The sequence below is a fragment of the Triticum urartu genome, chromosome 5A (assembly GCF_056163025.1).
Source record: "Triticum urartu cultivar PI428250 chromosome 5A, HENAU_Tu73, whole genome shotgun sequence".
Taxonomy (NCBI): domain Eukaryota; kingdom Viridiplantae; phylum Streptophyta; class Magnoliopsida; order Poales; family Poaceae; genus Triticum; species Triticum urartu.
The window spans coordinates 104,334,166-104,406,254 of record NC_141877.1 but is presented as its reverse complement, the minus strand read 5'-3'; the positions used below and the strand labels follow the sequence as shown (position 1 = coordinate 104,406,254).

General features: G+C 47.1%; 1 protein-coding gene and 1 pseudogene across 1 annotated transcript; one reads left to right on the top strand and one right to left on the bottom strand.

Moving 5' to 3' along the window:
• Positions 1-33,405: 33,405 nt before the first annotated feature.
• LOC147970479 (small polypeptide DEVIL 4-like) lies at positions 33,406-33,880 on the top strand (annotated as a pseudogene).
• Positions 33,881-39,233: 5,353 nt separating this feature from the next.
• Positions 39,234-42,459, bottom strand: LOC125555737 (uncharacterized). The gene is made up of 5 exons (XM_087522661.1): positions 42,282-42,459; positions 41,191-41,379; positions 40,434-40,663; positions 39,569-40,100; positions 39,234-39,295 (listed from the first exon to the last, which is right to left on the bottom strand). Exons 1-5 carry the CDS (start codon positions 42,457-42,459, stop codon positions 39,234-39,236), a joined length of 1,191 nt encoding a protein of 396 aa, XP_087378787.1.
• Positions 42,460-72,089: the final 29,630 nt, after the last annotated feature.

The following is a 72,089-nucleotide window of genomic DNA, read 5'->3' as shown; positions in this document are numbered from 1 at the left end:
TATGGTTTGCCTAGTGTAGTCTACCTTCCGCTGCATGGTAATAGGTTTATTTCTATCGTTTGTCTTCATAACTTCCATGTTTTGAAGACTTTCATAAAAATCGCCTATTCACCCCCCCTCTAGTCGATATAACGCACTTTCAGAAAGCTATCCTTACAAAATCATATAGTCTGGCTATGCTCTATCTTCACCACACAAAGTATTTAAATCATGCACAACCCCGATGACAAGCCAAGCAATTGTTTCATACTTTTGACATTTTCAAAACTTTTTCAATCTTCACGCAATACATGAGCGTGAGCCATGGATATAGAACTATATGTGGAATAGAATGGTGGTTGTGGAGAAGACAAAAAGAGGGGAAGATAATGTCACATCAACTAGGTGTATCAACGAGCTATGGAGATGCCCATCAATAGATATCAATGTGAGTGAGTAGGGATTGCCATGCAACAGATGCACTAGAGCTATAAGTATATGAAAGCTCAACAAAAGAAACTAAGTGGGTGTGCATCCAGCTGGCTTGCTCACGAAGACCTAGGGCATTTTGAGGAAGCCCATCATTGGAATATACAAGCCAAGTTCTATAATGAGAAATTCCCACTAGTATATGAAAGTGACAGAATGAGAGACTCTCTATCATGAAGATCATGGTGCTACTTTGAAGCACAAGTGTGGTAAAAGGATAGTAACATTGTCCCTTTTCTCTTTTTCTCTCATTTTTTGGGCCTTTTCTTTTTTTATGGCCTCTTTTTTTATTTTTCGTCCGGAGTCTCATCCCGACTTGTGGGGCAATCATAGTCTCCATCATCCTTTCCTCACTTGGGACAATGCTCTAAAAATGATGATCATCACACTTTTTATTTTTCTTACAACTCAGTACTTAGAACAAAATATGACTCTATATGAATGCCTCCGGCGGTGTACTGGGATATGCAATGAATCAAGAGTGACATGTATGAAAGAATTATGAACAGTGGCTTTGCCACAAATACGATGTCAACTACATGATCATGCTAGCAATATGACAATGATGGAGCGTGTCATAATGAACGGAACGGTGGAAAGTTGCATGGCAATATATCTCGGAATGGCTATGGAAATGCCATGATAGGTAGGTATGGTGACTGTTTTGAGGAAGGTATTTGGTGGGTGAATGATACCGGCGAAAAGTGTGCGGTATTAGAGAGGCTAGCAATGGTGGAAGGAAGGAAAGTGCGTATAATCCATGGACTCAACATTAGTCACAAAGAACTCATATACTTATTGTAAAAATCTAGAAGTTATCAAAGCAAAGTATTACGCGCATGCTCCTAGGGGGATAGATTGGTAGGAAAAGACCATCGCTCGTCCCCGACCGCCATTCATAAGGAAGACAATCAATAAATAAATCATGCTCCGACTTCATCACATAACGGTACACCATACGTGCATGCTACGGGAATCACAAACTTTAACACAAGCATTTCTCAAATTCACAACTACTCAACTAGCATGACTCTAATATCACCATCCTCATATCTCAAAACAATTATCAAGCATCAATTTTTTTCTTAGTATTCAACGCACTCAAAAGAAAGTTTTACAAATATTGAATACCAAGCATATTATTATTAAGCAAATTACCATGCTATTAAGACTCTCAAAATAATCTAAGTGAAGCATGAGAGATCAATAGTTTCTATAAAACAAATCCACCACCGTGCTCTAAAAGATATAAGTGAAGTACTAGAGCAAAACTATAAAACTCAAAAGGTATAAGTGAAGCACTAGAGTAAAACTATAGAGCTCAAAAGATATAAGTGAAGCACATAGAGTATTCTATCAAATTCCAAATTATGTATGGATCTCTCAAAAGGTGTGTACAGCAAGTATGATTGTGGTAGACTAACAAGCAAAGACTTAAATCATAAAAGACGCTCCAAGCAAAACACATATCATGTGGTGAATAAAAATATAGCTCCAAGTAAAGTTACCGATAGAAGTAGACGAAAGAGGGGATGCCTTCCAGGGCATCCCCAAGCTTTCGCTTTTAGGTGTCCTTAGATTATCTTGGGGGTGCCATGGGCATCCCCAAGCTTAGGCTCTTGCCACTCCTTGTTCCATAATCCATCAAATCTTTACCCAAAACTTGAAAACTTCACAACACAAAACATAAAGTAGAAAATCTCGTGAGCTCCGTTAGCGAAAGAAAACAAAAGACCACTTCAAGGTACTGTAATGAACTCATTATTTATTTATATTGGTGTTAAACCTACTGTATTCCAACTTATTTATGGTTTATAAACTATTTTACTAGCCATAGATTCATCAAAATAAGCAAACAACACACGAAAAATAGAATCTGTCAAAAACAAAATAGTCTGTAGTAATCTGTATCTAGCGCAAGGTCTGGAACACCAAAAATTCTAAAATAAATTTCTGGATGTGAGGAATTTATCTATTAATCATCTTCAAAAATAATTAACTAAATAGCACTCTCCAAATAAAAATTACAGCAGTTCTCTTGAGCGCTAAAGTCTCTGTTTTTTACAGCAAGTTCAACAAGACTTTCCCCAAGTCTTCCCAACGGTTCTACTTGGCACAAACACTAATTAAACATAAAAACCACAACAAAAACAGAGGATAAATAATTTATTTATTACTAAACAGGAGAAAAAATCAAGGAATAAAAATAAAATTGGGTTGCCTCCCAACAAGCGCTGTCGTTTAACGCCCCTAGCTAGGCATAACAAGCAAGAATAGATCTAGGTATTGCCATCTTTGGTAGGCAATCCATAAGTGGCTCTCATGATAGATTCATATGGTAATTTTATTTTATTTCTAGGGAAGTGTTCCTAGCCCTTTTTTAGTGGAAATTGAAATCTAATATTCCATTCCTTCATATCAATAATTGCACCAACCATTCTAAGGAAAGGTCTACCGAGAATAATAGGGCAAGAAGGATTGCAATCTATATCAAGAACGATAAAATCTACGGGCACATAATTCCTATTTGCAACAATAAGAACATCATTAATTCTTCCCATAGGTTTCTTAATAGTGGAATCCGCAAGATGCAAGTTTAGAGAGCAATCATCAAAATCACGGAAATCTAGCAAATCACACAAAGTTTTGGGAATAGTAGAGACACTAGCACCCAAATCACACAAAGCATAAAACTCATAATATTTAATTTTAATTTTAGTAGTAGGTTCCCACTCATCATAAAGTTTTCTAGGGATAGAAACTTTCAACTCAAGTTTTTCTTCATAAGATTGCATCAAGGCATCAACGATATGTTCGGTAAAGGCTTTATTTTGACTATAAGCATGAGGAGAATTTAGCATGGATTGCAACAAGGAAATACAATAAATTAAAGAGCAATTTTCATAATTAAATTCCTTGAAATCCAATATAGTGGGTTTAGCATCATCTAGGGTTTTATTTCTTTTAATCCCACTTTTATCAATTTCACCATCAAGATCTAAATACTCCGAATTTTTAGAACGATTTCTAGGTAAAGGTGGATCATATTCAGTCCCATCATTATCGAGATTAATATTGCAAAACAAATATTTAATAGGGTACACATCAATAACTTTTAGATCTTCATCTTTATTTTCATAGGAATTGGAAGAACACGTTTTAATAAAGGCATCTTTCATAGCACGCGTCCTAGCGGTTCTTTCCTTGCACTCATCAATGGAAATTCTCATGGCTTTGAGAGACTCATTGATACCATGCTTAGGAGGAAAAGATCTAAGATTTAAAGAATCAACATCAAGAGAAATTATATCAACGTTCCTAGCCAAATCATCAATCTTAAGCAATTTTTCTTCAATCATAGCATTAAAATTCTTTTGCGAAGAAATAAATTATTTAATATTAGATTCAAAATCAGAGGGCATCTTATTATAATTTCCATAAGAATTGTTGTAGGAATTACCATAATTATTAGAGGGATTACTAGGATAAGGCCTAGAGTTGAAATTTCCTCTATACGCGTTGTTACCAAAATTATTCCTACCAACAAAATTCACATCCATAGATTCATTATTATTCTCAATCAAAGTAGACAAAAGGCATATCATTAGGATCAGATGAAACACTCTTAGTAGCAAATAATTTCATAAGTTCATCCATCTTTCCACTCAAAACATTAATTTCTTCTATCGCATGCACTTTTTTATTAGTGGATCTTTCAGTGTGCCATTGAGAATAATTAACCATAATATTATCTAGGAGTTTAGTAGCATCTCCTAAAGTGATTTCCATAAAAGTGCCTCCTGCGGCCGAATCTAAAAGATTTCTAGAAGCAAAATTCAATCCAGCATAATATTTTTGTATAATCATCCACAAATTCAAACCATGAGTAGGGCAATTACGTATCATTAATTTCATTCTCTCCCAAGCTTGTGCAACATGTTCATGATCAAGTTTCTTAAAATTCATAATATCGTTTCTAAGAGAGATGATCTTAGCGGGAGGAAAATACTTAGAGATAAAAGCATCTTTGCACTTGTTCCATGAATCAATACTATTTTTAGGCAAATATGAAAACCAAGCTTTAGCACAATCTCTAAGCGAAAAAGGGAATAGCTTCAATTTAACAATATCATTATCAACATCTTTCTTCTTTTGCATGTCACACAAATCAACGAAGCTATTAATATGGGTAGCGACATCTTCACTAGGAAGGCCGGAAAATGGATCTTTCATGACAAGATTCTGCAAAGCAGCATTAATTTCACAAGATTCAGCATCGGTAAGAGGAGCAATCAGAGTGCTAAGGAAATCATTATTGTTGGTATTGGTGAAGTCACACAATTTAGTATTATCTTGAGCCATCGCGACAAACAAGCAATCCAACACATGAGCAAACAAAAGGCAAACGGGCAAAAAGAGGCAAATAGAGAAAGAGATGGAGGATAGAGAGAGAGGGCGAATAAAACGACAAGGGTGAATTGGGGGGAGTGGAAAACAAGAGGCAAATGGAAAATAATGTAATGCGGGAGATAGGGATTGTGATGGGTACTTGGTATGTTGACTTTTGCACAGACTCCCCGGCAACGGCGCTAGAAATTCTTCTTGCTACCTCTTGAGCACTGCGTTGGATTTCCCCGAAGAGGAGAGGATGATGCAGCAAAGTAGCGTAAGTATTTCCCTCAGTTTTTGAGAACCAAGGTATCAATCCAGTAGGAGGCTATGCGCGAGTCCCTCGTACCTACACAAAAACAATAGCTCAACGCAACCAACGTGCTTAGGGGTTTTCAATCCCTTCACGGTCACTTACGAAAGTGAGATCTGATAGAGATGATAAATAATATTTTTGGTATTTTTGGTATAGAGATGCAAAGTAAAAGGTAAAAGGCAAAGTAAAAAAGCAAAGCAATAATAAAGTGATGGAGATTGATATGATGAGAAAGAGACCTGGGGGCCATAGGTTTCACTAGTGGCTTCTCTCAAGAGCATAAGTATTCTACGGTGGGTGAACAAATTACTGTTGAGCAATAGACAGAATTGAGCATAGTTATGAGAATATCTAGGTATGATCATGTATATAGGCATCACGTCCGAGACAAGTAGACCGACTCCTGCCTGCATCTACTACTATTACTCCACTCATCGACCACTATCCAGCATGCATCTAGAGTATTAAGTTAAAAATAGAGTAACGCCTTAAGCAAGATGACATGATGTAGAGGGATAGTTTCATGCAATATGATAAAAAAAACCATCTTGTTATCCTCGATGGCAACAATACAATACGTGCTTTGCTGCCCCTTCTGTCACTGGGAAAGGACACCACAAGATCGAACCCAAAGCTAAGCACTTCTCCCATGGCAAGAACAACCAATCTAGTAGGCCAAACCAAACTGATAATTCGAAGAGACTTGCAAAGATAACCAACCATACATAAAAGAATTCAGAGAAGATTCAAATATTATTCATAGATAGACTGGATCATAAACCCACAATTCATCGGTCTCAACAAACACACCGCAAAAAGAAGATTACATCGAATAGATCTCCACGAGAGAGGGGGAGAACATTGTATTGAGATCCAAAAAGAGAGAGAAGAAGCCATCTAGCTACTAACTATGGACCCGTAGGTCTGAAGTAAACTACTCACACTTCATCGGAGGGGCTTGGATGATGATGTATAAGCCCTCCGTGATCGATGCCCCCTCCGGCGGAGCTCCGGAACAGGCCCCAAGATGGGATCTCGTGGATACAGAAAGTTGCGGCGGTGGAATTAGGTTTTTGGCTCGGTATCTGATCATTTGGGGGTACGTATGTATATATAGGAGGAAGGAGTACGTCGGTGGAGCTTTGAGGGGCCCACGAGGCAGGGGGCGCGCCCTCCGCCCTCATGACCGCCTCGTGGCTTTCTTGACGGAGGGTCCAAGTCTCCTAGGTCTTATCTGATGAGAAAATCGCGTTCCCGAAGGTTTCATTCCGTTTGGACTCCGTTTGATATTCTGTTTCTCCGAAACACTAAAATAGGCAAAAAAAACAGCAATTCTGGGCTGGGCCTCCGGTTAATAGGTTAGTCTCAAAAATAATATAAAAGTGGAAAATAAAGCCCAATATAGTCCAAAACAGTAGGTAATATAGCATGAAGCAATCAAAAAATTATAGATACATTGAAGACGTACCAGAAGGTGCACAAGAAGCCTGGGCCATGGTGAAAACATGGTATACCAAGCTTGATCCGAATCATATGGCTCGGGTCGGACCTCTAGGGTCAGATGGAAAAGAAATTCCTGTTAATTTGGTGTATGACCAAGTCGAAGTAGCCGCCAAATATTCCCAACAGGATTGTAAGTTAGACAGCCTGTTAGACGGTATAGAGGAGGAAAATTTTGAGTGTAAGTGACTATGTACTCTCCTTGACATATCTGTCCCTAGCCGGATTGTAAAACGATTTTCATGGCAGACCTTTTTGCTTCGACCTCTGGACCTGAAGGTGCGAAGTGTTTCTGAATACCTGAGCGGCAAAAATAGACCGGGATATGCATGGAAACTAGGCGTAGGGGTCATAATTTCTTGAACAGACAAGTTGTATCCAGCTAGCTATGTTATATTACATTATGATTGTAAGAAACATCTTCCAGAGAGAATAGTTACGTTAAGGGTTCATTTCCCTGGGTGTAGATGCGTTAATGTGCATGTCCGAACTGTGATTGTAGAAATCGCAGTGTTCATAACATCTGGGGATTCACAATGAGGTGAATGCAAAAAACATCTTCAATCCGTCGACCAAATATTCCCTTAAGAATGCCAGCTTTCGGCTTCACCCAGTCTAAGGTACACATCCGGATGACCTGGCAGTAACAATCGCATAAGTGCTCCCTTTATGCCCTAGCCGAACTAACGGGAATGTAGGGTATAAGCACAGGAGCCAGGCAACCCAGCTTGGCCAAAACTTAAGTCATATCGATACATATAATGGCGAAGAAAAGGTACATATGAGGAAAACACACATATGCGATGAGCTTGATGCTCGGAAAATAACAATAATAAGCTTCTGTCCAAGAAGCCCCCAGGTATAATGGACGTACATATTTGAGGATGTGTATGTCCCGGGTGCACGGTGTAGCCGCGCGACAGCTTAAAGGCTAGTAATAAAAAATACCGAAAAGAGAGGAAAAAGTGATTGAAACAATATGGAGAAGGAGACGAACAAAGAGTTCGGCGCTAGGCATAGAATCTTCGGAATCTGGCCGCGTTCCAGGGGTTCGGCTCTAGGCGATTGTCTGACGCATCACGCAGGCGGTATGCTCCTCCAGTGAGAACTTCATCAATGATGAAGGGACCCTCCCACTTGGTCTTTAGTTTGTCCTTTTTTTCTCCAGCAAGCGTAGAACGAGTTCGCCAACATTATAAGTATTGGCCCGTACTTTTCTACTTTGATATCTGCGGGCCTGCTGTTGATGAAATGCGAGACGGGCCTTTGCAACGTCGCGCTCCTCCTCTAGGGCATCTAGGATATCCTGTCAATCAAGCTCGGCCTCTCTCTCTTCGTACATGCGCACTCGAGGTGAGTCATGAATAATGTCGCAGGGTAACACTGCCTCCGTGTCGTACACCATGAAAAAAGGTGTATATCCATTGGCACGGTTGGGTGTGGTCTGCGGCCCCCAGAGTACAGAGTTGAGCTCCTCAACCCAGTGCTTGTTTGATTCTTTCAAAGACCGCACTAGTCTAGGTTTGATGCCGCTCATAATAAGACCATTGGCCCGTTCGACTTTTCCGTTTGTTTGCGGGTGATAGACGGAGGCGTAATCGAGCTTAATGCCCAGACTAGCACACCAGGTTTTCACCTCATCAGTTGTGAAATTGGAGCCATTATCGGTGATGATACTGTGTGGAACATGATAACGGTGCACCACACGGGATATGAATTCTATCACTGGTCTGGCCTCGGCCGTATTTACTGGTTTGGCCTCTATCCACTTAGTAAATTTTTCCACCATGACCAGCAGATATTTTTCTTATGGCTTCCTCCTTTAAGGGGTCCGACCATATCAAGTCCCCATACCGTGAAAGGCCAAGTGATGGGGATTGTTTGTAGAGGAGTGGGTGGCATATGGATTTGGTTGGCGAAAAGCTGGCATCCGGCGCAATGTTGGACAAGGTCCTATGCATTTGCTCGGGCCGTCGGCCAATAAAAACATGTACGGAAGGCCTTGCTAACAAGGGCCCGAGCCACGGCGTGGTGACCGCCGAGACCGGCATGAATTTCAGCCAATAGTTGCCGCCCCTCTTCCTCGGAGATACATCCTTGGAGTACTCCGGTAGGCCTTCGAACGCCGGATAATGTGGTGAGCCTCATTCCGATCCTCGGGGAGTTCTCGCCTATTAAGGTAGGCCAAGAAGGGTTCGGTCCATGGGGCAATGACTACCATGATGAGATGGGCCGACGGTGTTATTTCGGTGGCTGAGCCCCCGATCATATCAGTGTGTTCGGCATCTGGGGTTGTAGTCCGATCCAGACTGGTGTTGCCGCTCTCCCCTTGCCACACCACAGACGGTTTAAAAACCCTTTCCAGAAAAATGTAAGGTCGTACGGGGTCGCACTTGGTGCCGATGCGAGCAAGAACGTCCGCCGCTTGATTACTTTCTCAAGCCACATGATGAAACTCGAGCCCCTCAAACCGAGCTGACATTTCCAGGACGGCGTTACGATAAGCCGCCATCTTCGGATCTTTGGCATCAAGGTCTCCATTTATTTGAGATACTGTGAGGTTTGTGTTCCCGCGCACTTCCAGGCGTTGTATGCCCATGGAGATGGCCATCCGAAGTCCATGTAATAGGGCCTCTTATTCGGCTGCATTGTTGGAGTCTGTGTCTAATATTTGGAGTACATACTGAACTACGTCTCCAGTGGGGGACGTTAAGACAACACCCGCCCCTAACCCTGCCAACATTTTTGAACCATCGAAGTACATTACCCAGTTGGAATACGTGTCGTACTCTTTAGGGAGTTCGACCTCTGCTATTCGGCAATAAAGTCAGCCAGTACTTGGGATTTAATGGCTCGGCACGGTTTGTATGTTATGTCGAATGGAAGGAGCTCAATGGCCCACTTAGCAATCCGGCCCGTAGCATCGCGGTTGTTTATTATGTCGTTGAGTGGTACCTCGGAAGCCACCGTAATCGAGCACTCTTGGAAGTAGTGTCGCAGCTTTTGGGATGCCATAAAGACCACGTATGCTATTTTTTGGTAATGAGGGTATCAGGATTTGCAAGGTGTGAGAACAGTGGATATGTAGTATACCGGTTTCTAGAGCGGGAATTTGTGTCCGTCCTGCTCTCGCTCAACGACGAGCACGGCTCTCACCACTTGGCGTGTTGCCGATATGTATAATAACTTGGGTTCGCCGATGTTAGGCGCGGCCAGGATTGGGTTGCTCGCTAAAAGAGCCTTTATTTCCTATAGTCCGGCCATTGCCGCGTCTGTCCACTCGAAGTGGTCAGTGCGTCAGAGAAGGCGGTAGTGTGGCAATGCTTTTTCTCCCAATCTGGAGATAAAGCAGCTTAAAGCTGCTATGCATCCTGCGAGTTTTTGGACCTATTTAAGGTCTGTTGGCGTAGCCAATTTTGACAAAGCTCGGATTTTGGCTGGGTTTGCCTCAATTCCTCTATTGGAAACGATGAAACCCAGCAGTTTTCTAGCGGGGACGCCGAAAACACATTTTTCCGGATTGAGCTTGATGTCGTATGCACGGAGGTTGTCAAATGTGAGACGTAAATTGTCTATCAGTGACTCGACGTGCCTGGTTTTGATGACGACATCATCCACATATGCTTCAACTGTCTTGCCGATCAGTTTCTCCAGGCATGTTTGAATCATGCGTTGGTAGGTGGCGCCAGCGTTTTTGAGCCCGAAAGGCATAGTGTTGAAGCAGAAAGGCCCATATGGGGTAATGAATGCCGTTGTGGCCTGGTCGGACACCTTCATCTTAATTTGATGGTATCCGGAGTATGCATCGAGGAAACACAGTGAGTCGTGTCCTGCAGTCGCATCAATAATCTTATCGATGCGAGCGAGGGGAAGGGATCCTTAGGGAAGGCTTTGTTGAGGTCTTTGAAATCGACGCATAGGCACCATGATTTATCCTTCTTTGGTACCATCACCAGGTTTGCTAGCCAGTCTGGGTGTTATATTTCTCTAATGAATCCGGCCTTGAGTAACTTGGCTATCTCCTTCCCCATGGCTTGTCGTTTGGGTTTGGTAAAATGTCGCAGTGTTTGCTTGACTGGTTTATGTCCTTTTAATATATTGAGGCTGTGTTTGGCCAATCTGCGCGGGATTCCTGGCATATCAGAAGGGTGCCAGGCGGATATGTCCCAGTTTTCACGCAGGAACTCTCGTAGTGCGGCGTCGACCGCTCGGTCAAGTTGTGCTCCAATGGATGCTGTTTTCTTGGGATCTGTCGGGTGGACTTGAAATTTGACTATTTCATCTGCTGGTTTAAAGGAGGTGGATTTGGGTCGTTTGTCCATGATTACGTCATCCCTATCCATAGTAGAGCGTAGCGCGGCTAGCTCTTCGGCCGCGAGTATTTCAGACAATGCCTCGTGGGCCAAGGATGTGGTTTTATATTCGGCGCGGAGTGCTATGTCCGGATCACTGTCAAGAGTGATTATACCGTTTGGCTCGGGCATCTTCAGCTTCATGTACCCGTAATGAGGTATGGATTGAAAGCTTGTAAATGCGTCTCGCCCCAATAAGGCGTGATATCCACTGTTGAAAGGGGCTAGTTGGAAGGTTATCTCTTCGGACCGATAATTCTCCGGTGTGCCGAATACCATGTCGAGCGTGATTTTTCCCGTGCATCGCGCCTCCCAACTAGGAATGATTCCCCGGAAGGTTGTGCTACTTTGCTCGATACGGCTCCTATCAATTTCCATTTTGTTGAGCGTATCCTCGTAGATGAGGTTTAATCCGCTGCCGCCGTCCATGAGCACTTTGGTGAGCCTGAATCCGTCCACAATTGGATTAAGGACCAAGACGGCTGGTGCCCGGACTATCCGGAATTTTGGTTCATCACTGGTGTTGAAACTTATGGCCGTGTTGTTCCAAGGGTTTATTGCTGCGACTTGGCAGACTTCGGTGAGGTTGCGGAAAGCACTTTTTTGCCAATTTTTTGAAGCGAAAGTCTCGATGACTTTTAATACGCTGGGGTCGTCATCTTCCGGGGGGTGTTGCACTGGTGTATTTTTGGTGAGAATATCCTCGCCGCTTTTGGCCACTTGCCGGAGTATCCAACCTGCTCTAAGGCTATGGGTTGGTATGGTGTCCGACGTTGCATGTATTTTGCATGGCCTATCGAGCCATCCTTCCAGAACGGTTCCGCACCCCATGGTGTGCTTAAATTTCTTTACTATTGGATCTGGTGCGCCGCGAGGGTGCACCCTTTTTGCCCAGATGAAGGGTTGAGTGGAAACCGGTGGTTCCCAGAGAGCTGCCTGAGTTTTCCAGGCACTTTCCATTGCGCAGTACTTTTGTACGATGGTTGCCAAGTCAGCGAAGTGTAATACGCGACAGCGATTAATGGCGTTGAGGAGTCCTTCGTCTGTGCAATTATTGCAAAATGCTAAGATCGCGTCTTCGTCTTGGCAATCATTAATCTTGTCTTTGCCCAGGAGGAATCTGGCCCAAAAGTGATGGACCGTTTCCTGAGACTGCTACTGTATATTCGTGAGATCGCGTTCATCTGGGTGGGTGGGTGTCTTTAAATCCGAACCCTGACCCAATTTGGAATCCGGAGTTTGAAGAATTCCCGAACTTAATAGCTCGGGCTCCGGGATATTGACCAATTTTTCAAGCCCGTCGTCCGACTCTAGGTTCGGAGGGCGAGCTATGTCTTTCCGAAGGCAGGTGTCCGGCTCTTCAAACTTGGAAATCCGAACACAGTTCGTCCTCAATATAGAGGAAGAGTTGTCGTCTTGCTCCTCGACTACCACTATTTGGTGGCTGATCGGCGGAGATTTGATTTCTCTCTGGTCGGGTTTAAGACCGATCCGATCGTAGTCCATGGAGACCCCCAGGGCGGCGATGCGATCTAGGAGCTCGTTCAAAGACAATAACTTAGCCGGATCCATCTGCTTAGAGTATTCGGAGCTAACACGGAGGTGGTTTTCGATGACCCGAGAGGTCATCGTTGGCTTAACGGCCGTAGGGGTGATCATGGTGAAGCCGCCTAGCTGGAGGGTTTGGCCTAAGGTCAGGGCACCTTCGGCGGTGATGCTGTCCTTGATAACAAGGCGAGCCATCAATCCTATCTTCCACGTCACAGCGGAACTCTCAATGAAAGCACCAATGTTGGTGTCAAAACCGGCGGATCTTTGGTAGGGGGTCCCAAACTGTGCGTCTAAGGTCGATGGTAACAAGAGACTGGGCACACGATGTTTACCTAGGTTCGGGCCCTCTCTATGAAGGTAATACCCTACTTCCTGCTTGATTGATCTTGATGAATATGAGTATTACAAGAGTGGATCTACCTTTTGATCGTAAAGGCTAAAACCCTAGAGGTCTAGCCTGTATGACTATGATTATGATTCTGTACCCCTACGGACTAAGCCCTCCGGTTTATATAGACACCGGAGGGGACTAGGGTTGTACAAAGTCAGTTATAGAGAAAGGAATCTTCATATCACGACACCAAGCTTGCCTTCCACGCCAAGAGAGTCCCATCCGGACATGGGTGAGAGTCTTTGGTCTTGTATCTTCACAGCCCATCAGTCCGACCCATGTCCAACAGGCCGGACGCCCGAGGACCCCTTAATCCAGGACTCCCTCAGTGATGGTGCAGGTAGACATCTCTCACGAAGTCCATGGCCTAGTCAGTTATGTGGGGTTCATCTCATAGGTCGGTGACAAGAAATAGTCTGCAGAGTTTAATTAGTGCAACCTTGCTTGTCTGTAGTAAATACTATTGTTCAGTACTCGATTTGTGTCTGTGAACCCTGTATTGTTTAGTACTGCCGCTTTTGGTGTGTGGTGAGTCCTAAGAAAAGTCTATGTTAATGTCTGTCCACTCAATTCAGTTTGTATATTTTGAAGTATCCAGATCATCTTTTTTGTGAGGATGATTTATCAATTATGGTCACACTCCAATATCTGTATGCATTGTAGGGTTTATCGCACCCACCAGGATTTTCAGTCCCATGGATGTTCGGTCCATAGGATTTGTCACGACCTTTGGATTCTCCTTCTTGTGGGAGTAGGCTAGGGCCCTGCATGCCACGTGTAGTTGGACGATCAATCTTCTGTTTAGTACTTCAACATAGTGATTTCCTGGTAAGGATTCACTCGTGTCACATCAAGTAAATCTTATTGATTTACTGTCTAAATCTTATTGATTTAATGTCATGTTTTCTTACTTTAGCTGCAATTTTATGATGCAGGTTTTGCCATGTGACATTCATCAAAGAATAAACCGTTTGGTTTGCTCTACGATGGTTATTTTTGCAGGTTTCACTTCTTATGTCATGTCAGTAACAAAGGCACTGTCCATCACTTATATTACTGGAAACAATTGGATCAGTCTATTGTCTAAGTACAAGCTAAAACCCTACGATGAACTGCAGTTTGGTTTAACAAACAAGCCACAATTAGTCCTTCTCGCGTTTAAAAGAAACGAAGAAAAAGACTGGATCACGGTCATGGAGCCTAGTCAAGTTAGAAAGCTGATCATTGCAGACCAGACATGATCGCTGCTGTCTCGCACATCGGTACCACCTTCAGCAACGGATCGAGCATCGGCACCTTCTCCGACGGCACTTGATTTAGCACTAACAGTGGCAGCAGGTCAGTCTGATCTAGCTGAGGATTGGGTACCGACCACGTCAGCGGATCAGGCTGATCTACCGGAGGATCGGGCATCGACACCGGCACCAGCTCTACAAGGAGCACCATCTCCAGCAGCAGCAACAGCACTACCAGTCGCACTGGCATAGGCACCAACAACGGCTCCGGCACTTGCACTTGCATCTTCTCCGGACCGTGAAGTGGCAACAGAAACAGCAGTTGCACCGGCAATAGACTGGGCTGCAGTTCACACTACATATACCAAAGTCCTTACAAAAACCGACATCTCCACCTTCTTGGTAAGCATTGGACGCCCAAGTGCTTCATTCTTTTTTCTTTCCATGTTGTTTCACATGATTCACTGTGTTGATCTAACTGTTTGTATGTCTTCTTGTTTGCAAACAGAGAATTCCTAGAGCAACGAGGGAGTCGTTCAACAATCCGGGCGACCGTGGCCAAGTTTCTCTTACCATGCACAGCCTTGGTGTGAATGAACTTGCTCAATATACCGTAAGTACAAAGGATGGTCGCATGATGATTGATGCTAAAGGATGGTCAAGGTTCAAATCTAAATCATATCTTGCAGTAGGGGATGATGTCAAAATTGAACTTTCTCGGCAAGGAGAGCTGGTCCAAATCAACTTTGAAATTCTTCAGTAGCAGCACGCAACTGCCGAACTGATCTATCCTCCGAGAGATTTTGATGTAATAATCTGGCATGGTGAAACAAGTGTCCTATGTGTATAAGTAGTACGGCAGTATTATTTATCATGTAGTATATCGTTGATAGAATTGCAACTCTGGTTGCTGGTTAGGAAATGTCGTTCGATTTCATTCTAACAGATGCCGTGCTTTATTCAATTTTGTGTATTCGCCTTGCGACAGCATCTCAAACCAGCGTCATACCGATCGCTTGCAATATGAAAAGCGCTGAGGTAGAACACATGGGCCCCCATACATGCAGGCCCACCGGCCCGTGGCCCAAAGTCCAGAATCGTGAGCCTGTCTGAGTATTATATTCTCAGCTGAACCCCCATATTATGTTATACTAGCAAGATGCCCGTGCGTTGCACATAACATCAAGATGCATTTGTATGAGTAGTTTATCTTGTGAGAGAAAAGAATGAACGGGGGAAGGCCTTATTTGCAAATGTGGAGAGGTGTGTGGGTACCTTTTTGAAAATTGCCATAGTTTTCTTCCTATCCATCGGATATAAATTGGACGGCCTATATTGCAGGATGGCAGGCACACTATCATCACCAACTCTATTTTTATAATTATATATGTTATATATATTCCCCTTGATTTTTCTTATGTATAAAGTTGTGATATAAAAGAATTTTATATTTCTTTACAGAGGGAGTATCTTGATACGTCCATTTTGCATCATGCTTTTATATCGATATTTATTGCATTATGGGCTATTATTACACATTATGTCACAATACTTATGCCTATTCTTTCTTATTTTACAAGGTTTACATGAAGAGGGAGAATGCCGGCAGCTGGGATTCTAGGCTAGAAAAGGAGAAAATATTAGAGACCTATTCTGCACAGCTCCAAAAGTCATGAAACTTCACAGAATTTATTTCCAGAATATATAAAAAATACTGAGCGAAGAAAGTTCCAGAGGGGGGCCACACCCTGGCCACGAGGGTGGGGACACACCCTACCCCCCTGGGCGTGCCCCCCTGCCTCGTGGGCCCCCTGGTGGCCCTCCGATGTCCATCTTCTTCTATATGAGGTCTTTCGTCCGATAAAAAAGCATAAGCAAGCTCACGAGACGAAACTCCGTCGCCAAGAGGCGGAACCAATCTAGGGCTCTGGCGGAGCTGTTCTGCCAGGGAAACTTCCCTCCGGGAGGGGGAAATCATCGCCATCATCATCACCAACGATCCTCTCATCAGGAGGGGGTCAATCTCCATCAACATCTTCACCAGCACCATCTCCTCTCAAACCCTAGTTCATCTCTTGAATCCAATCTTTGTATCCAAACCTCAGATTGGTACCTGTGGGTTGCTAGTAGTGTTGATTACTCCTTGTAGTTGATGCTAGTTGGTTTACTTGGTGGAAGATCATATGTTCAGATCCATTATGCATATTAATACCCCTCTGATTATGCACATGAATATGCTTTGTGAGTAGTTACGTTTGTTCCTGAGGACATGGGAGAAGTCTTGCTATCAGTAGTCATGTGAATTTGGTATTCGTTCGATATTTTGATGAGATGTATGTTGTCATCCCTCTAGTGGTGTCATGTGAACGTCGACTACATGACACTTCACCATTGTTTGGGCCTAGAGGGAGGCATTGTGAAATAATAAATAGATGATGGGTTGCTAGAGTGACAGAAGCTTAAACCCTAGTTTATGCGTTGCTTCGTAAGGGGCTGATTTGGATCGATATGTTTCATACTATGGTTAGGTTTACCTTAATACTTCTGTTGTAGTTGCGGATGCTTGCAATAGGGGTTAATCATAAGTGGGATACTTGTCCAAGTAAGGACAGTACCCAAGCACCGGTCCACCCACATATCAAATTATCAAAGTACCGAACACGAATCATATGATCGTGATGAAAACTAGCTTGACGATAATTCCCATGTGTCCTCGGGAGCGCTTTCCTTCATAAAAGAGTTTGTTCAGGCTTGTCCTTTGCTACAAAAGGATTGGGCCATCTTGATGCACCTTATTTACTTTTATTACTTGCTACTCGTTACAAATTACCTTATCACAAAACTTTCTGTTACCGATAATTTCAGTTCTTGCAGAGAATACCTTGCTGAAAACCGCTTATCATTTCCTTCTGCTCCTCGTTGGGTTCGACACTCTTACTTATCAAAAAGGCTACGATAGATTCCCTACACTTGTGGGTCATCAACATTCTTTTCTGGCGTTGTTGTCGGGGAGTGAAGCGCCTTTGGTAGGTGGAATTTGCTAATGAAAAATGTATATAGTGTGCTGAAATTTACTGTCACTTGTAACTATGGAACATAATCCTTTGAGGGGTTTGTTTGGGGTATCTTCACCCCGACCAGTAGAGCAAAGAGTTGCTCCTCAACCTACTGAACCTACTGAAAATGTTTACCTTGAAATTCCTTCGGGTATGATAGAGAAACTGCTAACTAATCCTTTTGCAGGAGATGGAACATTGCATCCCGATTTACACTTAATCTATGTGGATGAAGTTTGTGGATTATTTAAGCTTGCAGGTCTGCCCGAGGATGTTATCAAGAAGAAGGTCTTCCCTTTATCTTTGAAGGGAGATGCATTGACATGGTATAGGCTATGTGATGATATGGGATCATGGGACTATAAGCGAGTGAAATTGGAATTTCACCAGAAGTTTTATCCTATGCATCTTGTTCATCGTGATCGTAATTATATATATAATTTTTGGCCTCACGAAGGAGAAAGCATCTCCCAAGCTTGGGGGAGGCTTAAGTCAATTTTATATTCATGCCCCAATCATGAGCTCTCAAGAGAAATGATTATTCAAAAAAATTATGCTCGGCTTTCTCTCAGTAATCGCTCCATGCTCGATACTTCTTGTACTGGATCTTTTATGATGAAGACTATTGAATTCAAATGGGATTTATTGGAGAGAATTGAACGCAACTCTAAAGATTGGGACCTCAACGAAGGTAAGGAGTTAGGTATAACACCTAAGTTTGATTGTGTTAAATCTTTTATGGATACCGATGCTTTCCGTGAATTTAGCACTAAATATGGACTTGACTCTGAGATAGTAGCTTCTTTCTATGAATCATTTGCTACGCATGTTGATCTCCCTAAGGAGAAGTGGTTCAAATATAATCCTCCCATTGAAGTAAAAGTAGTTTCACCTATTAAAGTTGAATAAAAGACTATCACTTATAATGATCCTATTGTTCCTACTGCTTATGTTGAGAAACCACCTTTCCCTGTTAGAATAAAGGATCATGCTAAAGCTTCAACTGTAGTCAACAAAAGTAATATTAGGAGACACAAACCCCCTGAGCAAATTAAAGTTGAACCTAATATTGCTATGGTTAAAGATTTCTTGGCTGATAATATTGATGGGCATGTTATTTACTTCTGTGATGAGACTGCTAGAATTGCTAGACCTGATACTAAAAATAAACATAGACCGGCTGTAGGCATGACTTTTATTTCTGTTAAAATAGGAGACCATTGTTATCATGGCTTATGTGATATGGGTGCTAGTGCTAGTGCAATACATCATTCCTTATACAAATAAATTATGCATGATGTTGCACCTGCTGAGATAGAAGATATCGATGTTACAATTAAGCATGCCAATAGAGATACTATTTCACCAATTGGGATTGTTAGAGATGTTGAAGTCTTGTGTGGGAAGGTTAAATATCATGCTGATTTTCTTGTTCTTGGTTCCCCACAAGATAGCTTTTGTCCCATTATATTTGGTAGACCCTTCTTGAATACTGTTAATGCTAAGATAGACTGTAATAAGGATATTGTTTCTGTTGGTTTAGGGGATATGTCTCATGAGTTTAATTTTGCTAAGTTTCATAGACAACCCCGTGATGAGGAATTGCCTAGTAAAGATGAAATTATTGGTCTTGCTTCTATTGTCGTGCCTCCTAGTGATCCTTTAGAACAATATTTGCTAGACCATGAAAATGATATGTTTATGAATGAAAGAAGGGAAATAGATGAAGTATTCTTTAAACAAGGACCTATTCTGAAACACAACTTGCATGTTGAAATCTTAGGGGATCCTCCTCCACCCAAGGGTGATCCCGTATTTGAGCTTAAACCGTTACCTAATACTCTTAAATATGCTTATCTTGATGAAAAGAAGATATATCCTGTTATTATTAGTCCTAACCTTTCAGAGCATGAAGAAGAGAAATTATTGAAAACTCTGAAGAAGCATCGTGCTGCTATTGGATATACTCTTGATGATCTTAAGGGCATTAGTCCCACTCTATGTCAACATAAAATAAATTTGGAGAAAGACGCCAAACCAGTTATTGATCACCAACGACAGCTAAATCCTAAGATGAAAGAAGTGGTAAGAAAGGAACTATTAAAGCTCCTTGAGGCAGGTATAATTTATCCCGTTGCTGATAGTCAGTGAGTAAGTCCTGTCCATTGTGTCCCTAAGGAGGTATTACCATTGTTACTAATGATAAAGATGAATTGATTCCGCAAAGAATTATTACAGGTTATAGGATGGTAATTGATTTCCGCAAACTAAATAAAACTACTAAAAAGGATCATTACCCTTTGCCTTTCATTGATTAAATGCTAGAAAGATTATCCAAACACACACACTTTTGCTTTCTAGATGGTTACTCTGGTTTCTCTCAAATACCTGTGTCAGCTGAGGATCAAGAAAAGACCACATTTACTTGCCCTTTCAATACTTTTGCTTATAGACGTATGCCTTTTGGTTTATGTAATGCACCTGCTACCTTTCAAAGATGCATGATGGCTATATTCTCTGGCTTTTGTGAAAAGATTTGTGAGGTTTTCATGGATGATTTCTCTGTTTATGGATCCTCTTTTGATGATTTCTTGAGCAACCTTGATCAAGTTTTGCAGAGATGTGAAGAAACCAATCTCGTTTTGAATTGGGAGAAGTGCCACTTTATGGTTAATGAAGGCATTGTCTTGGGGCATAAAATTTCTGAAAGAGGCATTGAAGTTGACAAAGCTAAAGTTGATGCTATTGAAAAGATGCCGTGTCCCAAGGACATTAAAGGTATAAGAAGTTTCCTTGGTCATGCCAGTTTTTATAGGAGGTTCATTAAGGACTTCTCTAAAATTTCTCGGCCTCTGACTAATCTATTACAAAAAGATATTCCTTTTGTCTTTGATGATGATTGTGTAGAAGCATTTGAAATACTTAAGAAAGCCTTGATTTCTGCACCTATTGTTCAGCCACATGATTGGAATTTACCCTTTGAAATCATGTTTGATGCTAGTGATTATGTTGTAAGTGTTGTTCTAGGGCAAAGAGTTGATAATAAATTAAATGTGATTCAATATGCTAGTAAAACTCTAGACAATGCCCAGAGAAATTATGCTACTACTGAAAAAGAATTTTTAGCAGTTGTATTTCCTTGTGATACGTTCAGACCTTATATTGTTGATTCTAAAGTAACTATTCACACAGATCATGCTACTATTAAATATCTTATGGAAAATAAAGATGCTAAACCTAGACTTATTAGATGGGTTCTCCTCCTACAAGAATTTGATTTGCATATTATTGATAGAAAGGGAGCTAAGAATCCCGTTGCAGACAACTTGTCTAGGTTAGAGAATGTTCTTGATGACCCACTACCTATTGATGACAGCTTTCCTGATGAACAATTAAATGTCATAAATGCTTCTCGTACTGCTCCATGGTATGCTGATTATGCTAATTACATTGTTGCTAAATTTATACCACCTAGTTTCACATACCAGCAAAAGAAAAGGTTCTTCTATGATTTAAGGCATTACTTTTGGGATGACCCACATATTTATAAAGAAGGATTAGATGGTGTTATTAGACGTTGTGTACTTGAGCATGAACAGGAACAGATCCTACGCAAGTGTCACTCCGAAGCCTATGGAGGGCACCATGCTGGAGATAGAACTGCACATAAGGTATTGCAATCCGGTTTTTATTGGCCTACTCTCTTTAAGGATGCCCGTATCCTGTGATGAATTTCAAATAATTGTTAATATTAGTAGACGTCAAGAAATGCCTATGAATTATTCACTTGTTATTGAACCATTTGATGTTTGGGGCTTTGATTATATGGGGCCGTTTCCTTCCTCTAATGGGTATACACATATTTTTGTTGTTGATTACGTTACTAAGTGGGTAGAAGCTATTCCAACTAGTAGTGCTGATCATAACACCTCTATTAAGATGCTTAAAGAAGTTATTTTCCCGAGGTTTGGAGTCCCTAGATATTTAATGACTGATGGTGGTTCACATTTTATTCATGGTGCCTTTCGTGAAATGCTTGCTAGGTATGATGTTAATCACAGAATTGCATCTCCTTATCACCCGCAGTCTAGTGGTCAAGTAGAATTGAGTAACAGAGAGCTCAAATTAATTTTGCAAAAGATTGTTAATAGATCTAGAAAGAATTGGTCCAAGAAACTTGATCATGCATTATGGGCATATAGAAGTGCATATAAAAATCCTATGGGTATGTCTTCATATAAAATGGTTTATGGTAAAGCATGTCACTTAGGCATATTGGGTTATTAAAGAGCTCAATTATGACTTCAAACTTTCCAGTGAGAAGAGGTTATTTGACATTAGCTCACTTGATGAATGGAGAACCCAAGCATATGAAAATGCCAAGCTGTTTAAAGAAAAAGTTAAAAGATGGCATGACAAAAGGATACAAAAGCATGAGTTTAATGTAGGTGATTATGTATTGCTATACAACTCTCGTTTAAGATTTTTTTGCAGGCAAATATCTCTCTAAATGGGAAGGTCCTTACGTTATCGAGGAGGTCTATCGTTCCGGTGCCATAAAAATCAACAACTTCGAAGGCACAAATCCGAAGGTGGTGAACGGTCAAAGAATCAAACATTATATCTCAGGTAATCCTATAAATGTTGAAACTAATATTATTGAAACCGTAACCCCGGAGGAATACATAAGGGACACTTTCCGGAACGTTTCAGACTCCGAAAAGGAATAGGTACGTGGTACAGTAAGTGAACCGACTACAAAATAGTTCTAATGGCAATTTTTCTCCGTTTTCGAATATTTAAGAAAATAGAAAAATAAGAAGCCGACCGAAAAGGACACGAGGCTTCCACGAGGGTGGAGGGCGCGCCCTACCCCCCTGGGCGTGCCCCCTGCCTCGTGGGCACCTCGTGTGCTCTCCGAACTCCGTTTTCTTGCACGATACTTCTTTTGGTCGGTAAAAATTCATTATATAATCTCCCGAAGGTTCTGACCACCGTATCACGCAAATATCTCATGTTTTTGTTTCAAGTTGTTCCTACTACAGGTTAGAGCAATATGTCATCCCAGGATTCAGAAGGAGAAAGCTATGTGGCTGATTTCATTGCAGACCCTAAGGTCTACGGGGACGTGGAGCATTGTGGTTAGACTACGAAAGAAGAAGAGGACTATGAACACAAGGGAAAGGAGGAGACGAGCTCAGATGAAGATGAATTCCCATTACCACAACCTGGGGACATGCATGTGGAGTTCAAAAAGTCAAGCCTCCCTGATAGAGCAAAGAAACCTAAGATCGAGTTTATCCCTTTTCGCCTCTTGCAGGAAAACAAACAGGAATTATGCAAGAAGATATTAAGCCTTGAGCAGGAGATCGAGGACCTAAGGGATCAAAATTCTGTCCTCAAGCGCAAATTAAGGAAGAAGCCTACACCATCAACAAAACTATCATCTTCATCACCACCTCCAAGGAAGGCAACATAAACACATGGGTATGGGCACTCCCCTTGGCAACTGCCAAGCTTGGGGGAGTGCCCCGGTATCGTATCACCATCACTTTCACCTTTACCGTTTTCTTAGTTCGATCCTTTTGGTTATATCTTGATCTAGTAGAATAAAGTTTTAGTATGATCTAGTTGTGAGTTTTGCTTTATGATCCTTCTATGTAATCGAGTCCGTGAGCTATATATAATAAATTAGTGTTGAGTCAAGGGCTTGATTATTTTGCTATGATCTTGAGGGAATAAAATAAAAGAGAAAGAATAAAAAGAAATAAAGAGATCATATGGATCTTATGGAGAGTAATGAGCTCACATATAAAGAGTATGATGAATAAAAGTTGTTGATAGTTGACAAACATAGTTTTGGTCATTGTTACAATTAATAGGAAGTAATAAAGAAAGAGAGGTCTTCACATATAAATATACTATCTTGGACATCTTTTATGATTGTGAGCACTCATTAAAGTATGATATGCTAAAGAGTTGATGTTGGGAAAGGAAGACAACGTAATGGCTTATGATTTCTTACATCTGAGATAAATTATATGGATCATCCAACATGTTGAGCTTGCCTTTCCCTCTCATGCTAGCCAAGTTCTTTGCACCAAGTAGAAATACTACTTGTGCTTCGAAATATCCCTAAACCCAGTTTTGCCATGAGAGTCCACCATATCTACCTATGGATTGAGTAAGATCCTTCAAGTAAGTTGTCATCGATGCAAGCAATAAAAATTTCTCTCTAAATATGTATGACTTATTAATGTGGAGAAAATAAGCTTTATACGATCTTGTGATATGGAAGAAATAAAAGCGACGGACTGCATAATAAAGGTACATATCACAAGTGGCAATATAAAGTGACGTTCTTTTGCACTAAGATTTTGTGCATCCAACCATAAAAGCGCATGACAACTTCTGCTTCCCTCTGCGATGGGCCTATCTTTTACTTTTATCTTCTACCTTACATAAGAATCATGGTGATCTTCACCTTTCCTTTTTACATTTTATCATTTGGCAAGCACAATGTGTTGGAAAGATCTTGATATATATGGCTAATTGGATGTGGGTTTGCATGAACTATTATTGTTGACGTTACCCTTGAGGTAAAAGGTTGGGAGGAAACACTATAAGCCCCTATCTTTCTCTGTGTCCGATTAAAACTCCATACCCATAAGTATTGCGTGAGTGTTAGCAATTGTGAAAGACTAAATGATAGTTGAGTATGTGGACTTGCTGAAAAGCTCTTATATTGACTCTTTCCTATATTATGATAAATTGCAATTGCTTCAATGACTGAGATTATAGTATGTTAGTTTTCAATGAAGTTTATGATTCATACTTGAAATTGTGATTGAACTGTTACTCTAGCATAAGAGATCATATGACAATATAATTATATAAGCTGCTGTTCGGAGAATGATCATGATGCCCTCATGTCCGTATTTTATTTTATCGACACCTCTATCTCCAAACATGTGGACATATTTTTTTATTTCGGCTTTCTCTTGAGGACAAGCGAGGTCTAAGCTTGGGGGAGTTGATACGTCCATTTTGCATCATGCTTTTATATCGATATTTATTGCATTATGGGTTGTTATTACACATTATGTCACAATACTTATGCCTATTCTTTCTTATTTTACAAGGTTTACATGAAGAGGGAGAATGCCAGCAGCTGGGATTCTGGGCTGGAAAAGGAGCAAATATTAGAGACCTATTCTGCACAGCTCCAAAAGTCCTGAAACTTCACGGAAGTTATTTCCAGATTATATAAAAAATACTAAGCAAAGAAAGTTCTAGAGGGGGGCCACACCCTGGCCATGAGGGTGGGGGTGCTCCCTACCCCCTGGGCGCGCCCCCTTCCTCATGGGCCCCCTGGTGGTCCTCCGATGTCCATCTTCTGCTATATGAGGTCTTCCGTCCAAGAAAAAATCATAAGCAAGCTCACGAGATGAAACTCCGCCGCCATGAGGCAGAACCTTGGTGGAACCAATCTAGGGCTCTGGCGAAGCTGTTCTGCCGGGGAAACTTCCCTCCGGCAGGGGAAATCATCACCATCGTCATCACCAACGATCCTCTCATCGGGAGGGGGTCAATCTCCATCAACATCTTCACCAGCACCATCTCCTCTCGAACCCTAGTTCATCTCTTGTATCCAAACCTCAGATTGGTACCTGTGGGTTGCTAGTAGTGTTGATTACTCCTTGTAGTTGATGCTAGTTGGTTTACTTGGTGGAAGATCATATTTTCAGATCCATTATGCATATTAATACCCCTCTGATTATGAACATGAATATGCTTTGTGAGTAGTTACGTTTGTTCCTGAGGACATGGGAGAAGTCTTGCTATTAGTAGTCATGTGAATTTGGTATTCGTTCGATATTTTGATGAAATGTATGTTGTCATCCCTCTAGTGGTGTCATATGAACGTCGACTACATGAAACTTCACCATTGTTTGGGCCTAGAGGGAGGCATTGGGAAGTAATAAATAGATGATGGGTTGCTAGAGTGACAGAAGCTTAAACCCTAGTTTATGCGTTGCTTCGTAAGGGGCTGATTTGGATCCATATGTTTCATGCTATGGTTAGGTTTACCTTAATACTTCTGTTGTAGTTGCCGAAGCTTGCAATAGGGGTTAATCATAAGTGGGATACTTGTCCAAGTAAGGACAGTACCCAAGCACCGATCCACCCACATATCAAATTATCAAAGTACCAAACGCGAATCATATGATCGTGATGAAAACTAGCTTGATGATAATTCCCATGTGTCCTCAGGAGTGCTTTCCTTCATATAAGAGTTTGTCCAGTCTTGTCCTTTGCTACAAAAAGGATTGGGCCATCTTGCTGCACCTTATTTACTTTTATTACTTGCTACTCGTTACAAATTACCTTATCACAAAACTATCTGTTACTGATAATTTCAGTGCTTGCAGAGAATACCTTGCTGAAAACCGCTTATCATTTCCTTCTGCTCCTCGTTGGGTTTGACACTCTTACTTATCGAAAAGGCTACGATAGATCCCCTACACTTGTGGGTCATCATATCTCTCTGTCAAAAATATATTTATGTGCAACTAGTTATTCCTGCCTTTCTACTTCCTTTCGCTGATATGTGGGGCATCCGGCAACGGGGTCCACGTGCCATACACCAAATTAGAGTGCACAACTTCACGGTAGACTCACCCCAGTCGTAGCGCCGCAATAATGCCCAATGAGCCATCAAATCACAAAAAAGAACCACCTTTCCAGCTTTAGCAGTAAGCTGGACGGACGAAGCAACAATATTTCACTGGGCCTGAATCCCCTTCTTCCTCGTCAGCTTGTTCAGAGAAAAACCCCTCTTGGCGATTGCATAGGGTTTTCTCATAGAGAACCAGGTACAAATTCTTCATCCACCCCCGATAAATCCAAGTCCCTTGGTCACGGGTAATCCTAGGATGGCAGTCGCCGCTTTTGATGCATTTTTCTTCCTACTGAATCTAGTGTGTTTCATTTGCAGTGACCAAAGTGCGAGGACTCTACAGGTTTCTGCGTCCTCGGCGAGACGCCACACTTTTTCCTTCTCATCCTAACACATGATTTTAAAACGCGCACATTATGTTCCTAGAATCCTATTTTCTATCCGGGAGGGTGGGCTTTTTTGAACATGCTGTCGACTAATTTGGAAATTTGGATTGCTACATTGGGATAAAAGGTACTAGTACCATGGTCAACACTGACGTGAAGGAGGAAATTATTTCTAGATTTGGATAGGGAATACATTGTGTTCTCATATTATTTTTCCTGCAGTGCATTCCTTGCTTTGCCAGAACACATGTACTCAAGATGCTCGGCCTCGCCATAACTGAATACACCAGTTTAATGGTCACATTAAAGAAAAGCCATGGATATAAGTTCCTAGTTGGGTTCATGAACCAAGAAGATCGCTGCTTTTTTTATGGCCGGACATGGATAAACTTTCTCAAGTGTTACGGACTGAAAGGTTGCGCACGAATGTTGATGGAAATAGCAGAACATGGTCTCATCTTCACTGTCATCTTCCACCCCAACATCGTTCCAATTGTTCATCCATGTTAGTTTTGTATCTGGTTCTTGCTTGTTGCCTCGATTACTTATTAATCCACCTATTCTGTCTAACTAATCACAATTTAACTTTAGAAGTAGCGATGAATCTCCCACGAAGATGCTACTTCTAACTAATATTTCTTATAATTGGTGGCACATGTAGGTTTTTTCAAAGTTAAGCAGGCTACTCGTTTGATATTCTATAAGAACTCGACTGTTACTGATGGCACTAGAGTTGACTGGGACGACATCCATAAGTTCCTACACTTTATTGATCGTCTTGAGGTCCTTGTGGGGCATTTCAATGGTGGAAGGCCATGTGGGATATGTGTGCCACTAGTGCACTCGTTGAACAGGTCCAAGTGTGTCGAGAAACTTATGGTACGAGTTGTTTTCTGTTATATATATTGTTCATAAACTCTTGCTTATACACAATTTTACAGCTGTGATCTTGTTGAAATAGAAACTGTCCAGTTCTATTGTTCCTATACAGATGCCTGACCATGGTCGGGTCAGACTTGTGCTTGGTCACAACATGATGTTTATGTCGACCTACTCCATTCCCCTTGAAGGTGAAAAGATACTTATTCATGGGTGGTCTCAAATAATGATGGCTCGTCCATCTTGGAGAATAGGACAGAAGGTTATGTTCATGCTTTTTCCATGGCTCTGAAGCGAATATCCTGTTTAGTGACCACATTGCGAGATGAAGCTGCTTTCAGAAGGTTGTAGATGCGCGGGGTGGCGCCTGGGCCTTGTCCTGGGGCTTGCCGGCCACACCCTTGGTCAACTGTAGGCAAAGTAGCACTTTTCGAGGCGTGCTTTGTATGGTTGAACCTGTATAAGTACTCATAATGTTTTCAGCTATGGTTGTTAAGTGCCCCTAGTGGTTTCAGTTAAGGTTGTTAAGTATTCCTGCTGCTTTTACAGTTTGTCGTGTTTCTTCAGTCCTGTCTTCCTCCAGCTACCAAAACCAAACCAGCGCCAGCGGGGCCGCCTGCTTCCACCTCCCACGGCTAGTTGCACCTCAGTGCACACATCGCTACCCCACCGTCTCCTAAATCGTTAACGTCGACGTCCGAGGCCTCGCCGTCGTCCTCCGCGCACTTTGGTGTGCTCACCGCGCCGCCACTCTCTCGTGTTGTCAACATGGTCAACAAACAAGAGGAATCGGGAGAGGACTGTACGTGGAGAGGATGACAGTAGGGGCCCACCATGTCCATGGTCGTACGCAAGGAAGTTTCTCATTTTTTATATATACTCCATTATCAGCATATAGCAAAAGAAAATGCTTCCTCCTAGTGGTTTCCTGACATCTGGGACCCACAACATTGTCAGCGTATATAGTCGATAGATAAGAGAACAACACAAGATTGGCTGACACCTGGGACGTAGCTGCTCGAGCAGTATATTTTTTGTTATTGATTTTTTTGTTATTGTTGAGATGGAACAGGGTTTCAACTGGGTTGTGGCCCGTCTAGCCCAAGCTTATTTTTTACGTTCACCACATGTCCAGCCCATCTATTTTTTCTTTGTGAAAATGAGCCCAGATTTTTTTTGAAGAATACCCAATCCAGGCCTACTTATTTTTCTACGCCCTGATGGCCTGCAACTCTTTCAAGACGCCTGCAAATCTTGAAAGTAATATGAAATGGGTTGTAAATACAAAAAACAGATGATAAATTGGCAATTACTTTATAATTTCTGAATTTTTTCACATTTTCATATTCCAATTTCACTGGGCTTTACCCTAATTTAAATATATCTTCAAAGTACTTTAAATCAGGCTCGACATTTCGGTATTAAAAATAGTTTGGAACCCACAGAAATATGCGAAATTTTGTTTAAATTTTTAACCCTAGCCCTGGCCATTCAAAAAACCCAGACTATAGTAAATTGCATAAGAAGTTGCAATGAGCTATAAATTATTAAAAAAATAGGGAATGGTCTGACTTGTGGGCCTATTAAGTTGACGCGTATGCAAGATTTTTTTACTTATTATATATGTCAACGAACTATTCTAGTAGACGTAACTGTTGGATGTCAATCCAACGGCCGTCGTGTTTCTTCAATCTCTGATATTCTTGCTCCAGCTGCCAAATCCAGCGCTAGTGGGACCGCCTGCTCCCGCCTCCCGTGACCGGCTGTGCTGCCGCATAGGCCTCACCTCCCCTACTACTCCTACCGCTGGCCAGGCCATCTCTCTCCTAACCCACATCCCTCCACTACTATGGGTTCGCCACCTCTGGGTCATTCCCTTCCTAGGTCTCACCGTCGTCCATCGCGCTGGTGTTCTCGGCATGGCGTGGTCAATGTTGTCAACAAACAACAACATCGGAAGAGGGATGTACATGGAGAGGCTGACAGTTGGGACCCACATGGTCCATGGCCACACGCAAGCAAGTACCTCCTTATTACGCCAAAAAGAACGAATACTCCTGCTAACAGCTCGGACCCACCAGCTATATATTCGCACGCAAGGAAGTGCCTCCTTATTAGGCACAAAAAATGAATACTCTCCCTGCTAGCTGGGACCCACCATAGTGGGAGGCTAACTGGTGGGCCTACTAAGTTGACGCGGACAGAGGGCTTCGTCAACTTAGTCAATAAATAAGAACGATTCTAGCTCTAGTGACCATACGATTTCCATCCAACGGTCGTAGTGCTTCTTCAACCTCTGGTCTTCTTGCTCCAGCCGCCCAAACCAGCATTGTTCGTGCCGCGTGCTCCTACCTCCTATGGCCGGTTGTGCTGCCGTGGAGGCCTCATCGTCCCCTACTACTCCCACCGCTGGCCAGGCCATCCCTCTACTCACCCACACCCCCTGTTATTCTGCGGCGACGGCAACCTCACACCGCAACCGAACCAGTGAACCCTCATACTCCTCTGCGCGTGGGGATCCACTGCCATGTCTTCCCCGGCTCCTCGTCCCCTTCCTAGGCCTCGCCGTCGTCCACCGCCTTGGTGCTCTCGGCGCGGCGTGGTCAATGTGGTCAAGGACTGACTTCCATCAGAAGTACTGTACATGGAGAGGATGACAGCTGGGTCCACGGCCGCAGTAAGGAAGTGCCTCCTTATTACGCGGAAAATAATTATTCCTCCACCTGACAGCAGGGACCCACCAGATGGGCCACCATATTTCGCAAAAAATGATTCTCTCCCTGACAGCTGGGACCCACTGCTATATCTTCGCACACAAGGAAGTGCCTCCTTATCCTCCCTGATAGTCGGGACCCACCTGGTCGAAGCGTATGTAGCATTGTCATTCTGGTCGCAAACGTGTACGTGCATACGATCGGTCTGTCTGCAAGCTGCAGCGATGAACCGTGGCAGAGTAAGGAAAGGCACGTGTCGTAGTATAGGCGTGCAGGTGTCGTAGTACAGGCGCGCACGTAGCATGTCATGCAGTCCCGTTAATATCGTGTACACGTATGTATAGTCAGGGTGCAACAAAGTAAATATGACCACATACGTACATACGGATGGGGTCTTGAACGCCTACTCGCACATACGTACGACCAGAGCTCGTGTACATGGAGAGGCAACGACGACATCTTGTTCACCGGCAGCCAACCGGCTGGGTCAAAACAGAGAAACTAAGTCCTCATGTTCATCGGGAGCCAACCGGCTTGGACGGAACAGCCGATCGAAACGAGGCCTAGCGTACCACAGAATGGAGGAAACTGCCTTGTGTTCGACCGCCTACGATCAAAACAGGATCCTGTTCACCGGGAGGGGTGTGGCGTACCGCAAAATGGAGGAAACGAACTTCTCTTGGACCTCCTACAGTCGAAACGGGGTCCTATTGATCGAGAGGGGTGTGGAGTACCGCAAAACAGAGGAAATGGACTTGTGTTGGAGCGCTACGATCGAAATGGGGGTCATGTTCACTGGGAGGGGTGTGGCGTATCACAAAATGGGACTCCAAGGGCTACTGTTCATCTCCATCGTCGACCTCCTCCAGCCTCCACGGGCTACTGTTCATCCACCGTCGACCTCCTCCAGCCTCCACCTGCGACTGTTCATCCACGGGCTCCTGTTCATCCAACCTCCACCGCTCCTCCACCAGCTACTGTTCAAACATCCCTCTCCACGGGGTCCTATTCAACCACCCCTCCATGGGTTACTATTCATTCAGCCCTCCACCGGCTACTGTTCAACCAGCCCTCCACGGGGCCTGTTCATCCAGTCCTCCACGGGGTCCTGTTCATCCACCCCCAACCGGCTCGATCGATCGGGGTCCTGTTCATCCAGCGGCAACAGCCTCTACTACCACCTGCTCCTATTCATCCAACCCCCCACCGGGAACTGTTCATCCAACCCCACAACAATGCTCATTGTTCATCAAGAGGCAGCAGGTTCGATCGGCTTCAGTTAGCAGCAGTAGTGAAGGAATCGCTCGATCGAGTTCAGTTAACAGCCAGATCGATCGATCGCTTGGGTTCAGTAACATGTATCCTGCAGTGCAATCTCTCGGGTTCAGTAGGCAAACGCCTCGCTCGGGTTCAGTTAGAGCCCAATGCCTCGCACCGATGCGCGTACGTGTACGAGAGAAACACGCATCGCTCGGCCCCCGACCACCCGCCGTAACTGGGAACTCCCTGATATTTTCCTCGCCCTCGCTTCTACCATGGTTTTTTCCGTCATGGACGGCCCAAAGAATGTCATGCAGCTGCGTCTCCAGCCCGCCCAGGACGAAAAGCCCATTTTCTGTCATGATTTTTTGGCATAGGAGTAGGAGCCCACCACATCTATGATGATACCGGGTTTTGTCACAATTATCATCATAGAAGTGTCATAAGCATGACAGAAAAATTCGTTCGGCCCAAAATGTCACGGATGTGTCTTTTTTTTAGTGCTGGTTCCCCGGCCTTCTCGTGCCAATGTCATCAACAGAAGTGGGTTTTTTGTCATAAGACCCGCTCGGATGGCACACTTGAGCGCTACAGGGCTCGCTGGGTGGTCTGTGGGTTTCGTCAGCGTGCTGGCGTTGACTACACTGAGACATTTGCACCGGTTATCTAACCGGGCACGGTCCGCATCGTCCTTCAGCTGGCGGTCTCTCGTGGCTAGCCAGTTCATCAAATGGTCGTCTCCAACGCTTTCCTTCATGGCCACCTTGAGGAGTAATTTACTATGAGCGCGGCCCACCGGTTTCATTGACGCCTCTCATCCTGGCGATGTGTGCTTGCTGTCCCAGTCTCTCTATGGTCTCAAGCAAGCAGCTCACGCCTGGTACTAGTGTATCGCCCGGTTTCTTCACACACTGGGTTTCTGCGTCACCCACTCGGATGCCTCGTTGTTTGTCTATCACCCCGGCGACACGACTGCTTATTTGCTGCTCTACGTCGATGACATCATCCTGTCGGCCTCCTCTACAACCCTTCTTTAGCAGATACTCTCTGGCTATGTGATGAGTTTGCCATCAAGGATTTGGGCGCTCTCCATTATTTCCTTGGCATTGAGATTGTTCAGCGACCCAACGGCTTCTTCCTTCATCAGTAGAAGTATGCGCATGAGCTACTTGAGCGTGCTGGCATGCCCAACTGTCATCCTATTGCTACCCCTGTTGACACGAAGGCCAAGGTTTCTGCTCTCGAGGGCTCGCCCGCGTCGGATGCTCCATTCTACTGGTCCATCATCGGTGCTCTCATATATCTGACCCTCACACGGCTAGATCTACAGTATGCTGTTCAGCAGGTGTGTCTCCACATGCACGCCCCTCATGACTCCCATTGGACACTCATGAAACAGATTCTCCGATACATTCGTGGCATGATGTCTCTTGGCCTCACTCTCACCTCTCTGGACATGGTGGCTTATTCCGATGCTGATTGGGTTGGCTGCCCCGACACACGTCGCTCCACCTCTGGCTACTGCGTCTACTTCAGTCCTTCCCTCGTCTCGTTGTCGTCCAAGAGACAACCCATAGTTTGGCGCTCCAGTGCGGAAGCTGAGTACCGAACAGTGGCTAACGCAGTCACCGAGTGCACCTGGTTACGACAGCTACTTCAGGAGTTGCATCAAGATGTCTCCCAGGCTACGGTTGTCTACTGTGACAACGTCTCTGCAGTGTACCTTTCCGCCACCCCTGTTCATCATCGTCGGACCAAGCACATTGAGCTGGACATTCACTTTGTGTGTGAACAGGTCGCCCTTGGACGCATTCGGGTTCTCCATGTTCCGACCACACAACAGTTTGCTGATGTGATGACTAAGGAACTGCCGGCTTCCACCTTCAAGGAGTTCCATTCTAGTCTCTACGTCTCTGGTGATGCTTCGACTATGGGGGGGGGGGGTTGAATATATTGTGTGCATGTATATTGTGTCTTGGGCCCACCTTCTAGTTTCCAGTATAGTTGAGGTTGTTGCCTCCATCCTCTTCATCATATATACGTGCCTAGTGCACCGATAAATGCAATTGTTGCACGGCCTATTCCTAGTTTTCGACATTCATAAGTCCCTCAACTTCCAACCACAACCAAAGAAGAAGAAAAGCACATCACGCAACATCAAAGAGAATTGCTCCCATTTTACACATACTTAAACTAGAGAGAGAAGAGGGCAGTGAAGAGAGGTGGGGATGTGCATGGATGACAAGTGGAAACTGTCCAAGGTTGGCGCCGCCGGCGGCCACTGGCAGTCCGGCGGGCGTCAAGGGCCGGACTTCGAGGGGCTCGGGCAGGTCGGTGCCGGGGCGGCTGGCGAGCCTGGCCAAGGAGCAGAGGGCTAGGTTCTACATTGTAGAAGTGCATGCTCTAGCCAACGTAACCAATAGACCGATCTGATGGAAGAGACTAGGAAGCACATTATGCGTCAATACCCCCCCTCACGTGTGGCTCCCTCAGGCCTAAACATGGACCAAAAGTGGGCTGCAATATAATTGCGCTAGCCGGGTCTTGAACTCAAGACCTGTTGGCTCCGGTACCATGTAGAAGTGCATGCTCTAGCCAATGCAACCAAAAGACCGATCTGATGGAAGAGACTAGGCAGCAAATTATACGTCAACATACATCACGCGTCGGTGCGTCACCATGCTCGTGTGCTGGCGAGACTAGCCAACCCAGGCCCGTGGGCTTGCATTGGGTTGATGAATCTAGTGCCACACAGAAGTCTCAGCCTGCCCGATAGCACCAATTTTTTTTTGTTAAGCGAGTGGATGCACTCTGTTCATTTTTGCCCCTTTATAAGAGGAACTAGAGTTGTGCTTTTTTCTATGCCTATCTTGTAGTGATAGGCACTAGAGAGATGGTGTGTCACAGTATTGTCAGAGAAGAGTAGCTTTTGTACAGGAGATGTGTGAGCGCCCTTGTAGCACTAAGAGGAAAAGGTTCATTTTGTGAATGGAATGTAAAACAGAAGTGTTGCTAGTTACACTCGTTGTTTTGGTTTGAGTTGGTTCCAATCTGCCAGAAGTGCATAATTTTTTAGAGAAAGGCGCCGGCCGAGCCCAAAAAAAGTTGAATCTAGCCTGATTTTGAATTAATAAAGCCATCAACTGGCGAGGATTACATGGTAGCAGCATACAAGAGAAAAGGAAATCGAAGAGGAGATACAGGGTGCTAAGTAGAACAACTCCAAGGCGACAAGCAGTGGTCGAGAACACACCGCGCCGTTGCCAACAACCGCCGCTATGCCTATACCAACTAATAATAAGGTCACAGGAGGAGGGCACCACTGTAGGAGTATTGTGATTGCTGACTGCCACCAAAGGACCAAACATGGGCAGCAAAGATTTGTCTCCGCCATCGCAAAGGGCCACTACCCTTTCACCCAGGCTCGATGGGTGCCACACCGGCGACCGGCGGAGTGGTTCCCCTAGAACCCAAATCAAGGTGCCAAGCTGCCCAAGGAGGGACAACAGGAGCAGACCCACAAGCAAGAGTAGCCCGATCACCTAAGCACCGTCATCGGCAGTGGTGAGGTAGAACATAGGATGTGAGTTTGACCTAGGCAGAACATCGGACGTGAGTTGTCAAACAAAGGTGCTAAACCACGGAGAAGGCTGAAAAGGGCAGCACCATACATCGGTCACGGGTAGGAGTCACCAAAGCCCAAGGCATACTGTCGGCACCCGAGAAGGACACCAATCTCCTCACACCAACGGCAGGGACCATCCACACCTGGACCGAGCAATCTTTCGAAGATGAAGTCAGGCCAACTCATGTCGTCATCGAACCGCCGCCAACTCGACCACCACTTGAGAAATCCTCGAGCAACGCCTTCAGGAAGTAGCACGCCACCATAGTGCCGTCATCTCCGAGAACAGGGGATCTAAGGCTTTCACCTGTGCTTCTCGAAGGGGAGGGAGTGAGGGGAACATCGTCGAAGCCTCTAGCAAGGTTAGAAGCACCCAAAAGTGCCGCCTCCCATGTGGCCGCTGCGCCGCCAAGGGATTCCCTTGGATCCACTCCTAGCCACTAATCAGCAGAGCCACCACCCAAGAACGGCGACCGAAGCCACGAGGGGCCAGAATCGGCACGAATCCAAGAAAATCAAGGTTGAGGAGAGAACTTCTCCATGGCTAGCCAGAAAACCAGCGAGGGGCCATCGCAACAGATTACGCCCGCCACTTCCATGCCGCCCACCTACACCCACCGGCATCTCCTGCCACACAGGCCATGCCGCGCGCCACCACCAGGGGACGCCGCCTTGGAAGTTGAGGCTCTCCACATGGGGTGGAGCTGCCAGGATCCACGCCGCCACCTTCACTGGTGCCACACGGCCGCGTTGATGAGCTCCTCTAACAGCGGCAGAGAGAAGGATTGGGATGGTGGCCGAGGCGAAGATGGCTAGGGTTCGCGCCCCCCTCCCCGAGTCGCCTCAGAGGAGGCGGCGGGACGGTGGAGGGGAGGGCGGCATGCATCATTTTCAGACAACTTTGCTTCAAGGATGGATGCGTAGCTCGAGAGCTTTTCAAAATATTTGCGTTGGCCAAAGTAAAAGCTCGACATGAAGTATATTCTTTAAAAAGAAGCACGACCAAAAGGAAGAACCCGTAGCAATTATCACACCAATAGATCAAGTGGATGAAGAAATCCAACATGGGACAAAGATCTTACGCTAAAAAGTCTTCTCTTGTAGAAACAGGTCAGTTTAGACCCGCAGCAACATAGTTGATCAGCTTCATACGGCAAATCAGGAGAAGCTCGGAACCCTAGGTGGAGTAGAGCAGGAAGACGACCAGGCCATGGATAAGACTTAGGTGTAGAAATGTAGTCTAAGGGCTCCTTTGATTAAAAAGATTTTCAAAGGAATTTTGGAGAACTAGAATCCTTAAATAAAATTCTATGTTGGTTCTTTGATTCATAAGATTGAATCCTATTGGATTTTTTCCTAAGGATTTTTTGTTAGAAATATGACCTAGAGGCAATAATAAAGTGGTTATTATTATATTTCCCTGTTCATGATAATCGTTTATTATCCATGCTCTAATTGTATTGACCAGAAGCTCAAATGCATGTGTGGATACATAGACAACAACATGTCCCTAATGAGCCTCTACCGAACTAGCTTGTTGATAAAAGATGGCTATGGTTTCCTAGTCATAGACATGAGTTGTCATTTGATAACGGGATCACATCATTAGGAGATCATGGTCGTATCAAGTTTATTGCTATAGTTTTCTGCATGTCAAGTGTATGTTCCTATGACCATGAGATCATGCAACTCACTGACACTGGAGGAATGCCTTGTATGTACCAAACGTCGCAACGTAACTGGGTGACTATAAAGGTGCTCTACAGGTATCTCTAAGGAAGTCTGTTGAGTTGGCATGGATCAAGACTGGGATTTGTCACTCCGTACGACGGAGAAGTATCTCTAGGCCCTCTCAGTAATACAGCATCACAATGAGCTTGTAAGCAATGTGACTAATGGGTTAGCCACGAGATCTTGTATTACAGAACGAGTAAAGAGACTTGCCGGTAACGGGATTGAACTAGGTATGGAGATACCGACGATCGAATCTTAGGCAATTGACATACCGATAGACAAAGGGAACTGCATACGGGATTTGCCGAATCCTTCACATCGAGGTTCAGCTGACAAGATCATCATAGAATGTATAGGAACCAATATGGGCATCCAGGTCCGGCTATTGGTTATTAACCATAGAGGTGTCTCGGTCATGTCTGCATAGTTCTCGAACCCGCAGGGTCACACTTAACATTTGGTGACGATATATGTATAGTTGAGTTATTATGGTGGTAACCGAAGGTTGTTCGGAGTCCCAGATGAGATCCCGAACGTGATGAGGAACTTCAGAATGGTACGGAGGTGAAGATTGATATATAGGACGAAGGGAAGTGTTCCAGGGACATTGGGTTATGACCAGGATGACCGGAAGGGGTTTGGAGGGGCCCAGGCAAGTGCTGGGGGGCCTCATAGGCCTAGGGGAGGGAGCACACCAGCCCACTAGGGGGCTTTGCACCCCCCCCCTCACCCCATCCCACGAGACCAGGAAGGGTTGGTGCGCCCCTAGGGCTGCCTCCTCCTTGCTTGGGGGGCAAGGCACCTAGGGGGGCACCCAAAACCCATCTAGGGTTGGCCTTGTGGCCGCCGCCCCCACTAGGGGAAAACCTAGGGTGCCTCCTCCTCCCCCTTCCCCCTATATATAGAGGGGGAGAGGGAGGGCAGCCGCACCCCGATGGGGTGCGGCTGCCCTCCCTCCCCTCGTAGCCTTCTTCCTCTCCGTAGTGCTTAGCGAAGCTCTGCTGAGATTCCATCACCACCACCGCCACCACGCCGTCGTGCTGCCAGAGGACTCGAGCTACTACTTCACCATAGCTCGCTGGATCGAGGAGGTGAAGGCATCATCAAGCCATACGTGTGTTGAAAGTAGGTACCGTCCGTTCGGCACTTGGATCGGGAGTTCGCGGGATGGATCGTGATTGGATCACAAAGACGTTCGACTACATCAACCGCGTTTCTTAACGCTTCCGCTTAGCGATCTACAAGGGTATGTAGATGCAATCTCTCCTCTCGTAGATGTTCATCTCCTATATTGATCTTGGTGAGCGTAGGAATTTTTTTTGTTTCCCATGCAACGTTCCCCAACATTTTTTCGTACTACTTCCCATAGGATTCTAGCATCCACTCAAACATCTTTGAAAGAGTCCATTGTTTCTCCTATGATGCAATCAAATAACCCAAAATCAAATAGGATTGAGATGGGCATGTTAAATCCTATGTTTTTTTATTCTCACGTTTTCAAAATTGTATGATACAGGCCCTGAGTTACTATTTTGTCGGTAGTTGACTAAACAGAATAACTAACTTTCCCAGACAGTACAACATGGACAATAAGGTGATGTATGCAGAAGGACAACATGCAGATTCATTGCGGGGCACAGTTGGGCTTGCACACTGTTCAGAACCAAGTTCTCACAACAAAATACCATGTGAAATAGAACTGATTGTGAATAGTTTTGATTCTTATATTATCAGTTCAAATATTTGTGCTCCATACAACCAAATCCCATTGAAACGTATTGCAAACAACTTCTGAAACAATGTATGGTGTATCATCTAGTATACACCTAAATATATGATCCTCGCTAACATATTTCTCTCGACAATCAAATGTCACGTCCGGAGACATATCACCTTATAACATGCAAACATGCATGAGAAAATGCTAAAGCCGTTTCCAATTTATTATACTACTTATACAAAGAAACAAATATCCTTCTGAACATGCAAATGGTTGATGGTTTTTTTTCATTATGTTATGCTACTTATATTTTTACAAATATTTACATTTGTACAGTAATCAAATATAATAGAACACATGTATTTTTATGGAAACTTATGACGTATCAGGTGGAAACCTCATCTTGGTGCAAATATGAAAACTTACGCTATGAACCATCTAATCTCAAATGTACAGTGGAGAAACAAGGTGGGAGGCATCCAACAACATTATGCTTCTGACTTGGAATTCCAACATGACCAAGAACAAAAGATTAGCACATGCGTTACACATGTGCTTTATCGTTCACTGCTAGTGCCAGGGAAAATAGGTGATTCCCACTAGCCAATTTTCCTCAACATTCAAATATGTCAGCAGTCATGTCACCTTATAACATGCATCAGAAAATGCTAAGTCATTTCCATATTGAACAACATTTTAAAACTATATAATAATCAAGAAAAATCTTATGTATTTTAGTTTCTGTTTTTATATTATTAATCTAAGTATTCATGTTCTATACAACTAAATCTCACCGAAATGTGCTGCAAACAATTTCCACGTCAATGACAGTAACCCGTAGGGCATCATCTAGTTGTTTCAAAACAGCAGATACATAACTCTGGTTCAGGAACGAAGTGGAGTGCTGATAACATCAGGGCAGCGAGCAATCAAAGTTCGAGCAACATATTAGAGTAACTTGTACAGGAAGCTGTGTGTCAATCCAAGGTTCTCCAGGTGATCTTCACCGAAATCGTGGTAAATTCGTCAAGATTCACCACTTTAGGCTAGTCATAGTGGAAGTAACTTAAGTAGTAACATAACGCACTTCAAGAAAATTTTGCTTATGCGGCATGTAGTTAATGAGAAGAGAGGTATTTAGAGTAACATAATATGTTACTGTAACATAGCGCTTCCCAAGAAAGGATGAGTCTACAAGCTAATAAATAAGGCCATCTATGACACTAGTACTATGTTCCTTTGCACTATAAAGGTCGTAACTTAGACTAGTGTCATATACATGACACTAGTATAAGTTACTCCCCAATAAGACCAGCCTTATCTACTATTCCATGATAGCAAGTGTCGAAGCTGTCTTCCCACGCACCACAGGGCAGCCGCTTCTGAGAAAGTCCGTCATCTTTGGGGGTCCCTTCGATACGAAGATACACGCAACTCCGTATCACCACGGCTACAACTGAACTTATTTTGCAGCCAGCTTCTGCAACTCCCTGGTAGAGAGGAATCACATCTTCGTAACCACTGGTCTTGGCATAGAGATTCAGATTAAGGCCACAATCAGGAGCACGGAGTATCTCAACATCAACGAATGCCTGGACTGCATTAATCAGCGCCGCAAACTTGACATCTAGTGGACACTTGTCCCCATAAAGACGCCGATTTTGAATGGATGATTCTGTTGTGTACATGGTGCTGAATTCAGTACATCCTTCAATAAGAAGGTCGCCTTTGGGCCCATCTTCCTGTGGGTCTTCAGTACATATACAGAGTTTGAATTCAAATAGCACACGGCTCCTTATGCCAATACCTCGAGCAGAGCTAGTCAGTGATAAACGTGCCATACCCTACAATTTGGATCAACAGGCATGACATCCTATACTTTAATTAGTGATTACTACAATAGATCGGCTGCAATCACTACAACTGTCTGGTCTGGATATAATTAAGTGTTATGTCTAATAGTGAATTAGTGAGATTATTTGACTCGGCGTGATACCTTTAAACTGGATATTACTGAACTATTGCAGCATGCACTCAGGTGAGTATCTCAAACTTCCAGAATAAAGCCTAAATATAATAATTTTTTCAATACAGTGCTTGCATCTCATGCACGTGTATTGTAAGTATGATTAAAGAATCAGGCCAGTAGAAAGTTGCAAGTTTGATAGTCAGATTACCGTCTTTGGCTTCACAGTTACAGCTTCATAATTCTCAATTTGACGCCTATAGACATAATTGCGCAAAGGTTCGACCCGATCCGGCGCTGCGAAAAACCCAAATATTTTGGCACGTCCAGGCCGGGCATGCTGATAGCCAGCGATTTTGAGATCAACGAACTGCACCATGTCCATCGATCTGCAATAACCCTTATGTGAGCAATCAACGGTCCCAACATTGCTGAAACTGACTGCAAAATTAACAAACAGAGCATGAGGTATTATCAGAGATCTATAGTCATGAACAGATGATGAGAGAAAATCTGCTTTGTTTCATCAAGAGTGGTTCAGTTCTGGAAAATATACTACCAAATCTTGTTTGTTCATTGTTATCACAAAGGATTGACAAAGGAAGAGCTGAGAAGTGAGCAGAGGAGGGATCTGGAATGTAGTTTGGATTTGGGGGTGGATGGGGAAATGCTCAAATTTCTTTCATTTGATGCCAATCTGAATAGACGAACAGGATAACACTTGACAATTGACAGCAGGTAAAGCTAGCTAACCACCCGGGTTCAATTCCTAGATTGACAGCTGATGCACAAGGGTTTTCCCCCATTTATTGAGGATCAAGTTTGGTGTGTGATGGGACCACTCATCAAGATATCTTGGTACTCATAAAAAAAATTCTTCCTAAGCTGAGAAACTTTGGACTTTTCTCTTGATGATAATTTGATGCAGGGAATCTCAGTGACAGAACTTTAATTAAAAAAACACTTACTTTCAGATTCATCGGCAAGTTGATACTCCATATCACATGAATGCCGACTTTCTGGCTTAAATGCTGGAAATCTCCTAAGCGGTCTTGGGCCTCGGATAGAAATCTCTGGATTCTTATACACGGCAACTGTCTGCTCATCATCACTGCTAACCCTTGGGAAATCATCAACTGTAAAAGGGCGGTACTTCCCTACACACGAAATCATTAACCAAATCAACAACAACAAAAAACATTGAGCACCATCTATCATTGATTTTTTGACAAAGATCTACCATTGATTTAGAAGCCAAAATTATTAGATGGATCACTTGAGAAATATTCCTCGAAAAAGTATATATCACTTGAGAAAGATTAGCTGTCAAAACAATTGCAGTCTACAAGGCTGTATACATGCATCGAATTATATGTTCTTTTGAAGTGAAAATTACCATTAATACCAAGTGTGTGTGTGTGTGTTATTATTACAAACATGTTCGCAGATTGGAAGATCAGGTAGGATCTTCACTATGGTTAGATTCAGTACAATTAGACCTAATTAGTGGAGAATAACAATCTCCAATAAAATAAAGTAGCCGAGCACCAGTGGAATAGCCAGCTAAATTTTAAGTTACTTGTAACCTTTTCCCAGAAACTCTACTTATAAAATGATTTGCCATATTCATGTTTATTAGTTTAAGATCAAGAGTGTGTGACCATTTAAATATTATTCTCCCCAAAAGGCATTATTGTGTTACAGAAATGCTAACAACATACCTAAATCTGAGTAGCTGGCACAGGTTACCCAAAGAAAAGATCAACAGTTTGTCCAGCGGTGGTTCAACTATTGAACGAGGTCTCAATTTCGTACAAGTAGTTAGCAACGCAATGTATTCGGTTGAAATTCAAAGTTTCAAACACTGACGGTGTTGGTGCAACTAATTCAGCAAGATATTCTTTAGTATTGCACGAAAATCTTGTTGATAAAGGTTCTTACATCAAGGAGCACTGGTTTCTAATTGAGAGAGCCAATTGCATCAGGATACACATAGATCTAAACTAATCAAGTACAGAACAGAAGCGTCGAATCAACTACGGAGGAAGCAGTGCCTTACCGTGGTATTCATCCTCCTCTTCGTCGTCGCTGAGCGCCCAGGGGTTGTCGTCCTCGTCGCTGGTGGTGGACTTGGACGAGTCCGCAACGTCGTTCTGAGGAGTTGAGGGGGGCCGCTTCTTGCCGCAAGCGGGGCGAGGGGACGGAGCTAATACATCTCCGCGTCCGTCTACCTCCATGGCGCGGGGACTCGATTATTTGCCGTTACTTAATTTGGACTTGGAGGATTTCAAGTGCACGTTAGGGCAACTCCAGCCCCAGATGGCGCCCTAAGCGGCAATTTCGCTAACTGGCACGACATGACAAATGAGCCGGCCCATGTAGGTTTGTTTATTCCACAGTTTTCCGCGCATTTTTTTTGCGCGTTTTTTTCTTGCTGGTTTTCCTGGCATGGGTTTGTCTTGGGTTTTCGTTTTTATTTTATTTTCAATTTAAAAATGCGTGAATTCTTTTCAGATTAAAAAACTTATTGCAAATTCATGAACTTTTTCAAATTCTCGTGAACTCTGTAATTTTTTCCAAAATTTCCCAAATTACGATTTTTTTAATTCGTGATTTTTTCAAATTCTGTGAATTTTTTAAAATTCATGAAATTTTTACTAGCAAATATGCCTGTGCGTTGCAACGGGTGAAAAACAATCAGATTATGTAGATGTGTGAAGATTTTGTATAATTTCATGGACATTTTTTAAAATTCCCGAATATGTTTTGAATACATGATCATTTTTTAAAAATTATGAACATTTCTTATTTCACGTAAAAAAATTTAAATTGCATTTTTTTTATAATATGCAAACAGTTTTCGGAATCACGGAAATTTTATGATTTCCTGATTTTTTTAATTCACAAATATTCTATAATTCTCGATTTTTTTAAACTCACAGCTTTCTGAATCTGTTTTAATTTCTGTGAACATTTTCAAAATTTTCATGGGCATTGTTTTCAAATTTCCGAATATGTTTTGAATACACGATTATTTTCTGAAAATCATGAGCATTTTCTATTTCACGAGCATTTGTTTGAAATCATGAGTTTGCTAATACGCGAACAATTTTTTGAAATCACGAACATTTTTTGATTTCCCATTTGTTTTTTGAATTCAAGAACATTTTATGATTTCTCGATGTATTTTATCAAAACTCGCAACTTTTTTGAAAAAAGAAATTTAAACACAAATTGATTTAAAGAAGGAAAAGCAAAAAAATGAGAAAGGAAAAAACAAAAAAATGAAATAGAAAAACAGGGGGCGTCACGAGCGGCATATGGGTCGGCCCATTACCGCGTGCGGGCGGAGGTGTGCTTGCTATATAAGAGAGAAACGAGGCAAGTTGGTAGAGCCAAGGATCAAACCTTAGCCTCCCGCGTGGAAGTAAAAGGCCTTAGCCATTGCGCTACTTGACTGCACATGGTGTATCAGGGTATCATACTTATAAGAATCGAACACGCCGGTGATTTTGGAAATAATCGAATCGTTTTCTTTACTTATGGATGGCATGGTGGATAATTTACGACTACTTTGAGGGCAATTTTAATGACGTACGACCAGAAGCAGTCATTGCTTTATTATTAAGGAAAGATATCTGTGAACTTTTTTCAAACTTTTTTTTGAAGTTTTATGAACTTTTTCCTATTTTTTGAACATTTTTAAAGTCAATGGTCAACTGTCCATGGCTTACAAGGTGAATGCATTGATTGCTCCTGAAGGTCGGATGGTGGAAGATGGCAGCGACTGATTCTAGAGTGTGCGCATGCGGTGCACGCAAAGGGTCTGCTAGACCGGTTGATGCTCTCGACTTGCCGGCGGGCGGCTTAGTGAGACCACCGAATTAGACGGGATGTGTTGATGTGACATCGGGGAGAATCATCAAACTTGTAGGTGCAACCATTGTGGTTGCGAGAAAGATGGCTTTGAGTTGATCTGTGTACTTATTTTGTCGGGTTCTACTGAATAATATAGTAAAAATGGTTATTGCATCGCTTGATGCAGAGGCCGGGGTTATCCTCCTTTTCAAAAAAGTAATAATTTTTTAGATGATGATGTTGCTTGAAAACATTGCATATTATGATATCTCATTTTTTAAATTTAAGCATATTTTTTCTTGTGGGTGTAGCAATAACATCGGCGGTTCAAAGATAAGGCGCAATGGTGTGACGTCCCCGATTCAATCGTACACTAATTATACACACAAATGTGTACGATCAAGATCAGAGACTCACGGGAAGATATCACAACACAACTCTAGTAACAAATTAAAATAATACAAGCTTTATATTACAAGCCAGGGGCCTCGGGGGCTCGAATACATCAGCTTGAATACAAATGAGTCAGCGGAAAGCAACAATATCTGAGTACAGACATAAGTTAAACAAGTTTGCCTTAAGAAGGCTAGCACAAAAACAACATGATCGAAAAGGCAAGGGCTCCTGCCTAGGAGCCTCCTAACTACCCCTAGTCGTCGGCGGCCTCCACGTAGTAGTAGGCACCCTCGGTGTAGTAGTAATTGTTGGTGGGGACATCTGACTCCTGGACTCCGTCATCTGATTGCGTCACCCGAGAAGAATGGAAAAGGGGGAAAAGAGGGAGCAAAGCAACCGTGAGTACTCATCCAAAGTACCCGCAAGAAAGGATCTACACTACATATGCATCGGTGTCGATGAAATGTGTAGTATCTGTGGACTGAACTGCATAATGCCAGAAGAGAAGGGGAAAGCCTAGCCTATTGAAGACTAGCATCTTCAAGCAGCTTCAAGCATCTTGCAGCTTCAGAAGAGAGAAGAGTAGTATAAAGTAAAGTAGTAGTAGTGTCATCAACCTCGCCCAGAGATCCTTCCTCGACTCTCTACGAGAAAGCAATCCCAGAGCCATACTATCCATTTATCACCTCAAGTATCCAGCTCTAGCTGTATCGATCGGGATACAACTCCAAGTGTCCGTTACCGTAGGACAGGCTATCGATAGATGTTTTCTTCCCTGCAGGGGTGCACCAACTTACCTACCACGCTCGATTAACTCCGGTCGGACACAGTTTCCCGGGTCATGCCCGGCCACGGCCAAACGATACGCCGCAACCCGACCTAGGCTTAATAGAGAGGTCAGCACGCCGGACTAAACCTATGCACCCAGGGGTCTTGGGACATCGCCCCGGGAACTCCTGCACGTTGCGTGGGCGGCCGGTGAGCATACATAGCTACCTCCTTAAAAAGGCAGGTGCTTACCAGTCCAACCCGGTGCGCGCCGCTCAGTTGCATGACGTCTATTAAGCTTCGGCTGATGCAGACGACGCAGAACGCCCATACTATGCCCACGTGATGGTTAGTGCTATCAGGCCAGAGGCCCCTCAGATCAAATATCCAAACCGTTAGTGTGTTGGTAGTACAGTCACGAGTAGAGACTCACGAAAGATGTGACCCCGTCGCCCCGTCTCGAGGACTTGCGGCAAGGGCTAAGAATGCCCGGCCACGCCTTGTATTCAACTCTCAGGTACCCTCCAGGTCAACCCGTCTCCACATCACTCGCGGGTACCCCTCAGGGTCGACCCGCCTTTCCAAGTAACAGTTGTAAAGTCCAAGTATCCGTGTGTCCAAACATCAAGGGGAAAACCCAAGGAATCACCCTCGGTGAATTCCACTCGATGTAATCATCAAGGTGAACATTAAGAGGAACCACCCTCGAGGTTCACACTTGAGGTGTTGCACGACAGAGTCGTATCGGAAGTGGTTAAGGAGGAAATCACCCTCGATGACCATGACCGAATAGCTACACTATAGAATCTCATCAAGAGTGATGTATGAGGTTCCACCCTCGGCACTCGATGGTAACTCTACAGAGTCGAGCAACAAAAGGGGCGTGATGTGATGTGAGGTGTCAGGCTCTGGTCATCGATCATGTTGATCGAGTCGTCGATGATGAAGCAGGGGCAACAAGGACCAGGTGGGGGTCACTGATGGATCACTAACCAACCTATACTAAGCAGTTTAGGATAAGAGGGTAAGGTAACAATAATCAGGTTACAAAAGCAGGCTATGCATTAGAATAAAAGCAAACAATAATAGTAGCAAAATCTAATGCAAGCATGAGAGAATGGAATGGGCAGTATCGGGATGATCAAAGGGGGGGCTTGCCTGGAAGCTCTGGTGAAAAGGAAGAAGTGTCGTCATCGACGTAGTCGATCACAGGGGCGGCATCGGTCTCAGGTCTACCAAAAAGAAGAGGGGGAAGAAACAATAAATATAAAGCAAACATAGCATCACAAAGCATAACATGGCAATATGCAGAGCTAGTGGTATTCTAACGCAATACTACACGTTGCAGACGGAGAGGGAAAACATCCGAAGAGGTTTTCCGGTGTTTGGCATTTTCCGGACAGAGGAAAAGAGGGGAAAAGTTCCATGTTCAGCATGCTAGGGGCGTGTGACATATGAACGGACCGTGTATTCTGATTCATTGGATTTTTCTGAGCAACTTTCATGTAGAAAGTTTTTCGATCCGAGCTACAGTTTCTTTTCTATGAATTTTCGAAGTTTATTGCATTTTTAGAATTTGTTTTAATTCGATTTAAAAAGGAAAATGCTAAGTGCACACAGCAACAACTTAGCTACAGTGGCTTACAAGTGGGGTCCAATGGCTGTGTTGACCCAGTCAATGTTTGACTGATCAACATATGAACAGTAGAAGTGGGTTCAACATGTCATAGGCTTATGTATTTTTAATTGTTTTAACCTTTATTATCAGTAGGGTCCACATGTCATTTGGCTATGCTTAAGCACTAATTAGTCTAACCAGACTAAGCTAACAAGCCGTCCACCACACGGCCATGTGCAAAGGCACTAGGTGCACTTACAATCTCCCCCTTTTTGGTGATTGGTGACAAACTGGTTGAAGTTTTCCACGGGAATAAAAGTATGTGAAAGTTAAGGATTAAGGCATTGTCTTCATAAGTAGCAAAAGGCTCCCCCTGAAGATGTGCATATAAGTAGTTTGCTTTTGAATGCAAATGCACATGGAAGGTTTTACTTTGTGGAGATCCTCTTCAACTTATGAAGACAATTCATCATGCATGTAAAGAGATAACGAAGATAATGACATGCATAATGAAAAATGGACGTCTACAGAATGGCTTCATGCGGGATTTATCATCATATCACGAGGTAGCAAAAAAATTAGCAGACGACCATCGAGTTTAAGTGTTACAACTCAAAAAACCAAATTGTTTCAAAAGATGAGAGGTGTAAAGACTTTGCAAAAATCAATGCAACCACCCATATGGACCCGCTTGAAGACTATCAACTCAAATGCTTCTCCCTCTTTTGTCAGTAATGACCAAAAAAGTTTGAAGACATAGAATATCTACTCGTTCCCAGCAGGAGTAGATGATGGAGCAGGGTCGTCGTTGGAGTTTGGTGGTGCAGATGGGCCTGACGCAGAATCATGATGCAGTGCAGCCAAAGTCGGTGAAGTGGCGTCGTCTTCTTCATTGACGACTCTGGCAACAACAGTTGCAGCCGAAGACGAATATTTAGAATCTTCAATGGACGGAGTGCGACGCAAGCTTGCATTTGGTGGAGGCCTGGAGTCAAACTTGAATTTCTCTGTGAAGCCATCTTCGTGAAGATTTTCTTCAGGGCAGAGCATTGTGAGGCTCTTCCAGGACCGCCTACAGGCTTCATGGGCAACAAACGAGTTCTTGGTGGCCAAGTTGCAAATGTGATTGACATCCACCAAGAGACTCTGCATCTGACGCTTCAGCCAGTCATGATGCCTATCCTGCTTTTGATGTAAAGCCACTAGAAGCTCACGGTCATTTAGGACACGAGGACACTTCTGAGGCCTTTGAGCTATGGTGCTGGCAGTGGCTTCGGTATTGGCGCGAAGTGGCACTCTCATGTTCCCAGCAAGAGGATAAGAAGGTGTTGCAGCATTGGGGACTAGAATCCCTTCCATTGGCTGAGTGAAGATTTGAAATTCAGCATTCTGAAGATGAAGTGATTTCTTGGTAGGCTCGGGGTAGATGGCTTTAATGGACATATCAACATCAGGCAGAAAAACAACATGGTTGCACGCTGAAGGCTGATAGTCAATGGTGGAATGAAGCTTAATTAAGTGCATCACCCATGGAGCATAGAACTTCAGACCAAACAGATCAATCCCAGAAGCAGCAAGTTGTGTGATGAAGAAATCCTGAGTATTGAATCTGATGCCATTGATGATATAGAATACCAAAGTCTTCATGGCGCCTTCAAGTTTAGCTTCAGATGAATATCCTTTGATGGGCCAGAGAGTATGCCTCAGAATATGGTACACTTTGCGTGGCAAGTACTCAAGGTCCTTAACAAAGAATTCCTTTGGGTATTCACCGTCTTGAGGCAATGACTTCATCATGCTAAGCATCTGGCTCATATTTGGCTCAGGCTTCTGAAAAATTCTCTGTAGCTCATTCCTAAGAAGCTGACAACCAAGTTCATATAACTCACCTGGAGTGGGCAGGGAAGTAAGCTCGATGATATCCTGAGCTTTGGCTTCGTGATGTACATCTACTGTCATCCACTCAAGGACCTAAGTCTTCGGATCCCTGTTGTAGCCTCGAATATGGTGTCGGAGTAATGGGCCACGGGTAGTGATGTCTACTACACAACCTTCTTCTTGTAGACGTTGTTGGGCCTCCAAGTGCAGAGGTTTGTAGGACAGTAGCAAATTTCCCTCAAGTGGATGACCTAAGGTTTATCAATCCGTAGGAGGCGTAGGATGAAGAAGGTCTCTCTCAAGCAACCCTGCAACCAAATAACAAAGAGTCTCTTGTGTCCCCAACACACCCAATACGACGGTAAATTGTATAGGTGCACTAGTTCGGCGAAGAGATGGTGAAACAAGTGGTATATGGATAGTAGATAAAGGTATTTGTAATCTGAAATTATAAAAACAGCAAGGTAACAAGCGATAGTAGTGAGCGTAAACGGTATTGCAATGCGTGGAAATAAGGCCTAGGGTTCATACTTTCACTAGTGTAAGTCCTCTCAACAATACTAACATAATTGGATCACATAACTATCCCTCAACATGCAACAAAGAGTCACTCCAAAGCCACTAATAGCGGAGAACGAACGAAGAGATTATGGTAGGGTACGAAACCACCTCAAAGTTATTCTTTCCAATCAATCTGTTGGGCTATTCCTATAAGTGTCACAAACAGCCCTAGAGATCATACTAGAATAACACCTTAAGATACAAATCAACCAAAACCCTAATGTCACCTAGATACTCCAATGTCACCTCAAGTATCCGTGGGCATGATTATACGATATGCATCACACAATCTCAGATTCATCTATTCAGCCAACACAAAGGACCTCAAAGAGTGCCCCAAAGTTTCTACCGGAGAATCACGACGAAAACGTGTGCCAACCCCTATGCATAGGTTCCCAATGTCACGAAACCCGTAAGCTGATCACCAAAACATACATCAAGTGGATCAATAGAATAACCCATTGTCACCACGGTTATCCCACACAAGACATACATCTAGTGTTCTCAAATCTATAAAGACTCAATCCGATAAGATTACTTCAAGGGGAAAACTCAATCCATTACAAGAGAGAAGAGGGGGAGGAGAAACATAGGATCCAACTATAATTGCAAAGCTCGCGATACATCAAGATCGTGCCAAATCAAGAACACGAGAGAGAGAGAGAGAGAGAGAGAGAGAGATCAAACACATAGCTACTGGTACATACCCTCAGCCTCGAGGGTGAACTACTCCCTCCTCGTCATGGAGAGCGCCGGGATGATGAAGATGGCCACCGGTGAGGGATCCCCCCTCCAGCAGGGTGCCGGAATAGGGTCCCGATTGACTTTTGGTGGCTACAGAGGCTTGCGGCGGCGGAACTCCCAATCTAATCTCCGTTCTGGAAGTTTTAGGTTACGTAGGTATATATGGGTGCAGGAGGTACGTCGGTGGACCGAAGGGGGGGCCACGAGGCAGGGGGATGGGCGCGCCCCCTACCCTCGTGAGCTCCTCCTTCATCTTCTGACGTAGGGTCCAAGTCTATCCGGTAGGTTTCCTTCCAAAAATAACTTCTCCAGTTGATCTCGTTCCGTTTCGACTCCGTTTGATATTCCTTTTCTTCGAAACACTGAAATAGGCAAAAAACAACAAATCTGGGCTGGGCCTCCAGTTAATAGGTTAGTCCCAAAAGTAATATAAAAGTGGATAATAAAGCCCAATATTGCCCAAAACAGTAGATAATATAGCATGGAGCAATCAAAAATTATAGATACGTTGGTGACGTATCAGGTAGCCTAACCCGAGTCCCAGAATCTTTCAAGACATCGGGCCGGCTGCGTCCCTCAAGACATCAAGATGAAGTGCCGCCTTCTGGTGGCCGGCTGGCTGAGCAACTGACTGCCAGAAGGCAGCCAAGCTCAGGAAGGCGGCTCCAAGATAGGCTGACTCCTGGTAGGTGGCCTCCAGAGAGGCCGGCTACCAGCAGTCGGCCCACGGTGCCCTCAAAGTCTGCACCCCCGTTAAAGAAGACAGGACAGGGTGAGGCAACAGTGTAGCCCACCCCCCCCGAATCCGGGGCCAGGCGTGGCCACAGTGCCTCGTACTAGCGGAGATCTCTGTTCGGTGCGGCACTGTTGCCACTTCGCCCTTGACGTCACTCCTGACAGGCAAAGCCCTGTTCCCACGACCGCCTGTCGGTACGGCCCAAGGACGGCGGGCCCTACCGGTCAGAGAGAGCCCGGAAGACGGCGGGAGCTACACTAGTCGGACCCGAGGGAGGCCGGCTCCCAGCAGCCGGCCCGGTCCCTCCTCGGGGATCCACACGCCATTAACCAGATAAGATGCGGAGTGGCTACAGTGATCTCCCACCAGGCGGTGGGACTGTAGCCACACCTCCCCGACCAAGCACGCGTCATTAGCAACACAACTATAGTAATCCGTACCGGCAGGACCCGCGAGCGGCAGAGGCGGCCTGTCGGCTCCGTACCAGACCAGCCGGTGGGGCCCACCAGGTGGTGGGCCCCCGCAGTTGGCGGAGAAGCCGGCGACCAGAGAGACAGACAGCCGGGCCCTACGCCCGGCCGGATTACCGTTGTACCCCTGGGGGGTAGGCCTATATAAACCCCCCAGGGCACCCATGCAAAGGGTTCGCACCCTGTTAGGATTAGATTCATACCTAGGGGAGGAGAGAGCAAGCCTTGCCTTCTCCCACCTCTAGCATACAGCTCGAGGAGCACCATTGTACTCATTTGTGCCTTAGAGATCATGTGGATACCCCGTAGAGCAGGACTAGGGGTGTTATCTCCTCGGAGAGCCCAGAACCTGGGTAAAGTTTGCCGGTGTACATGTCTACGCCTCATCCCGCTTCCAGGCACCGGCGACGTTCTACTCGCTCCCACCATGATAAGCCATCCATTGGCATATGTCGCACCCAACCCCCGACATTTGGCGCCCACCGTGGGGCGAGGTGCACCGTCATCCGGAGACCTGTTCTGGACGGGAACCTTTTTCCTCCCTGGCGAGCATAGCCAGCCTGGCACGCCAGATGGAGTCTGTGCCGACGCGCTGCGTGGCGCGGAGCTCGCCTGCGTGGCGAGCTGCCTCGCCGACCTTGTTGGCGAGGTTCGCCTCTCCGATGAGCCGATGTCCGATGCGGGTGATGATGACCCTGAGAGTCGCCTCGTCAGCCTCCTCGATCAGCTTCGCGTAGCCAGCGAGCCTACTGCGGATTTGGAATCCGTTGGCTCCACCGACCCGATGCTTGTCGATTCCGACACTGCGTCGCTTGACGCGTTCCCCACCAACGTGGTGGTCTATGAAGAGCCACCTCCTCACGTGGAGAGCGGCGAAAGCGCCGTCACGGAGGTGCTTGTCATCGGCCACAGTGAGCACTCTGGCGGAGGTGCTCATGATCCGCTCAACGCGACACTACAAGACCTGACGGCGCCCATCCCAGAAGACGACGACGCCGAGATGCTAGAAGCACGCCGCCTCCAGCTCGTCGAGGGCGCCAAGAAGCTGGCTAGCATGAGACGCCTGTCGGAAGCCTACCGGCGCGAGATGGACCAAGCTGTGGGCGGCACGCCGGCTCCCGCTAGGCCCAGCCGCCTTGGCGCGGTCCAGCAGCGCGGCGTGGCCATCGCCAACCTGCTCGGGGCAGATCGCCCCGTCTAAGCCACGCCCGCGGAGAATATCCGAGCTGCCCAGGCGGCAGCAGAAGAGCTAGATAAGTTCGAGGGTGAAGAACGTCGCCAGATGGCAGAGCGCGTCCAGCGGCTCCTCGATGCGGCTGCTGAGCAGCACGAGACCGGTTGCCGCACTGAGGCGCCACACCGACCTAACGACGATCCGCCTCCCCACCGAGATCAAGGCGCATCATCTCGGACGCCGACTGGTGACGTCCGCAGAAGAAGAGACAAGGAGCCGGCTGCCAGCCGCAGCCGGACTCACATCACCATTGAGCGCGACCAAGATGGCCGCCCAACAGGAGTGGAACGACAGGATGATTGTCCGCCTCCTCCCCCTCGCAGGGAGAGGCGCATCACCCCGCCGCCTGTTGATCACCCGACACTCGGCGACCGCCTTGGCCGCTGAGGGAGTCCTGGATTAGGGGGTCTCCGGACAGCCGGACTATCTCCATTGGCCGGACTGTTAGACTATGAAGATACAAGATTGAAGACTTCGTCTCGTGTCCGTATGGGACTCTACTAGGCGTGGAAGGCAAGCTAGGCAATACGGATATGGATATCTCCTCCTTTGTAACCGACATTGTGTAACCCTAACCCTCTCTGGTGTCTATATAAGCCGAAGGGTTTTAGTCCGTAGGACAACAACCACAACACACAATCATACCATAGGTTAGCTTCTAGGGTTTAGCCTCTCCGATCTCGTGGTAGATCTACTCTTGTACTACCCATATCATCAATATTAATTAAGCAGGACGTAGGGTTTTACCTCCATCAAGAGGGCCCGAACCTGGGTAAAACATTGTGTCCCCTGCCTCCTGTTACCATCCGGCCTAGACGCACAGTTTGGGACCCCCTACCCGAGATCCGCCGGTTTTGACACTGACATTGGTGCTTTCATTGAGAGTTCCTCTGTGTCGTCGCCGTTAGGCTTGATGGCCGACGACTGCAATCTTTCAGGTTATACACATGTATACATAAACGGCCGCACAGGAGGCATCATACTACTTTCAGGCAAAAGTATAAACATAGCCTTATAAAATTTCATAAAAGCATTGTGTTTACAATGAGAATACATATCACTCAAACATAATATTCTTTGAGCACCGGGCCTCTATCAAACGAGCACCCTCGAGAACGTCCTCGAAATAGTGCTCGGCAGCCACTCGGCCTATGGCCAAACCCTGCGCCGCAATAGTGGTAGCGTCCATCTCCGCCCAGTATGCTTTAACACGGGCAAGGGCCATCCGCGAGCCTTCTATGCACGCCGACCTCTTCATCGCATTAATGCGCGGCACCGCACCAAGGAACCGCTGCACTAAACTGAAATAGCTGTTCGGCTTTGGCTTTTCCGGCCATAGCTGATCCACGACAGACCTCATGGCGAGTCCGGACAACCTATTTAGTTCGGCCCATTTGGCTAGCTGATCAGTCAACGGAAGCGGACGCTCTGGAACGTTGAATTGCGACCAGAACAGCTTGTCCACTTCACGATCTGTTTGACCTTGGAAGTATTTGGCCGCATCGGCAGCGCTCGCTGCCAAGTCCATATACGCATCTGCTGAACTCCACAGATGATCTAGAGGGGCATACCGTGGAACTTCCTCCGCAATATCCCCGGCTTCCCGCAGCTCCTCCTTCTTCGCTCTCATAGCAGAGCGGGTGTCTTTGCCCGCCATCGTGGCCTTCTCAAGGTCTGTTGCCTTCGCTCGGTTTTCTTTTTCAAGGAGCCGGCAACGGTCGGCAGTGTCTTTTAATTCTATGGCCATCTTGGCCATCTTCTCTTAGCTCTGGCAATGTGCGGCCTTCTCGGCTTTCAACTCTTCGGCCGCCTTCAAAGCAGCCGCATTACTAATCCTCGCTTGTTCCTTGGCTCGGGCAAGTTCTGCCCGCAAGGTTTCCACGGTGGCAGCTCCATCTGCAGTCACAACATATTAAAGATACTGGCATCATGCTGCTCTTACTATGTGACATTCACCAGAAAATAACACTTACCCTATGCCTCGTCAAGCCTCTTGTTAACAAGCTCGATGTCGGCGTCCGCCGCATCCAGTTGCCGTTTTAATTCGGCAAACCCACTAGTCCGACTAGCCACCGGAGCTTCCACCGCCTGCACATAAAGGCAGTCTGGTTATTGCCTGGGACTATGATCCTCTGTTCGCCGCCGTTCTCGTCGACAACCAGAGTCTCAGGGGCTACTATCTACACAGGGCACACCTAACATGTGCGGTACTATCACGTACCTCAAAGCCTGTCAGTAGACTCATAAAGGCTTCATATAATCCGCTTTCGGCGGACGAAATTCTCTCCATCACCGTACCCATCAGTGTACAGTGTTCTTCTGAGATGGCCGCTCGCCCCACCAGCTCCCTCAGAATGTCCGACCGCATACCAGACGGTGCCGGACTCTTCTGTTTTCTCTCTTCGGGAGCCGGACGCTAGGGACTTCGGCGGTCTATGGGATTATCTTCTGGCCTCACCGGATTCGAAGAGGCCCTCCGTGACGACACTTCGGGGTCGCCCGCTTCTTGAGCGGAGGAGTCCGGGGTCGCCCGCTTCTCTCCATCATCTCTTGAAGAAGATCCCCCGAAGACGAGCTCAGCTGAGAGGGGCTAAGGCCCGAACTGCAAGATATATGCGGTGGTTATTTCTCAGAAAAAAGATAGTATATCTTCACTATTAAAGTATTTTGGATCACTTACGACTCGTTGGAGGGCTGATCCCCCCGCGGACTTTGTGCGGCAAAAGCACCCCCCGAGGCAGGACCCTCTGTGGGAGACTTCTTCTCCCGTTTGGAGGCCTCGGCTTCCGGATCCTCGAAAGCAGTCCTTTTCCTCCCCCGGTTATCCTCCTTCATGGAGACGCTCATGCCCTTGGTTGGAACTAGCAACGATGGGGGCCTGCGTCCGCCCGTATTACCCCCCCCCCCCCCGTATCTTCCTTCGAGGGCTCCAGGCAAGGTGCGAGCTCGAGCATCTTTTCCAATACCGGATTTTCCAAACCCTCGGGGAGGGGGGCCAAACACCGAATCATCTTCGCCTTTGTTAGCCAGTCCTGGTCAAAGAGCGAACTCTCAGAAATAACTTCATGATGAATAAAAGACAGTGTGTTCGGCTAGAGGATTTCTTACTTGTTCGGCGGCGCGGTTACTGCTCAGGCCCTCGTCCTCGGTAGTATCCGGACACTATTTGAGGTCCGAAGAATGACTTGTACATCTCCTCGTGCGTCAGGCCGAGGAAACTTTGAATGGCACGCGGTCCTTCTGGGTTGAACTCCCACAAGCAAAGGGGCCGGCGTTTGCAAGGCTGGACTTGACGAACCAGCACAACTTGTATTACCACGACCAAATTAATATCTCCCTCGAAGAGATCTCGAATGCGGCTTTGCAGTATAGGCACGTCCTTGGCTGGACCCCAGCTCAGACCTCTGCTAATCCATGACATTAGTTGTCATGGGGGGCCCAAGCGGAAAGCGGGGGCAGCCGCCCACTTGGCACTTTTGGGAGCCGTGATGTAAAACCACTCCCGTTCCCATAATTCCGACACCTCTGGAAAGGAACCTTTCGGCCATGGAGCTCTTGCTATCTTGCCTATTGATGCACCTCCGCACGTCGCATGTTGCCCCTCGATCATCTTCGGCTTCACTTCAAAGGTCTTGAGCCACAGGCCGAAGTGAGGGGTAATGCGGAGGAAGGCCTCACACACGACAATAAATGTCAAGATGTGGAGAAATGAGTCCGGAGCTAGATCGTGGAAATCTAGCCCGTAATAGAACATCAAACCCCTGACGAAGGGATCCAGAGTGAGGCCTAGGCCTTGGAGGAAGTGGGAGACGAACACGACGTTCTCGTTGGGTTCGGGAGTAGGGACGACCTGCCCTCGAGCAGGTAGCCGATGCGAAACCTCGGCGGTCAGGTATCTGGCCTCCCTCAACTTCTTGATGTCCTCTTCCGTCATGGAGGAGGGCATCCATCGGCCTTGAAGGCTGGATCCGGACATGATTGAAGATCCGGAGCACCTAACCTGGGCTTTGGGTGTTGTAACTCGAGGCGGGGGAAGGGTTCGATTGAGCACGAGAGGGAAAAAGCGAAAACCTTGTCCCTTTATAAAGAGGGTGAATATCAAGCGTCCTCTCCGTAGCCGTTTTAGGACTTGCCTATAATCTAGGAGTCCTAGACACGGTTGGGTTACCCATGACCGCATTAATGAGAATCCCGTAATTGGGGGAACATGATCTCTGCTTTGACAAGACGTGTCAAGAAACCGCCTCGCGTTATGTGTGGAGCTGGTTGTAGAAAAACGGTTCGAATAATCACCGGGCCATGACATAACGTCATGCTGCCAAAACAAGTCAGCAAATTGTATTTGCGAAAATATTATTCTCTCTACGATGGTATGTGGAACTTATTTTGCAGGGTTGGACACTATCCTCGTATTCAAATTCTCCTGTGATGTATTCAGAGAAGGAACCCGCCTTGCAATGCCGAAGACAATACTGCGCGCCGGACTCATCGTCATTGAAGCCTGGTTCAGGGGCTACTGAGGGAGTCCTGGATTAGGGGGGTCTCCAGACAGCCAGACTATCTCCATTGGCCGGACTGTTAGACTATGAAGATACAACATTGAAGACTTCGTCTCATGTCCGGATGGGACTCTACTTGGCGTGGAAGGCAAGCTAGGCAATACGGATATGGATATCTCCTTCTTTGTAACCGACCTTGTGTAACCCTAACCCTCTCCGGTGTCTATAAGCCGAAGGGTTTTAGTCCGTAGGACAACAACCACAACACACAATCATACCATAGGCTAGCTTCTAGGGTTTAGCCTCTCCGATCTCGTGGTAGATCTACTCTTGTACTACCCATATCATCAATATTAATCAAGCAGGACGTAGGGTTTTACCTCCATCAAGAGGGCCCGAACCTGGGTAAAACATTGTGTCCCCTGCCTCCTGTTACCATCCAGCCTAGACACACAGTTCGGGACCCCCTACCCGAGATCCGCCGGTTTTGACACCGACAGCCGCCGAGAGGGAGTCGGAGAGAACGATGCCCGCCACCGGATCGACCGTCTCCATCGGTCCTTGGCGCTAGAATAGGAAGATGATTTGGGTCCGCCCTGTTTCGGCCCCGGCATTCGAGACGAGCCCTTCCCCAAAGGGTTCACGCTCCCAAGAGACACGCCCAAATACACCGGCTTTGTGAAGCCGGAGGACTGGCTGGTCGACTACTCCATAGCCGCCAGCATAGCAAACGGCAACAAGCGCGTTGCCGTGAAGTACGTTCCGCTCATGCTCCAGGACACGGCCCGGACATGGCTAAACAGTCTGAAGACCCGTAGCATCAACAGCTGGGTCGACTTCACTGAAGCCTTCATCCGCAACTTCACCAGCACGTACAAGCGGCCGCCCAAGCCTCGCCAGCTCTCCTTGTGCGTGCAAGGCCCCAACGAGTTGACTCGCGACTACCTCACGCGCTGGGCCGAGCTCCGCAACTCTTGCGAAGGCGTGCACAAGGTGCAGGCTATCGAGTACTTCACCGCTGGATGCCGAGAGGGCACCCTCCTCAAGCACCGACTCCTCTGCGACAAGCCGGTGACCCTCGACGAGATGCTGATCATAGCAGATAAATATGCTATGGCCGACTCCTCCATGAAGGCAGAAATCCAAGTTGATGCGTCTGGCAAAGTAGCCCCTCCAGCTCCTCGAACCCCGGCTGGCGACACCAGTCGGCGCCAGCAACCAAGTGACAACAAGCGCAAGGCCATGCAGCCGGCTTCCACAAGCCGACAGGTGGCGACAGTCGAAGACCAGCAGCCGGATGGGCAGCCTCCGTCCAAGCGCCAGAAGGGCGGCAAGCCCAATTGGCTGCCGGCTTTCTCATATGAGCAGACTCTTGATGCACCCTGTAAATTCCACAATGGTGCGAAGCCATCCAACCACACCACTCGGAAATGGCATTGGCTCACCAGGATCACCAAGGGAGACGGCCTTCTGCCTCCTCCGCCTGCTGGGCAACAGCCCCCACCCCCTCAGCAGCCGGCCGTTCGACCAGTCGGAGCCATACAAGACGAATACCCTAAAGAGCACGGAGCTTATGTCGTGTTCACCAGCGTGGCCGACGATAGGCACAGTAGACAGGAACGACAACAAGAAGTGAATGCAGTAGCATCGGAGACCCTCGAGTTCATGCATTGGTCCGAAAAGCCCATCAACTGGAGCAGAGCCGACCACCCGGAGGTGATGCCCGATCCCGACTCCTACACCCTGGTTCTGGATGCCACCTTTGCCGATGATAGGCGAGCTGCTCGGTTTTCCCGAGTTCTGATAGATGGCGGCAGCAGCATCAACATTCCGTACAAAGATACCATGGACAAGTTGGGAATCAGACAAAGATAGCTTCAGCTCAGTCGAACTGTATTCCATGACATAGTTCCTGGCCTTTCCTGCTCACCAATCGGCAAGATCCAGATAGACGTCCTCTTTGGAGACAAGGATCACTTCCGACGAGAGCCAGTCTGGTTCGAGGTGGTGGACCTCGAGAGCCCTTACCATGCGCTACTTGGCCGACCTGCACTGGCCAAGTTCATGGCGGTCCCCCACTACGGTTACCTCAAAATGAAGATGCCGAGTTCTAAGGGAATTCTGACCATAGCTGGGGACTACAAGAAGTTGTCCGCTTGTGTGGCAGAGAGCAGTCGGCTGGCCGAGTCCCTTGTGATCGCGGCCGAGAAGCGGCTCCTTGACCGAGTTGTGGCAATGGCGGGCAAGCACTCGGACATGCCACCCCACCGTAAGGAGTCGGAAGCCGAGGGCTCGTTCAAGCTGGCCAAGGAGACAAAGAAGATACCCTTGGACCCGGAGCACCCGGAGAAGTACATTGTCATAGGTACAAACCTCGACAGCAAATAGGAAGGCGAGCTCGTCGATTTCCTCCGTGAGAATCGGGACATCTTTGCATGGTCACCTAAAGACATGCCAGGTGTTCCGACAGATTTCGCCGAGCACAAGTTACATGTCCGGTCTGATGCCAAGCCAGTCAGGCAGCCCTTGCGCCGCCTATCATAGGAGAAGAGAAGAGTCGTCGGAGAAGAGATAACCCGGCTGCTGGCAGCCGGCTTCATCATGGAAGTGTTTTTTTCCAGAGTGGCTGGCCAACCCAGTCCTTGTGCTAAAGAAAAACAAGCAGTGGTGCATGTGTATTGATTACACCAGCCTCAACAAAGCCTGCCCCAAAGACCCGTTTGCTTTGCCGAGAATTGACCAAGTGATAGACTCCACAGCCGGATGTGAGCTGTTGAGTTTCTTGGATGCATACTCAGGGTATCACCAGATCAAGCTGAACCCAGCCGACCGGCTGAAGACCGCCTTCATCATGCCATTTGGAGCCTTCTGCTACTTAACCATGACGTTCGGCTTGAGGAATGCCGGCGCCACGTTTCAATGTTGCATGCAGAAGTGCCTCCTCAAGCAACTCGGCAGGAACACCCATGTGTATGTGGACGATGTTGTGGTGAAGACGGAGAAGCGTGGAACGCTGCTAGAAGACCTCAAGGAGACCTTTGAGAACCTACGCCAATTTCAAATCAAGCTCAACCCGGAGAAATGCGTCTTCGGAGTACCAGCCGGCCAGCTCCTTGGCTTCCTGGTCTTAGAGTGCGGCATAGAGTGCAACCTTATGAAGATCAAGGCCATCGAGAGGATGGAAGTGCCCACCCGACTGCTCGACGTACAAAAGTTCACCGGCTGCTTGGCGTCCATCAGCCGTTTCATCAGTCGGCTGGGAGAGAAGGTTCTCCCCCTATACCAGCTCATGAAGAAGACCACTTTTTCGAGTGGAACGACAAGGCGGATGAAGCTTTTCTCCAGCCCAAGAAGATGTTGACTACTCCACCTGTCCTGGCGGCTCCGACTCCTAAGGAGCCCATGCTCCTCTACATCGCCGCCACCAGCCGGGTGGTCAGCTCAGTCATATGGTAGAATGCAAGGAGGAAGGCAAGGCACTGTCGGCGTTCTGGGAACGGGGGTCCACAGACTTGCCTGCCTGCGGCCTATGGCGTGGCTCAGGTGGGGGCCCAGCGCGGCCCATCTTCATCAGCCCAAGCTCAAGACCCTCGCGAGGGGCCAAGCCTCATGGGGCAGATGACAGGAAGCTTCCTCGAGAGCAGCCTCATCAGGCAGGCTTGCAAGGAGGCAGAGAGATCAATGCAAGGGTACCTCGCGAGGATCCCATGACGCAAGCCATGACGATCAAGGCTAGGCAGGCGCCAGGCGGGCGCCGGCCTGCGCAGGATCCTTGTTTCCCCTTTGGTGCAAAGGGGGCAAGCACAGGCCAAGGCATTAGGCAAAGGTTGCCATTCCGGTGCAACGAGACCAAGACCAGCAGAGCGGCAGGATGGAGGTCACCGTGGAGCCCAAGACGGCATCATCACCAGTGCTTTTGGCAGCCGAAGACCACCTTTGGTCAGGATAACTTGTACTACATGTTCCCCTTCAAAATGGCTAATTGTTGGCGCCCTTCCCGCTCATTATTTGGGGAGAGGCCCAGGGCCTCTATAAATAGAGCTAGCCACCACGGACTAGAGGGACGGCTGGAAATATGGTAGAACCCTAGTAGAAAGAGAGAGAGAGAGAGGCGACTGAACTCACCCTAGCAATTCATCGCACCAGCTCAAGAACGCCTCTCGTGAGGCTATTCTTCCTTTGTACTGATCCTCATCTGCCCCAGAGGCAATCCACCATACCACACACTGGAGTAGGGTATTACACCACAACGGTGGCCCGAACCAGTATAAACCTCGTGTCTCTTGTGTTGTTCATCATTTTCATCTTAGTTCGCACGAGAGGATCGGACATAGATCGGTAGGGGAGAGATCTCCGCGCGCACCCCAGTGTTCGAACCTCAAGGGTCTGCCGGATCCCGAATTCTGACATTTGGCGCGCCAGGTAGGGGTGCGCCGGAATCTTTCTTCCGCCGTTCGCGTGTGATCTTCCGTCGTGTCCATGGCTGATGCTCGTCGGGCTCGCGCCGAGTGCCGGGCTGCTCGCGCCACTCACGTCGCCTAGACGGCGCCCGTCGGCGGCCCCCCTCGTCGTTCCCCGTCGCCCTCCGCCAACGCCGCCACCGGCCCAGCAGGGAACGAGCAGCAGGCCTCGTCCCAGCATCCTTCGGTGCGGCGGGATGGCCGCACCGCCACCCCGTCGCGCACCCATGGATGCGCACGCCTCACTGCTCTTGGCGCGGGAGCTCCTGCACTATCGCCCCGTCGACGACCTCTACAAGGACTGGCTCGCCCGCATCACCGAGCTCGTCAGTCCCGCAGGGGGCTCCCCCTTGCGGTCCCTCTCACTGCTTCGCCCTCCGTCCCGTGCAGGGGGCGAGGATCAGGAGGCGCCTCCGCCGCCTCCTCCCCAAGAAGGTGCCTTGGCTCCAAGGCGTGTAGCCCCAGGGCGAGACCATCCACGTCCGGTGCCTGCACAGCAAGAAGGGAGCTGCCAAGAGATCCCACGTCCCCAGGAAGGTGCTCGCGCGCTCCCAGCGCCGGCGCGCCAAGATCGCGCCCCAGCACCTCTACGACAAGACCCCGCGCTGCTCCCAGTGGCGGCGCATGGTGACCCGCAAGGACGAGTCCAGCACCAGCAAAGGGCGCCGGTGGCCACAGCGGGCTGCCTCGCCTTCACCCCCGAGCTGCGCGACGTCACATGGCCAGGCATGTTCAAGCCTGACCTCCCTCCCCGCTACGATGGCACAGCGGACCCCGCGGAGTTCCTGCAGCTCTACGAGCTGGGCATCGTAGCCGCCAACGGAGACGAGAAGGTCATGGCGAATTGGTTCCCCATGGCGCTCAAGGACGGCGCCCGCACCTGGCTCCTGACACGATCTCCTCCTGGAGCGAGATGCGCACCCGCTTCATCGCCAACTTCCAAGGCACTCGCGACCGGCCCCCGGCCGTGAGCGACCTGCGCCGCATCAAGTAACAGCCAGGAGAAAGCCTGCAGAAGTACATCCAGCGCTTCAACTACGCTCGCCTCAAGATTCCCAAGGTGACTAAAGAAGCTATCATCTCAGCCTTCTCTGACGGCGTGCGTGAAGTCAAGATGAGGGAAGAGCTAGCAATCCATGAAGACATGTGCACATCCCTGGAGTTGTTCAATTTGGTGACCAAGTGCGCCAGGGCTGAGGAAGGGCGTCTCTCCCTCCTCGAGCTCCCGGCAGCCGACCCAGAAGAAAAGAAGCTCAAGGCCAAAGACGTGAAGTGCAAGGGGGCTGCCGTGCTAGCAGCGGAACCGGACACCAAGCGAGGCAGGGATCAGCCTGAGTCATCCAAGGGCGGATGGTACTGCGTGTACCACGACCTCCACACCCACAACACCAACGAATGTCAAGAGCTCAGAGCCGTGCGAGATGGGCGAATCGGCCGATGCCCAGAGCGCAACGACAGGGGCTATGGCCGAGGAGGAGGAAGAGGCGGCAGACGATGGGAAGACCATGGCCTTCGCCAGGGATGGTGTGACCGCCCTCGCGAGGACCGCTAGCAGGACCAGCCTCGCGAGGGAGGCTGGAGGGACCAGCCTCGTGAGGACCGCCCCCATGGCAACGCAGGCCTCCCTCCTCTGCCGCCTCTACCAAGGAGGAACGAAGACCAACACCAAGATGATGGGGCTAGGGGCTTCCAAGAGCCACGTGCAATTGCTTGCATCTTGGGTGGCGCCCAGGCCCTAGCCTCACAGCGCATCTTCAAGCAGTTTGCTCGCAAGGTGAATGCAGTCCTTCCCAAGCTTGAGGCCACGCTCCCTCTCAGGTGGTCCACGTGTGCAATCACGTTCAGTTCCGCAGACCAGCTCAAGTGTGCGGCAACGGCCGGAACCCTCCGTTGCTTTGCTCCCCAGTTATCAGCAACGTGCAGGTCACCAGGACCCTCATCGATGGCGGGGCAGGGCTCAACGTCATGTCCGTCGAGACGTTCGACAACCTCCAAGTGTCATACAACCAGCTTCAGCCGACCAAGCGTTTCTCAGGAGTCACCGATGGTTCCACTGTTCCAATTGGGCAGGTTCGCCTTCCGGTCACCTTCGGGCAACACAACAACTACCGCACCGAGCTCATCGACTTCGACGTCGCTCACATCCACCTGCCGTACAATGCCATCCTCAGGTACCCAGCCCTAGCGAAGTTTATGGCAGTGACTCACCATGGTTACAATGTCCTCAAGATGCCAGGAAGCGGTGGATTCATCACCGTACCCTGTGAAGAAAGGGACTTAGTGTGCTCGCTCGAGCGTGCATTCCAAGCCGCAGCAATCGAAGACCCAGATTGCGGGAGCGGGAGGCCTCCCGAGGCGACCCTCAAGAAGAAGAAGACCTCACCTGGCCCAAGCCACAAGGAGGCAGGCACCTCCGGAGGTATTGCGTCAGGATTCGCGCCCGATCAGGGAGCGCCACCCTCTCGCGCATAGGAAGGCGTGCCCAGCGCCCTCCTCAGGCAGGGCTCGGGGGCTCTCTCTTGGAGAGCCGCCGACCTTGCCAAGGTCGCGGGGGAGGCGCTCGGGCACCACTTGGGGGGTGCTTTCAAGCATGCTCCCCTCAGGAATGTACAAGTCAAAGGAGACCAAACCCTCAGGAGTTCTTCGCAAGGAACATCCATGAGCTACAAGAGTCGAGAGTCATGCGCGGCAGCCGCTTACCTGCCGTGGCCCCACATCCAGGCAAGGATGGAGGACTGTGCGTCTGCGTCGACGTACCAGGGCTCAACCGAGTCGCGTCCCAGGAGCGCCTATGGCCTTCGGCCGTAGGGCGCTGCGAGGGACCACCTCACAGCTACGTTCGCATGCCCTTCGGCCTGCCGAGCACGGTTGCCACACATCAGCGCCTGTTGAGGAGCATTCTGGAGGCTCATGAGGTCAGGCATCGCGCGGTCCTGGCGGAGGTGGCGATGGTCCCCGAAGACCTGCACGTGCCGCCGGAGCCTCCCGAGGCCCCTGGGCCTGGGGGCTCATGAGGGCCGATGTCTTCATCGCACATCGCTCACTTCCTCACCATCACTTCATCTTCAACAGCACCAGGTGACATCTTTCAGAGTTCTACCTTCAGCTAGGAGCACCCACAGGGCTGCACCATTCCCAGGCCGTGTGGGTCCGTCCCCGCGGCATGTATCCATTTTGTTTATGCTCTTTACTTACCTTGTTGGGGCGCCCTTCGGGCTGCATCATCCCCACACTGCTCGGGCCTGACCCAGCGGCAGTTGCTTTTCCAGCATTTACCCTAGGACGAAGTTGTTCTTTCACGCTTAATCTGATTCCCATAATTATCGCCTATTGCTTGTCATCATGCAAAGCGCTTCCGCGTTAAAAGGGGGGCGCCTGGGCATCGCGACTCATGGGCTCTTACTGGCTCTCCAGCCCTCACCCCCTGGCCTTGACCCACGGCATCACGACCTGTCATACCAGCGGCGGCTGAGCTCGCTCGAGGGCCGGGACCTGAGGACATAGAGCATTTGCATTCTAACAACCCTGCAGGAACACACCAATTGATAAAGGCCCAGAGCCAGGCACAACCCGCCTCGAGGTAGGGCCTCGTGAGTCCCGCGCTAGCTCACGGGTGCCCAGATACACCTCTCCTAGCCCTACTGTGCCGGCCACGTGTCAGGGCGGGGCTGTACACGCCCCGGGGGCTCCTCCCGGAGGGGAGCCCCTTCCCACGCACTAGTTGAAGCACCATGCTCCGCGCTGGCTGACGACACTGCCGAGGAGCGGCTATGCCCGTACACATACGGAAGCGCTATGCTCTGCACTGGTGATAAACAACCGAGGGCGGCCCGCGGCCGTACCAACCTCAGGGAGCCCAGAGCTCAGTGTTCGGCACCATCGCAACGCCTCCCCTCGGGAGTGGCGCGCGAGGGGGCTGGACACGAGGGCTACGCCCGGGCCTCGGGGCTAATGCTGGGTGAGGTACGCGCGGAGCCGGGCCCTGCCGACGTAGAACGATCAATCCACTCCTCGCTCCCCCCTTCTCTACTTGTCGCTCGCGCATCAAGGGGGACTCCTGAGCATCGCGACTCAGGAGCCTAACTTTCCATGTAGCCCCTCACTCCTTAGTCCCGTCCTTGGTTTCTGGTCGGGGCTAACGCAGGGTGAGGTACGCGCAGGGCCGGGCCCTGCCGACGTAGAGCGTAAGCAAGTAGGAGAGGAAAATGCAAATTCCAGGAAATTCAAAGCAAATATTACAAGCCATAAGATTGTTCCACAACGCCAAGCACAAGTTTAAACGGCTCTGCGAGCCATGGTGCATGTGCAGGAATAAAACAGGATGGAAGTCGTGAAGGGATCACTCCCCAGTAACGCCATCACCGGTGGTGGAGTCACGCTGGACGGCTTCGCCCCTCGAGGTCGCAAGGCCGGTGGCACCGCGCCTGGGCAGGACGCTAGGGGAGCGGAACTTCCCCAGCAGTACCTCGGCCACCGCCTCTCGGCCCGGGCGCCTCTCCGAGGAACTACGTCAGACGCACAAGATAAGTCGCGCCCTTGCAAGAGCTAGACCAATGCAGTGCTAAATCCCTGCCTAGTGCAACTCTATCACGGCGACACTACCTTCCTTTCTTGCCCAGCAAGGATTGCTTGAGCGCTAAAGGGGACCTCCTGAGCATCGCGACTTGGGGGCTCTTACCGGACCTCGGGCCGCTCACCTCCTGGCCTTGACCACGGCATCGCGACCTGGCATACCAGCGATGGCTGAAGCTTGCCTCGGGACTGGGACCTGTCAGCGTAGAGCGCCAAGTCCTTGTGAGGATAGAAAGGGGGAGCTTAGCCAGGACAGAATGGACACCTCACACCAATTCATATTAAGGATATAGTATTTACAAAAGGCACGGCAGACGCCTTACATGCCCCCGCGGGGTGTTGCTTTAATTCCTCGCAGGAAACAAAGGGTGCGAACCCTAAGGAACGCTACTTGCTAGCACCTCCCCAAGCGACGCCATCATCAATAGTGGGCTGCCCAGTGACGGCGCCAATCCCATCCAGATCAGCGGCGTCGGCAGCTCGATGCAGCTGCCCCACTCCAAGCGCGGCGCGGGCTCGGAGGCTCGTAGCTGTCGTCGCTCGTATCCGGGGCCGCGAGGAGTTCGGGGGAGCCGCTGAATCCCTCAGTCCCTCCACTGCTGCCTGAGGAGCTGCAGGAGGACCAACGGGTGGGGCTAGTCCACGCCAGTTCGTCACCCTTGCCGCTTCCCTTAGGGAAGCATTCCAGACGGCGTCCTTCTGCATCAAAGACCCTTAAGAACATCAAGGAGGCGCCGTCGTATTCAAGATGGATCACCAGGGCGCCATCCGCGCGACAGACCTGTGCAATCTCACCCCAGCCCCGGGTCATGAAGACCTTGCTCGGAGCGACGACCGCGACCTCCGCTCCGGTTGCAGGGGTGCCATAGTCGGCGTGCTGCAGCCAGAGCTCCAAGGCCCCGCTCGGCGGCATCTCTAAGGCGAAGGAGGGAGGAAGGCAGATCCACAAAGTTGGAGACATGGCGGCATGGAGCACAAGCTCGCGAGAAGAGCGGTCCGCGTGGACTCCAGGGGGGACGACGCGCACCACTGTGACTCACCGGCGTCGGCGGCAACGCTGTCGGTGTTGCTCGGTGCCCTCCACCCTGGGGCCTACGATGCGGGCATACATGTTGGAAATATGCCCTAGAGGCAATAATAAAAGCATTATTATTATATTTCCTTGTTCATGATAATTGTCTTTATTCATGCTATAATTGTGTTATCCGGAAATCGTAATACATGTCTGAATAACAGACACCAACATGTCCCTAGTAAGCCTCTAGTTGACTAGCTCGTTGATCAACAAATAGTCATGGTTTCCTGACTATGGACATTGGATGTCATTGATAACGAGATCACATCATTAGGAGAATGATGTGATGGACAAGACCTAATCCTAAACATAGCATAAAGATCGTATAGTTCGTTTGCTAGAGTTTTTCCAATGTCAAGTATCTTTTCCTTAGACCATGAGATCGTGTAACTCCCGGATACCGTAGGAGTGCTTTGGGTATACCAAACGTCACAACGTAACTGGGTGACTATAAAGGTAGACTACGGGTATCTCCGAAAGTATCTGTTGGGTTGACACGGATCAAGACTGGGATTTGTCACTCCGTATGACGGAGAGGTATCACTGGGCCCACTCAGTAATGCATCATCATAATGAGCTCAAAGTAACCAAGTGTCTGGTCACGGGATCATGCATTACGGTACGAGTAAAGTGACTTGCCGGTAACGAGATTGAACGAGGTATTGGGATACCGACGATCGAATCTCGGGCAAGTAACATATCGATTGACAAAGGGAATTGCATACGGGGTTGCTTGAATCCTCGACATTGTGGTTCATCTGATGAGATCATCGTGGAGCATGTGGGAGCCAACATGGGTATCCAGATCCCGCTGTTGGTTATTGACCGGAGAGTCGTCTCGGTCATGTCTGCCTGTCTTCCGAACCCGTAGGGTTGTGAAGATATGTATATGCAGTAACCCGAATGTTGTTCGGAGTCCCGGATGAGATCCCGGACGTCACGAGGAGTTCCGGAATGGTCCAGAGGTAAAGAATTATATATAGGAAGTGCTATTTCGGCCATCGGGACAAGTTTCGGGGTCACCGGTATTGTACCGGGACCACCGGAAGGGTCCCGGGGGTCCACCGGGTGGGTCCACCTGCTCCGGGGGGCCACATGGGCTGTAGGGGGTGCGCGTTGCCTATATGGGCCAAGGGCACCAGCCCCAAAAGGTCCCATGCGCCTAGGGTTTGGGGGAAACCCTAAAGGGGGCGCCCCCTTGCTTGGGGGGCAAGCCCCCCACCCCTTGGCCGCCGCCCCCCTAGGAGATTGGATCTCCTAGGGCCGGCTCCCCCCCCTAGACACCCCTATATATAGTGGGGGAGATGGAGGACATCACACCTCAGCCTTTGGCGCCTCCCTCTCCCCTGTTACATCTCTCTCTCGTAGTATAGGCGAAGCCCTGCTACCGTGACGCCCTGCATCCACCACCACACCGTCGTGCTGCTGGGTCTTCATCAACTTCTCCTCTCCCCTTGCTGGATCAAGAAGGAGGAGACGTCACGCTGACCGTACGTGTGTTGAACGCGGAGGTGCCGTCCGTTCGGTGCTAGGATCTCCGGTGATTTGGATCACGTCGTGTACGACTACTTCGTCCCCGTTCTTTGAACGCTTCCGCTCGCGATCTACAAAGGTATGTAGATGCATCCGATTACTCGTTGCTAGATGAACTCATAGATGGATCTTGGTGAAGCCGTAGGAAAATTTTTGTTTTCTGCAACGTTCCCCAACAGTGGCATCATGAGCTAGGTCTATGCGTAGTTCTTCTTGCGCGAGTAGAACACAATTTGTTGTGGGCGTAGATGTTGTCAACTTTCTTGCCGCTACTAGTCTTATCTTGCTTCAACGGTATTGTGGGATGAAGCGGCCCGGACCAACCTTACACGTATGCTTACGTGAGACCGGTTCCACCGACTAACATGCACTAGTTGCATAAGGTGGCTGGCGGGTGTCTGTCTCTCCTACTTTAGTTGGAGCGGATTCGATGAAAAGGGTCCTTATGAAGGGTAAATAGAAGTTGACAAATCACGTTGTGGCTTTCACGTAGGTAAGAAAACGTTCTTGCTAGAACCCTTATTCAGCCACGTAAAACTTGCAACAACAATTAGAGGACGTCTAACTTGTTTTTGCAGCAAGTGCTTTGTGATATGATATGGCCAAAGTTGTGATGAATGATGAATGATCCATATATGATGTATGAGTTGTTCATGCTATTGTAATAGGAATCACGACTTACATGTCGATGAGTATGACAACCGGCAGGAGCCATAGGAGTTGTGTTTATTTTTGTATGACCTGCGTGTCATTGAGAAACGCCATGTAAATTACTTTACTTTATTGCTAAACGCGTTAGCCATAGTAGTAGAAGTAATAGTTGGCAAGCAACTTCATGGAGACACGATGATGGAGATCATGGTGTCAAGCCGGCGACAAGATGATCATGGAGCCCCAAGATGGAGATCAAAGGAGCTATGTGATATTGGCCATATCATGTCACGTTTATTATTTGATTGCATGTGATGTTTATCATGTTTTGCATCTTTTTTACTTAGAACGACGGTAGTAAATAAGATGATCCCTCATAATAATTTCAAGAAGTGTTCCCCTAACTGTGCACCGTTGCGACAGTTCGTTGTTTCAATGCACCACGTGATGATCGGGTGTTTGATCCAAACGTTCACATACAACGGGTGCAAGATAGATCTACACATGCAAACACTTAGGTTGACTTGACGAGCCTAGCATGTACAGACATGGCCTCGGAACACAGAAGACCGAAAGGTCGAGCATGAGTCGTATAGAAGATACGATCAACATGAAGATGTTCACCGACGTTGACTAGTCCGTCTCACGTGATGATCGGACATGACCTAGTTGACTCGGATCATGTTATACTTAGATGACTAGAAGAGGGATGTCTATCTAAGTGGGAGTTCATTGAATAATTTGATTAGATGAACTTAATTATCATGAACTTAGTCTAAAATATTTACAATATGTCTTGTAGATCAAATGGCCAACGTAGTCCTCAACTTCAACGCGTTCCTAGAGAAAACCAAGCTGAAAGACGATGGCAGCAACTATACGGACTGGGTCCGGAACCTGAGGATCATCCTCATAGCTGCCAAGAAAGATTATGTCCTACAAGCACCGCTAGGTGACCCGCCTGTCCCACAGAACCAAGACGTTATGAACGCTTGGCAGACACGTGCTGATGACTACTCCCTCGTTCAATGCGGCATGCTTTACAGTTTAGAGCCGGGGCTCCAAAAGCGTTTTGAGAGACATGGAGCATATGAGATGTTCGAAGAGCTGAAAATGGTTTTTTAAGCTCATGCCCGGGTTGAGAGATATGAAGTCTCCGACAAATTCTTTAGCTGTAAGATGGAGGAAAATAGTTCTGTCAGTGAGCACATACTCACTATGTCTGGGTTACATAACCGCTTGACTCAGCTAGGAGTTAATCTCCCGGATGATGCGGTCATTGACAGAATCCTCCAGTCGCTTCCACCAAGCTACAAGAGCTTTGTGATGAACTTCAATATGCAGGGGATGGAAAAGACCATTCCTGAGGTATTTGCAATGCTGAAATCAGCAGAGGTAGAAGTCAAGAAGGAACATCAAGTGTTGATGGTCAATAAAACCACTAAGTTCAAGAAGGGCAAGGGTAAAAAGAACTTCAAGAAGGACGGAAAGGGAGTTGCCGCGCCCGGCAAGCAAGCTGCTGGGAAGAAGCCAAAGAATGGACCCAAGCCCGAGACTGAGTGCTTTTATTGCAAGGGAAGTGGTCACTGGAAGCGGAACTGCCCCAAATACTTAGCAGACAAGAAGGCCGTCAAAACAAAAGGTATATATGATATACATGTAATTGATGTGTACCTTACTAGTACCCATAGTAGCTCCTGGGTATTTGATACCGGTGCAGTTGCTCACATTTGTAACTCAAAGCAGGGGCTGCGGAATAAGCGGAGACTGGCAAAGGACGAGGTGACGATGCGCGTCGGGAATGGTTCCAAGGTCAATGTGATTGCCGTCGGCACGCTACCTCTATATTTGCCTTCGGGATTAGTTTTAAACCTTAATAATTGTTATTTAGTGCCAGCTTTGAGCATGAACATTGTATCGGGATCTCGTTTAATTCGAGATGGCTACTCATTTAAATCCGAGAATAATGGTTGTTCTATTTATATGAGAGATATGTTTTATGGTCATGCTCCTATGGTGAATGGTTTATTCTTAATGAATCTCGAGCGTAATGCTACACATATTCATAGTGTGAGTACCAAAAGATGTAAGGTTGATAATGATAGTCCCACATACTTGTGGCACTGCCGCCTTGGTCACATAGGTGTCAAACGCATGAAGAAGCTCCATGCTGATGGACTTTTAGAGTCTCTTGATTATGAATCATTTGACACGTGCGAACCATGCCTCGTGGGTAAAATGACCAAGACTCCGTTCTCAGGAACAATGGAGCGAGCAACCAACTTATTGGAAATCATACATACTGATGTGTGCGGTCCAATGAGCGTTGAGGCTCGCGGTGGCTATCGTTATGTTCTCACCCTCACTGATGACTTGAGTAGATATGGGTATATCTAGTTAATGAAACACAAGTTTGAAACCTTTGAAAAGTTCAAGGAATTTCAGAGTGAGGTTGAGAATCAACGTGACAGGAAGATCAAGTTTCTACGATCAGATCGTGGAGGAGAATACTTGAGTCACGAATTTGGCACACACTTAAGAAAATGTGGAATAGTTTCACAACTCACGCCACCTGGAACACCTCAGCATAATGGTGTGTCCGAACGTCGTAATCGCACTCTATTAGATATGGTGCGATCTATGATGTCTCTTACCGATTTACCGCTATCTTTTTGGGGCTATGCTTTAGAGACTGCCATATTCACTTTAAATAGGGCTCCGTCGAAATCCGTTGAGACGACACCGTATGAATTATGGTTTGGGAAGAAACCTAAGTTGTCGTTTCTAAAAGTTTGGGGATGCGATGCTTATGTC

Bases quoted from the DNA above. Each gene is read 5' to 3' on its own strand.
- LOC125555737 (XM_087522661.1), bottom strand. From the start codon at position 42,459: ATGGAGGTAGACGGACGCGGAGATGTATTAGCTCCGTCCCCTCGCCCC. The intron at 40,664-41,190 runs GTAAGTGTTTTT...TTAATTTTGCAG, and splicing joins ACTTGCCGATGAATCTGAAA to TCAGTTTCAGCAATGTTGGG. The intron at 40,101-40,433 runs GTAATCTGACTA...TCCAAATTGTAG, and splicing joins TAACTGTGAAGCCAAAGACG to GGTATGGCACGTTTATCACT.